The 55,190-nt window shown below is 44.1% G+C and overlaps 1 protein-coding gene across 1 annotated transcript; it reads right to left on the bottom strand.

The window, feature by feature from the left end:
- Window positions 1-3,904: 3,904 nt before the first annotated feature.
- RPN1 (ribophorin I) lies at window positions 3,905-34,616 on the bottom strand. Its single transcript, XM_023250073.2, has 10 exons — window positions 34,300-34,616; window positions 30,894-30,958; window positions 26,123-26,429; window positions 18,007-18,216; window positions 15,914-16,106; window positions 11,482-11,581; window positions 9,453-9,591; window positions 9,100-9,219; window positions 5,738-5,983; window positions 3,905-4,527 (listed from the first exon to the last, which is right to left on the bottom strand). Exons 1-10 carry the CDS (start codon window positions 34,558-34,560, stop codon window positions 4,345-4,347), a joined length of 1,824 nt encoding a protein of 607 aa, XP_023105841.1. The 5' UTR covers window positions 34,561-34,616; the 3' UTR covers window positions 3,905-4,344.
- Window positions 34,617-55,190: the final 20,574 nt, after the last annotated feature.

The following is a 55,190-nucleotide window of genomic DNA, read 5'->3' as shown; positions in this document are numbered from 1 at the left end:
GGCAGCCGCCCAGGGCTGGGGGCCTGCCACCCAACCAGCTATGGCTGCAGGGACAGCTCAACGCTGGGGCAGGGAAGGAGGCCAGGGCCAGGTCACTGGGGTCAGGAGTCTTGGCCAGGGTTGGGGGTCTCAACAGTGGCAGGGAACCCCCAGGAGAGCACTCCTCTCCGCCAGCCATGAGGGCCACGGAGAGGGCAGGCTCAGTCTGAGACCAAATGAGAGTTATTAGGTGTCTGGGGCACCTTACCCTACACCGGGGGGGGGGGGGGGGGGGGGCTAGGCCTGGGCCAGGGCTTCATACTCAGGACCCCACTTTACTGCCCATCCCAGGACTTGTAAGGAGAAAATTGGGGCCCTGTTTGCCACTAGGGAAATCAAGGACCCAAGAGGCACAGGGCTGTCAATGGACTAAGACGCTATGTCCCAGAGCTATGAATACAAGGAGGGGCTAGTGGAGAGTGTGGAATGTCTCATCTGTGGTCCCCAGCCCTGATGCTGGGTGAGCTATGGGCCAGTTGGCCCCTAAACCCTACAGGGCATCTGGGAGGCCAAGTCCTCATTGTCCTTTGGCAGCACCACGGCCCGGCTTGCACGTAGACCCCAGACCCAGGTGTAGTCCAGGCCAGGGCTGTGGTTCCCGACCTGCACCCCTAGATGGCGCCACAGCCGGAGCATTGGCTTTGGGGAATGTCGGAGCTGCCCAGCCCTTAAAGCAGCTGCAGCCCTGCACATGCGCCGCTTTTCAACCCCAGCGGGCCCTCTGCGCCTGTGCATTCCACCTTACTTCCTGGCGCCCCAGTGACGTGTCCACAGCTTCCACAGAGACACAAGGGCGCAAGCGCAGCTCCCTCCCCAGGTCTGGGAGCAGCCCAGCAGCCCAGCAGAGGGCGCCCGGCGACAGGGACCTTTGGTTCCGGCCAAGTTGTCTTTTTCCCGCTCTAAGTTGAGAAAAGATTTCACCAAATGCAAAAGGATGGGGAGGGCTAGGAAGAAACTAGCCCAAAGGCCTGAGATGGTACCCACCCAGGGTAACCAGGTCCCCACTCTAAGACACACAGCTGCCCCTGGGGCTTCCTTAGAGAAGTAGAGGCAGCGCGGGGAGGCAAAGGAGAGGGTCAGCCAGCGCAGGGCTTCTTGCTGGGCAAGTAATCTGACAATTCCAGGGGAACAAAGGGAGGCCCAGCTCGGTCCCACCGAGGGGCGCCAGAGACTGGGCAAGTGTGGGGCCAGACCCACGAGAACACAACTGTGAACATCAGTCAAGTGCCGCCTCTACAGTTTCCAACCCTTGAGGCCACAACACCCCAAAGACGCACCCAGGATACTGCCAGGAACATTGACTGGAGGAATGGAAAGAGATTAAGCGATGGGACGAAACCAATAGTTAATGTTTAACGAGCAGCTGCCCTATGACACTCCATGTTTATTACCTCATGTGATCCATCCTATGAAGCATGAACAAAGCACTGTTCATTTTACAAATGAGGCAATGGATGCCTCAAAGACTCACCTAAGGTCACGGTGAGTGGCCTTAATATGCAGTCGGTCTGGGGTGCCTGGGTGGCTCAGTCAGTTGGGCATCCAACTCTTGCTTTCAGTTCGGTCAAGATCTCATGGTTCATGAAACCGAGCCCCGCGTCAGGCTCTTGGGATTCTCTCCCTCTCTCTCCCTGCCCCTCCCCAGCTCGCACTCTTTCTCAAAATAAACTTAAAAAAAAAAAAATGGTGAATACGTTCTAAAAACACTATGCAGTCTGTCTGCACGCCCCACTCTTGAGCCAACATTCTCTTGCACATCCAAGTCCTCTCCTTCCACTGTCCTTTGGACTCCTTATCTTCCCACTGCCGGAAAAACCTCTCACCCTGCCCACGTCTTCTCACCTCTATATTCAGCCTCTCATTTTCCACCGGACCCTTCCCACTGGCACTGAACACACTTGAGTCTCCCTCCCCGTTCCCTCTCACAGCCTCTGACAACATTCGAAGGAAGCCTCAGCCTCGCCTGGGTCCCATTCCCATTCCCGCCACTCCACCCACACAGCGCTCAAGTCCCTGAAGGCCGATGTCGGTGACCTGCTCCCAGTACAGGCTGACCTTTCCCAGCCTTCCTGTCACATGACCACTCAGCAGTGCTTGCTCCTGCTCCTCGTAAAGTCACCCCTTCCCTTAGTTTCCATAACCTCATACGTTCCTGCTCTCTTATTTCACAGGCCAGTTTACAACCTGTGCACAGATGGGGGGCTCCAAGTGGCCACTGTGCTTTGGAGCCCTATGTTGACTTCTGGGTCTCTTCTTCTTGACACCCTTCCTAGACACCCTCACCCACCACAACCTCTTACCTCGCTATTCCCACAGCCAACTGCATGTTGAACGACCCCCACATTTATCATTTCCACACCAGGCCCCTTGGAACTCCAGGCCTAAATATCCAACCGCCCAGACATTTCCATTTGGAAGTCTCAGGCACGCCCACCTCACCATCTCTGAAACAGACCTCATCATCATCCTCCTCGAAACTGGTCTTTATAGACCTCCCCCTGTTAAATGAATGGCACAACCATCCCTCAACCCACCCTGCCAGTATGTCACACGCTGTGTCACATGCTGATCTGTGTGTCTGGCTGATAATAGAAGAGGCCCTTATCAGGCAAAACCCTCGCCCCATCAGAGCTAGTCCAGTAATTATGCACATCCCAACTGTGATATGATGTGCAGACAGAGTAGAACAAGAGGGGCTGACTGGGTGTGGGAGGTCATGAAAGGCCTCCCTGAAGCTACTACCTGAAAGCTGAGCAGGAACTACCTAAATGAAGACAAGGCATAAACCTCAGGCAGAGGGGCGCCCAAGTGGCTCAGTCGGTTAAGCGTCCGACTTCGGCTTAGGTCACGATCTTGTGGTTCATGGGTTCGAGCCCCGCGATGGGCTCCGTTCTGACAGCTCGGAGCCTGGAGCCCGCTTCAGATTCTGTGTCTCCCTCTCTCTGCCCCTCTGCCGCCTGCACTCTGTCTCTCGCATTGTTTCAAAAATAAAAGTTAAAAAACAAACAAAAAAACCCTCAGGCAGAGAGAAGAGGAGAGAAAGCATGGCATTCATCTCACACTGTCCATTCCCCCACCTAGATCTCTCAGCTACACCCATGTGGGCACATGGCCACCCTTGCCCAAGGTTCTCTCCCACACCCATTTATGGCCTTCAGCAGTTTGTTCTCGGCCAAAATGCAAATCTAAGCATGTCTCATACAGTGGTTGGTCTTCCCTTGGTTTTAGCGTAAAACCAAAAGCCTCGCCAGACCTACAAAGCCTGATCTCATCTGGGCTCTCCCACCTCTGCAGCCTATGCCCTATGCTTTCAGATTCCTTTCAGGTCCTCAAGCCCTAGCCTGTCCCAAGGCCTTTGCACATGCTATGCCCCCTGCCATCTATGTAACTCCTACAGAGCCCAACTCCAAAGTCACTGCCTTAGGGAAATTGCCCAATTCCCCTCTCGACCCAGATTGCACTGGGTACTCTCCTGTAAATACTCAGAGAACCCTGTCCCTTTTCTTCATGGGGTTTTGTCACAGTTTGTGATTATGAATTTGTATTTGATCATCTGTCCTCCATAAGAACCACCTCTACCTCGTCCATCATTGTGTCCTTAGTGCCTAATATAGCATGTGATGCAAAACAGATTTAAAAAAAGAAGTTTAAAAGAGCATTCACTCCACCACTCTGTTCGATGGTTACATAGTCCACTTTACCTCTGTGGCCTTAAGTGTTCTAACATGTAAAATGCAGCCAACACTTGCCATGCAAACTTGGTCTAAGAAGCAAATCCACTATTTTTCAATGAATAAAAAGCACTTGATAAAGGACAATCCTCAGAGTTAAGAAATAAGTTACGAGACTGTCACCAGAACAAACAAAATGTTCACAGTCCCTGCTTTATTTTCATTTAGCCACACACGCTTTTAAAAAAAACAAACATACACTTACAAAATACCCAAACATCAGGAATTAGAGCAAAAAACAAGGGGCTTTGGGCTGAAACAATACCCTAGGCTTCAGAACAAAACAAAATCAATCACTACTGAAAATTTCTTTGTTCAAAACACAAAAATATTTTGTTTTTAATGGGATTTAAAGTGTTTTTGTTTCGTTTTGTTTTTGAAAAAAGGAACCCTTTAAGGACAAAAACTAAGTTTCTTGTATTGCCTGCAGCAGGGCCTGGCTTCACTTCCTTGAAGGCCTTTTGTAAAATACAGATGCCAGCATTCAGTGGTCTTGATGATCACCTCCCCCTCTTCGCCCCCAACCTGTCATCTGAAAGTGCAGCGCCCCAGGCCCACCCTGATGACGATGGGGCTACAGAGCATCTAGGATGTGGTCGATCTTGGTGACCAGCTCCTGCCGCTTTCCAGAGATGAGCTTCTCATTCTCAATGTATGTGTCTTTCTTGAGCTTGCCGGCCACCAGCCGCTCAGCTTCCACCGCAGACTTCAGCACGAGCTCCTTGACCTGTGCATCCAGCTTCTGCATCTCGCTTACCTGGCCGAGGCAAGAGCAAGGCAGAGCTTGAGAAGGGTCCTCCCACCCTCCCTCAGCAGGGCCACCACCCCCCATGCCTACAGACCCTGGAGGCCCAGGGCAGACGGGCTGGCTATGGAAGGAGACAGGCCTGGCTTCAAATGCCAGCTCCACTCTCTACTCCTTCAAGATCCGACCCTGAGCGTCAGCTGTAGAGGAGAGTTGTGAGGATCAAGTGGGAACAGATGGGTCACCCCCTGGCACGGTGCCAGGGACACAGCAGGTACTCGAGGTATACTCCTCCTCTTCCCTCTGGCTGGCCAAATCAGGTCCAGGGATTCGGTTAGACAAGACCAATGGCAGCGATATGGCAGAGAGACTGAATGTCTCCCCCGCTGTCACCAGCTGGGTGTGGGACTGAGGATCTCACAGTCACAATCATTCAACACGACAGTTATTTAGTGAGCCACAGTCCCAGGCACACTTCGAGGCTCTGGAAAAGAGCAGCAAAGACAGACTGGGCATCTCGCCTTTGCGAAGCTGCCAGGTACTCCTTGAGCACATAAAGAAAAGCTTCAGAAAGAGGGAGGAGCCATGAAGAACACAGCAAGGAGACTGCGTGCTGGGGAGCGGCATGTGGAGAGGGGGATTGTGGGACACTAGGAGGGGCACCTCTGGCAGGGAGGGAGACTCGTCTTCATTTACAGCCAACAAGAACTCACTCACAAAGCTTGTCCCAGGCACGGTTCTCAGCACTTGACGTGCACTAACTCATTTCACACTCACAACACTGAGAGGTAAGTACTAAGACATGAAGAACGGAGGCACAGAAATTAGGTAACTTGCCCAGGTTTACAAAGCCTGAATCAGAGCCCAAATTCAAATGCGTGATTCTAAGTCTAGGTTCTTCTCAGCACACGCGAGCAGCCTGGAGCCTTGCCCAGGCTGGTCTCCAGCAGAGGAAGCAGCCGCTCTCCATGCCGGCCATGTGGACAGACAGTGACGTGGAGGCTAGAAGAGCTTTCTGATCCCAGCCCACGACCGACACCCCCAAACTTCTTGTTCCACTGTGAGGGTTGGTACCACAGGACCAGCCAGCGGTGAGCGGGAGCTGCCTGGTGTGTGCTCTACACAGAGCAGCCCCACGGTGCTCTAGCAGGTGGGGGACAATCCCTGCAAGTGTGACCAGGCGGGCAGAGAGCCGAGTGACTCCGGCATGGCAGACACTTACTTTGTCGCACAGGTCAGAGCCCTCTGTCTTCAGCCTGGACTGCAGCAATGCAATCTCACTGGTCAGGGCCTTGTGCTCTGTCTCCAGGCTCTTCTTGCCACTGTTGAGGGTGGACACATCCCGGGACTGCTTGTACCTATTGATGGTCTCATCAAAGTGACGGTAGAGACCTATTCTCTTGTTGACCAGGGTCAAGACTTGCTCTGTGATGCAAGCCACCTTCATCCTGGCCTCTGCGGCTGGATCCTGTGGGGGAGACATTGTGCATGACAACATCCAGGCCTGAGTCTGCCCCAACCTTCACCTTCCAAAAAGCACCCACCACCAGCTGTGCAAACAAGAAAAGCCATCTGAATCAAACCTTTGCTGACATTAAATCCACTCCAGTTCCGCAAAGGGCAGGACTGGGGACATGAGAATGAAGGAGACATTCACTTCAAAGTCCGGCAGGGCATACAGAGGGATGTGAAAAAAGATACTAATGCCAGAATACACCATGAAAGGGACAGGTGTGGTCCCAGGTGAAGAAAGAGAAGTCTCAATGCAAGTCAGGGAAGGCTTTCAGGACATTTATTATGTCTCTCTCCTTAAAACCTCCAAGAGTTTCCCAAGGCCCAAAGAATAAAGCCCAAGCTCTTTATCCTGCTATTCATGACCCTTTAGATGCGGCCCTACGTACCTTCCAGCATTCTCTCTCACCATGAGTCTACTTCAAAAGTCCTAACTTGGTAGCTCAAAGGCTGAATCTGGTCTACAAATCGTTCATCTGGCCCACGATTATTTTTTTCTCAATGAATTATCAAAGCTTTAAGACAGGGAAATGTATACATAAGAAACTGATTGAATAAACTGACCCATTCATTCAACGAAGTACTCTGCAGCTGTACAAAAAATAAAAAAATTTTTTTAAAAAAGGAGCAAGCTCTCTATGAACTGGTATGGGTAATTCTCAGAATGTGTTTAGTGAAAAAAAGAGGTACAGAAAATATGTACTAGTGCTATGCTTTGTGCAAGAAAGAAGAAATGAGAATTAAAACATCTGCTTATTTTTGCCAGATAAATCAGGGAGGATACCCAGAGACTGATGAAATCGGTTATCCACAAGGCAGGGTTTTACAAATTCATAACCAAAATTAAATACTTAACAGTGACAGAGAGGGAAACTACAGCAAAATTCAAACAAATAAATGAACTTAGTTATATTTCAAATGAGTTAATACAGGAAAACTAAGCCAATTACCTTGGGAACACAGTACTTTGATAAGACGTTCTCAGTCTAAAGACAAAAAGAACTACTAACGAATCCTGGGACTCTACTTGCTAGATCTGGTGTTTGTGGCAGCATGACTGCAGCAATTCTGAAACTATTTTGTGTGTTTACACAATTCAACAAATGAATAAATATATTAATGTTGGGATCCAGGAGAGAAGGAAACATGGTGGAATGAGGGAGTACGGCAAGAACCCTGTGGCTTCAGAATGGAGTGAACATCGGTGTTAACTGCTATTTTAAATACGTTTCTCCCCTGGCTCTGTCTGCTGAAAGGCCCAGACCCAGTGATACTCCAAAAGCAATGATCACACCTAGCTCACAGATCATAGTCCCCACGTACCATTCCACACTAAAAGGAACCAGGGCTGCCTGGAGAAAGTGCAGGATATGCCTGGAACATGCTGTTGTGCCTGACAATAAGGAAGTGCTCAAAAAAATGATGAGACAAGAAAAAAAGTCCAATCAGGAACAACTAGAGCATCAAAGGAAGTAGTGCCAGTGGACAGCAGCCCATAGAATAAGGTAAGGCGCAAGTCGACACAAGCAACTAGCCAACCAGGAAGAAAAGCCTTCCCTACAGCACAGTGCCCACAAAAGGAACCACAGTTTTTCAACCACCACATAACAGACTCAGACAAGAATCAATGGTAAATGCTCTCTCTAATGGGTGAATGTATATGAGGGTATTTACATAGCCTCAAACAAATCATATATTAATTGCAAAGAGAAAAACAGTAACTTTAACATGAAGAAATCAGGCAGACATCAACTTAGCCCAATAAGGAGAGTTAACATCCCCAGCACTGGGACCAGCTGACATCAGGTACCCCTGATGTGATGCGTCGCAGACACAGCAGCACTTAAGTGCATTCCTACCAAAAATGCAGGGCCTGAATTTAATCAGGGAGAAACATACGATACACCTAAAGGACGTCCTACCAAACTGGTCTCTACACGCCAAATACGTCATGGTCATTAAAGACAAAGAGAGGCGGTGAAGCTGTTCCAGGTTAAAGGAGTCTAAGGAAATGTGACAACTAAATGCAACGTATGATCCTCAGCTGGATTCTGGAGGAAGAAAAACAATTGCTAAAAATGTCACCGTCACTGGGACCATCAGCCAAATCTGAACAGAGCTTGCATGCTGGTTAACAGTGTTATGGCAATGTAACATTTCCTCAATTTGATCATCATACTGTGGTTCTATTAAGAGAATACCCTTGTCCCTAAGCTACACGCACACTTAAGTACTCAAGGAGGGGAAGGATAAAAACGTCTGCAACTTACTCTCGAATGGCCCAGGAAAAATAATTATATATAAAGAGACAGGCCAATGTTAATTGCTAGGTCTAGGTAAAGAGTATACAAGTTATTTTTACTACACTTGCAAAATTTCCCTAACAGTGGAATTATTTTAAAGCAAAATTTAAAAAAAACAAAAGCAGGGGCACCTGGCTGGCTTAGTCAGTGGAACATGTGACTCTTAATCTCAGGGTTGTGAGTTGAAACCCCATGTTGGGTGGAGCCTACTGAAAATAAAATTTAATATATATATAAAAAAAAATCAGCTTTTAAACTTAAAAAAACAAGGCTATTTTGTAATAAAACCTAGACTCAGCCCTTCCGTCTGACAAGATTTGCTAGTAGCTGCCTCACTGGGCAGCCTCACCAGTCTATGGACCAGCCAGATCAACATCTTTGCTGCCCCTCATGGGTTCCACTCAAGCCCTTCCTGTTGTCGCACAAACCGTTCCTTCCAGCTGAATGCCCTTCTCCGCCTTCTCTGCCTGTCACCGCCTCAGGGTAGTCCCACCACCGAAACACACACCTCCAGCTGTCCTGTTTCCACAGTACTCACCCGTGAGTAGCACCTGCCTCATTTAACACAGCGCGCTCTGTGATCGCAGTAAGAACAAGGTGTCTCTTTTCATGGTAAGGGTTAGCAGAGGCCACAGGCAGGGACAAGGCTTCTGGGGGACAGGGTTCTGCCTTGAACTTGTTCAAAGGACTGGTGCTCAGAAAAGCTAATGAAACGCATGACCAAGGGTGCAAGATGACTAGCAAATGTAGGGGGAAAGCCAAAGGGTACCTTTGTGATGGAGAAGTCCAGCCTGACATAGATGATGACGGTGAAGAACAAGATGTAGAACGCAGCCACCACCAGCAGCGGCTCCTGCAGCATTAGCACCTTGTTGAACGTGTAGTGGACCTAGAAGAGAGAACGAGGAAGACGGGCTCTGACAGTCTGCATGGACGCTGGGGACAACACAGGGGCCTCGGCAGGCCAACGATCATCCAGGCTGCCCCACCTACCCACAGAGGGGACTGTGCTCAAACCCCTACAGCCCAAGGAAGGAAAGATAAAGACAGCAAGTCCCTGGCCCCCAGGACCCCACACTCTGAGAAGGAAGGCCCAGAAGGCAGAACTGTGGAGCCACTTACCACGATGTCCTGAATGTGCTGTTCCACCAGATTTTTCTTATAGGCAACAATCACAGGGCGGCCAAATGTGTCCAGGTAGGTGTAGTGCAGCTCATCTGGGGCACGGCTGATTTCATAGGGACTGTCAACTTGGATGTTCCTGGACGCAGGCAGGAATGAAATACAGCCTTAGACAAACTGCACTGATCTACGTACGAGGTTTATTTAGGGTTGGAGAATTTTAAGGCTCAAGAGGCCTTTCAGGGTCATGAAGTTCACACTCCACTCTGCTCCCCTCCCGGCACCAGAGACCACCAGACCTCCCGAGACAGCTAACCCGCTGCCAGAAAACCCTGAGTATCAGACCACTTTCCTGCCGAGGCAACAACCATCCCCCTGCACCTTGTACTCGCTAGTCCTCGCCAGTGCTGGCCAACGCCTCGGAGTCACATAGCCCACACAGCCCTCCTGCTCATTCCACCCAACAAGAGCCTCGCCGGGACTTGAAGAGGCCCCTGAGAAGTTACTTCGAAGTACCTTCTCTTCACATGACTGAGAACTTCTCATAAGGTATAGTGGGACAGGCCCTGTTTTTGTCTGCCTGGATCCATTCTCCCTCCTCCAGGCTCTCACACTCTAGTTTTGCTAAAACTCCCCATCCCCCATGGAATGTCTTCCACAGCAGGAACAATCAAGGTGACTCTCTCTGGTGATCAGAGTGGACACATGACCTGAGAGGCCAAGCAGATGCTCCCCTTTGAAATGAACCCAGAGCAAAGTGACACAAATATGCACATAGGTGTTTGTCACTCATGCCAAGGGCAGGTCCCCTGTGAACATCCATCATCCATGGATGGATCCATTCACCCGGTTTCCACCAACTGGATTCCCAGAGACTCTCTGGATTTGCAACTTACACTGCCATTTTATAAGAGATGCCTTACCCTTCAAATGCAGTCCTTTCTGCTTCAACTGGCCAATGACTGCCTACCGTTTTAAGCACAGAACCCTAATACACCACCAGGACCGCCCTTTCTGAACCTGGTCTGATGGGCCCGGGATAAAACAGAGCCATTACTCCATTGCTTTTTTTTTTTTTTTTTAATTTTTTTTTTTTAATTTTTTTTTTCAACGTTTATTTATTTTGGGGACAGAGAGAAACAGAGCATGAACGAGCGAGGGGCAGAGAGAGAGGGAGACACAGAATCGGAAACAGGCTCCAGGCTCTGAGCCATCAGCCCAGAGCCCGACGCGGCGCTCGAACTCACGGACCGCGAGATCATGACCTGGCTGAAGTCGGACGCTTAACCGACTGCGCCACCCAGGCGCCCCTTTTTTAATTTTTTTAATGTTTATTATTTATTTTTGAGAGAGATAGAAAGAGTGCAAGCAGGGGAGGGGCAGAGAGACAGGGAGACACAGAATCCGAAGCAGGCTCCAGGCTCTGGGCTGACAGCACAGAGCACAACGTGGGGCGTGAACCCACGAAATGTGAGATTATGACCCGAGCCGAAGTCACATGCTTAACCGACTGAGCCACCCAGACGCCCCCACTGCTCTTCTTTTTTATAGTAACACAGCACAAGCGCTACCTGGCTGTCCTGACTCTGCATTTTGTCCTCTTACAGATCATCCCATCCCCTCTGGAGGCTGCACCTGTCACACACAGGGACTCTGTTTGGGGAATAGGTTTCGTAAACAGGGGCACCTGGGTGGCTCAGTCGGTTAATCGTCCAACTCTGACTTCAGCTCAGGTCATGATCTCACAGTTCATGAGTTTGAACCCCGCATCGGGCTCAATGCTATCAATGCAGAGCCCACTTCAGATTTTCTGCCCCCCCCCCCGCCTCCCCCCCGCCTCTTCCTCACTTGCACTCTCTCAAAGATAAATACATCTTTTAAAAAAAGAAAGAAAGTCCCTACAGGCCTCTCAGTCAAAGGTATGTACTGAGCACCTATTCTACACCCCTAGGACACAGTTTCCCCTTGAAGTACCACAAGGCCACCACCAGAGAAATGGGAAGCCGAGGAAAGGAACAGTCACACTCACTTGGCCCCCTCAGGCAAGATGATCTTCACTGTCAGAGAATCTATCACTTGTTCATCAAACACATGGTCCACAAACCTCATCTTCAGTGCATACTGGTCACCTGAAGAAAGAGCAAATACACGCAGTGATGTGAAAAACAGAGAAAATGGCACAGGAGCTAGAGGGATGCAGAGGGTATGGACACTCTCATCTTCCAGAGAGGAATGAACAGATGCCATCTGAAGTTAACGGACGAGGAGACTCTGGGAGACAGAGGTGTGGTGGCAGCATGGTTTTGGGTCTTCACCAATTTCTATAGAAAGAGCAACAAGATGGCAAAACCAAAACCCCATGGAACATACTTACAACAAAACTGGATAAACTAGGGATCTCCACAAACCCCAAAACACAGAGGAGTCACAAAACACCAACAGTCATACAACCTGCACACTATTAGTAAGGAGGAAGAAGGAACCAACAGGGCAAGTGACAGACCTGAGAAGAGAAGAGCCCCAAACAAGACATATTCACTAGAGAGCGAAGCAGGCCAACTGGAGAAGAGCGGCCAGAGCTCTGAGTCCTCCTCCCCCGGTCCCACACAGCAGAGAGCAAAATGGGCCCACAGACCTGCCAGTCTAGAGCCATCTAGCCTCTGAGAACTTGGAAAAGCCATCAGAGCTCCCCTCCAAGGACAGCACCATACATGGAGGAAAACAAAATCAAGCCTAACAGGAACAACAGAGCTACAGGACACTGAGCCAGGGCAGGCTCCGAAAGCAAGCCACCATTTTTCATACTACATTAAATCAAATGCGCAGTTACGATACTTCGTCTTAATTGCTCACATTAAAAATGAGCAACACGGGCGCCTGGGTGGCGCAGTCGGTTAAGCGTCCGACTTCAACCAGGTCACGATCTCGCGGTTCATGAGTTCGAGCCCCGTGTCAGGCTCTGGGCTGATGGCTCAGAGCCTGGAGCCTGTTTCCGGTTCTGTGTCTCCCTCTCTCTCTGCCCCTCCCCCGTTCATGCTCTGTCTCTCTCTGTCCCAAAAATAAATAAACGTTGGAAAAAAAAAAAAAATGAGCAACAGGGGGCGCCGGGCTGGCTCAGTCAGAAGAGCATGCCACTCCTGATCTCGGGGTCGTGAGTTCAAGCCCCACACTGGGTACAGAGATTACTTAACTGAATAAATAAAAGAAAAACTTTAGGGGAAAAAACGAGCAACAAAAAAGGATAAGGGTGTCTCTCAGTCTTAGAGTAAGTTATGTTTTTAAAAATTACTAAAAAAGACAACATCCCTACAGAAAATGAAAACATGCCAGAAATTCATGCCACAAAACTAATCAAAACTGTTCCTGCTTTTTAAAAACAGGCTAATGTTAAAGGTATTCTAAAAATGACACAAGTCATGAAAGAGTAATATAAACAAGAATTCTAGAAATTCAGAAATGACAACTCAGAAAAAAATTTAGGAAATAACTTTTAGAAATTAAACTGTCTTAGAAATGAAGGCTAAGCTAGAAAGAACAAGAGTGAATAAACACAACAGGTAATGTCTTCTAATAAATCAAAAGTAAAGGGAAGCAGTTTTCAATGAAGGAAAGATTCAAGAGAAATTGCCAAATATTAAAAACAGGCAAAGACTCAACATAAAAATAATCGGGAGCGCCAAAGGAAAAAACTTACAAAAAGGTTTAAAACTGTAAATTGAAAAACCATAATGCAGACCCAAGAAGAGCAACCCAGAGCAACCACTGCCAATATGTGTTCTAATAGAAGTATTAGGATTTTTTTTTTTTAATGTTTACTTTTGAGAGACAAAGCGTGAGCAGGGTGGGGCAGAGAGAGAGGGCGACATTGAATCTGAAGCAGGCTCCAGGCTCCGAGCTATCAGCACAGAGCCCAACACGAGGCTTGAACCCACAAACCATGAAATCATGACCTGAGCCAAAGTCAAGATGCTTAACTGACGGAGCCACCCAGGCGCCCTAAAGTATTAGATTCTAAAGAAAGAACCCCTTTCAATATTTAAGACTTAGAAGGGAAGTGACTCACAGAGGGGAAAAATTAAATCATCAGACTTTGACAGCAACACTTTATACCAATAAGAGTGTAACACATGTAAGATACTCCAGGAAAGATGTGTAAGCCAAGGATTTTACATTCATCAAAGTGACTCATATGCACAAAAGGCACAACCTGTTAACATGTAAGAACTCATTCCCACAAGCCCTTCCTAAGGAATCTACTAGAGAATGAGCTTCAGATCATCAAAATGAATAGAGACCTATCAGTCGATGTAAAAACTGACATGGTGAGCATTAACTACACTTACTGCAGAGCTAAGACTAGAGTTAAAAGCGGGGAGGTATGCTGTGTAACAGCTATTTGTTCTGATGATATATACATAGTATACATGCAGCACACCAAAAATTGGGGTAGAGGGGCACCAAAGTGGCTCAGTTAGTTGAGCTTCCAACTTTGGCTCAGGTCATGACCTTATGGTTTGGGAGTTCGAGCCCCATATCGGACTGGCTGCAGTTAGTTAGCACAGAGCCCACTTTGGATCCTCTGTCCCCTTCTCTCTCTGCCCCTCTCCCATCTGCTTTCTCCCTCTCTTTCTCTCTCAAAAATAATAAACATTTAAAAACTTAAAAAAAATGGGGCAGAATGGGGAGAGGATATTCCAAAAATAAATAAATAAATAAATAAATAAACTCTTTTCAGTAACCATATTGGAAGTGGCACTGTGATCGTTTTTATTCTGAGACTGTCATGTAGCAGGTGTGGGATAAAACAATTGTGGAATGCTCTAATTCTGTCACCTTCTCTGTCCTTCAAAACAAGAATTCTCAGTATGGAACTAAGTACACATATAACAGGAACAAAATCCCTATAGCTCATACTATTAAGTAACTATAAAACTTCATAATTTTGTTTATACAAAGACATAATATATACTTAACTCCATTAACTGAAAAGGCCTAGAAAAAAATTTTTTAAGTTTATTTATTTTTGAGAGACAGAGCAAGCAAGCATGCACGTAAGTGGGGGAGGAGCAGAGAGATGGGGGAAAGAGAGAATCCCAAGCAGGCTGCACACTGTCAGCATGGAGCCCAACGTAGGGCTTGAACTCACGAACTGTTAGATCATGACCTGAGCCGAAATCAAGAGTCAGATGCTTAACTGACTGATACACCCAGGCGCCCCGAAAAGGCCTAGAAATTGACCAAACAAAGTGCAATGAACATTCCTAGTTCTCAGGTTGTGGTCTTAAAACACCCTTTTCCACAAGAAGAAACCAGAGCTTTAAAGAGAAAGAGCTGATTCCAGGTCTGGGACAGAAAATAAACAAGTTGAGGAGTGCCTGACTGGCTCAGTCAGAAGAGCATGCAACTCTTAATCTCAAAGTTGTGAGTTTGAGCCCCACTCTGGGTGTAGAGATTACTTAAATAAATAAAACTTAAAAAAAAAAAAACAAGAAATGAAAATATACAAGTTGAACCAAGAATGTCTTTTCATAAGACAGCAAGGAAGGTTAACAGCTATCAATTTGCAAGAAATACAGAAGATACAGGAATACACTGAATAATATAGGAATAATACAGGAACAGCATTTTGAGTAAGCAGTCAACAAAATCCAGACTGGAGACTACACTACAAGTGGCTCAAGTTCTTCAACAGATAAACTGTATTCAACACACACACACACACACACACACACACACACACACACACACACAGAGGAGGGACTGTGGATTATTAGAGACTGATAAGACATCGAATTTTTTGAAAGGGCAAGACTAAAGTAGATTATCTAGAGAAGTACACTTGGGTGATAAACTATGAAGAAAGTCAAGAAAGTGGTTACCAAGAGTCAGGATGGTAACTACGGTTGTGGGGAAGGAAGAGGTACATGGAGAGCCTTTTGGCTGGCTGGCAAAGTTCAACTTCTTGACCTGAGTGGTGTTTACAAGGTGTTCTAGTCATTTACTGAGCTATACATCTGTTTTGTATGGTTTTCTACATTCAATTTTGTGTTTAAAAGGTTTTAAAAAGAAAGCCTTAAAGAAAATATGGCCAAATCATTATAATTAGTTCTGGGTGCTCGCATAAAAGTGCTTATTATTCTGAGTTTTCCTTAATTTTTTAAATACCTCAAATTAAAAAAAACTTACGCAGCTCTGTCTTATGATGGAACCGGGGGTTAGAAGAGGATTTTGACTAGGCTGTGTGAACTATTATATGCAGGCATTACTTTTACAACAATAATTTATCTCCACCCATGAAAAGTTGTTCCTGCTATCCCAGCCTTCCAAAAAATGATAATTCTCTCTTCCCATCAAAAACGACTGGTAATTCTCAAAACAAACGAACACCAGTAGGAACAAAAATGCATGAAATGGAAGATAATGATAGTCTCTCCCCTAAGCACTAAGTACTAAAGACTGACCCAAATTATAGAGGTACTCATAGCTTGGGAGGTTGTAGCCAACAATGTAATGAGTCTTCCACCCGCCAAACAGAGGGAAGCGAGGCCGAATTTCCATCTCTACAGAGTCGTCCAAAATAAGGAGGTGGCTGGTGGAAACGTTGCCAATCTCATCCCGGTAGTAAACATCCTGGGCAGCAGCAGGGAGGATGGTCTGCAAGAGAAGGGACATGCCTGAAAGCCTCCAGAAACTTACTCACAGGAGATGATCCTAATGACAGAAAAGATTTTCTACACCAAGAGCCTCCTTGTAGCAATATTTAATTAAAACAGTCCCCAAACTGGAAACAACCTAAAAAGAAGTCTAACTACCATCCCCACACCCAAGGCTTCAAAATTTCTAGATATTGTAACTATTTCTCAATCATGGTAAATAGCCAAATTCTCCTGAACAATAAATAATGAAGAGAATTGTAAATACCTTTACGAATACTAAACGATTAATACAAAGATAAAAATAATCTTTACTCTGCAGGGAGAGAAACATAAAAATGGAAGAAATTACATCAAATCGCTAGGGGGCAGGGTTATGGAGGGTTTCTCCACCTCTTTACTGTGACTTCCAAATCTGTAAGTATCGTTTCGTAATCAGGAAGAAATAATGCTAACACTTCCATTCACATAATGAGCCCTTCTATAAAACAGAAGAACAGCTGACCCTTGAACAACATGAGTTGTTCATAAACTGCATAAGTCCACTTATATGTGGATTTTTTTTTCAGTAAATACAGTACTTAAATGCCATGTTCTCTTCCTTATGATTTTCTTAATATTTTTTTCTCTAGCTTACTTTATCATAAGAATGTAGTATATAATTAATACAACATACCAAACAATGTCATAATGGACTGTTTATGTTATCAGGAAGGCTTCCAGAAAACAGGAGGCTATAAGTCGTTAAATTTTCAGAGAGTCAAAAGTTATACACAGACTTTCAACTGTGTGGGGGGCTAGCGCCCCTAACGTCTGTGTTTCTCAAGGGGGTTTTCTTTTTTTTTTTTTTTTTAACGTTTATTTATTTTTTGAGACAGAGAGAGACAGAGCATGAACGGGAGAGGGTCAGAGAGAGGGAGACACAGAATCTGAAACAGGCTCCAGGCTCTGAGCTGTCAGCACAGAGCCCGACGCGGGGCTCAAACTCACGGATGTGAGATCATGACCTGAGCCGAAATCGGACACTCAACCGACTGAGCCACCCAGGCGCCCCTCAAGGGGGTTTTCAACTGTGCATGTTTTCAGCTTTCCACTGTACACGCTCTTATTTACAAGACAAAAAATATATACAACTTCATATGCAATATAATCACGTATCTTTTTAAAAGAGCATTATAAAAGAAAAAAGAAATATTAAAATATGAGCAATAGTAACGTCTGGGTGGTGGTTTGGTCTTCCTTTTTCTATTATTCAAGTTTTCTTTTAAAAACATGGCCTACTTTAGGGCACCTGGCTGGCTCAGTCATTGGAGTATGCGACTCTTGACTGCAGGGTTATGAGTGTAAGACCCATGGTGGGTGTAGATATTATTTAAAAATAAAATCAAGGGGCGCCTGGGTGGCGCAGTCGGTTAAGCGTCCGACTTCAGCCAGGTCACGATCTCGCGGTCCGTGAGTTCGAGCCCCGCGTCAGGCTCTGGGCTGATGGCTCGGAGCCTGGAGCCTGTTTCCGATTCTGTGTCTCCCTCTCTCTCTGCCCCTCCCCCGTTCATGCTCTGTCTCTCTCTGTCCCAAAAATAAATAAAAGTTGAAAAAAAAATTTTTTTTTAAATAAAAATAAAAATAAAAAAAAATAATAAAATCAAAAAAAACCCCAAAAACAACAAAAAATAAATAAACAAAATCATTAAAAAAACAAACAAACACGTGGCCTACATATACAAATGGGGGCACTTTTTTTTAAAGATTCTTTCTACTGGTTCTAACACTGTGAGCTCAACTACCTGAACACCAAACAATCCCAAACAACGGTCAATATTCAGATACTTTAAAAAAGCAAAAGAAAGGGCAGATATGATAAAATGATACTTTCTCCCACTGTCTGGTTGAAGACCCCATACCTTAAATGAGCGGATGGAGGCTATTCCACTATCTGGCTGTCTCTGGTAATCATAGCGTGAAAAGGGCCCCTTCAGCACAGCCCCTGTATGCTTCAAGTCCACATTTTCTTCCACAGCAATGTTACCCCAGTGAGAGACCTCGATGACTCGGGTCATGCTGGTGATGGTCAGGAAAGGGCTGTTGTTCTCATAATGTACTTTAAAAGTATCCTATAAAGGAAGGAAACAAGTGACGAATCAATACTAGTTTCAAATAAACTGGAGACAATCCATGTATCAGCAACAGAATGGTTTAATTATGGTATATCTACTGTGGGCCACATTCTAAAATGATGCTTACTAGGACTTTTTACTGGCATAGGGAAATAAACATTCAGGATATATTATTAAATAGAAAAATAGGATACACAAAATTGCTTTAGGTTCCAACATAAGTATCATTTGTGGTCTTTTTTATTTTGTTTTGTTTTTAATATGAAATTTATTGTCAAATTGGTTTCCATACAACACCCAGTGCTCATCCCAACAGGTGCCCTCAATACCCATCACCCACCCTCCCCATCATTTGTATTTTAAAAACAAAAACTTCTATGCTCCACTCATCTTATAGCCACCATATGAGTAAAAGGACAAAAAAAAAAAAAAAAAAAAAAAAAAAAACTGGAATGAAATACATGAGAATCCCAAGTAACAGTTATAGATTATTTCTTTCTCCTTGTACGTTCTATTCGCAAAATTTCTACAATGAGCTTTTTAAATTGCCTTTTAAATAATTTTTCCGGTTTTAACATAAAATGAAACCTTAAACTATAATAAAGAAAAAGTGTGACTAGGTAATATTCATGATCTAATAAAGACATGATCTCTACCCAATGAGCTAGCAAATAACCTTAAAACTGAGGATGATTCATAACATTACTGGATTTTTCTAGCACATAAGAAGACTTATACAGAAAAGTTCATGGAAGACTTTTTCAGCTAACACGTATGGAGCTAACATGTTATCTGGTAGTCACTGTTATGAGCTCTAAACAAATGTATGATCATTAATGCTCAAAACAACAGTGAGGTACTACCCATCTCATTTTACAAATTAAAAAAACCGAGGCCCAGCAGTTTTAACATATTCAAGGTCATAAATGAATCTAAGTGGCAATACTAAGTCTTCGGGTCTTCAACTCTGTAGTTCTGGCTCCACACTCCTCCACAGTAAATACTGCCTCTCAATGACATCTCAGAGAATTAAAGGAAATACTTTTGGCAGTTCCTCCTCCACTTTGCCAATTTCACCACTGAAATTAGTATTCATTCCTCCCAATCACTAAGTAATATAAATGCCCCTCTATGAATACACACCTGGAACCTTAAAAAATGGTATCTAAAAGGACAGAAGGATCAGAAAAATACCCTTCTTCCCCAAAAGACCATGAAAAGGACACTGTATTCATTCTCATATATCCTACTACTTTATTCACTCATTCTAGGACTGGATTTTTAAAAGTTCAATTTCATCCATATCGTATTATTTAATGCCAATAGTGACAAGGGTGCAAGGAAACCAGCAGTTTCTGACTGCTGATGCCATGATAAATTGGCTTAACCTTTTGAAAAACCACTTGGCAATATACATCAAAAGATTTTTAGGGGCACCTGGGTGGCTCAGTCAGTTAAGCATCTGACTTCAGCTCAGATCATGATCCGGCGGTTTGTGAGTTTGTGCCCCACATCAGGCTCTCTGCTGTCAGCATAGAGCCAGCTTCAGATCCTCTGTGTCAGCCTCCCCCCCCCTCCCCAACTCGTGCGTGCGGATGCCCTTTTTCAAAAATAAACATTCAAAAAAAACATTTTTAAATGTTCATATGCCTTAACTTGAAAACTTTTACTTCAGAAAATCTATCCTATGGCTGACAAACACATGAAAAGATGCTCATCACCCAACATGAGGGAAATGCAAATAACTACAATCAGGTATCACCTCACAACTCTTGAGAAAGGCTAAACTCAACAACACAAGAAACAGGTGTTGGCGAGGATGCGAGAAAAGGGAACCCTTGTGCGTGCACTGTTGGTGGGAACGCAAACTGGTGCATCCGCTCTGGAAAACAGTGTGGAGGTTCCTCAAAAAGTTAAAAACAGAACTACCTTATGATCCAGCACTACTGAAACTACGGGGTACTCCAAAAATACAAAATACAAAATACAAAAATACAAAAATACAAAAACACCAATTCAAAGGGATACATGCACCTCTATGTTTATAGCAGCATTATTTACAATAGCCAAGATATGGAATCAGCCCAAGTGTCTGTCAACCAATGAATGGATGAGATGTGGTATACACATACACAACATGATATAGTGCTTAGCAAAATTTTAAGTCAGCGAGAGCAAGACAAACACAAAACAATCTCTCTCTCTCCTTTTGAGAAGAAGGGCACTGCCAGCACAAAGACCCATGCGGGGCTTGAACACACAAACCATGAGATCATGACCCAAGCCGAAGTTGGATGCTTAACCGACTGAGCCACCCAGGAGCCCCAAGAAATAGGTTCTTAACTATAAAGAACTGGTGGCTGGGGCGCCTGGGTGGCTCAGTCGGTTAAGCGTCCGACTTCAGCTCAGGTCACGATCTTGCGGTCCACGAGTTCCAGCCCCGCATCAGGCTCTGGGCTGATGGCTCAGAGCCTGGAGCCTGCTTCCGATTCTGTGTCTCCCTCTCTCTCTTCCCCTCCCCCACTCATGCTCTGTCTCTCTCTGTCTCAAAAATAAATAAACGTTAAAAAATTAAAAAAAAAAAAAAAAAAGAACTGGTGGCTATCAGAGTGGAGGAGGGTGGGGGGATGGGTTAAATAGGTGAAGGTGATTAAGGATTACACTGGATGCAATGAGCACTAGGTGTTGCATGGTTGAATCACTGCATTGTACTCCTGAAACTAATACTACACCATATGTTATCTAACTGGAATTAAAGTAAAAACTTTAAAAGAGGGGCGCCTAGGTGGCTCAGTCAGTTTAGTGTCCCACTTCGGCTCAAATCACAATCTCATGGTTTGTCAGTTCGAGCCCCGCATCGGGCTCTCTAGCAGCGTGGAGACTGCTTTGGATTCTCTCCCTTCCCTCTCTGCCTGTCCCCTGCTCTCTCTCAAAAATAAATGAACATTTAAAAGAAAATCTACCCTGACAATATATAAAAAGTTATATGCAAAGATATTAACGTTATAGTATTAAACTTTTTTTTTTTAATTCAAGTTAGTTAACATACAGTGTAGTAGTGGTTTCAGGAGTAGAACCTAGTGATTCATCACTTACATATAACACTCAGTGCTCGTCCCAACAAGTGCCTTCCTTAATGCCCATCACCCATTTAGCCTTTCCCTATCCACCTCCCCTCCAGAAACCCTTAATTTGTTCTCTGTTTTTAAGACCTCTTACGGTTTGCCTCCCTCTCTATTTTTATCTTATTTTTCCTTCTCTTCCCCTATGTTCATCTGTTGTGCTGCTTAAATTCCACATATGAGTGAAATCATATGAGACTGATCTTTTTCTGACTGACGTATTTCATTTAGCATAATACACTCTAGTTCCATCCACGCTGTTGCAAATGGCAAGACTGCATTCTTTTTGATTGCCAAGTAATATTCCATTGAGTATATATACCACATCTTCTTTATTTGGGCTCTTTCATAATTTGGCTATTGAGTTCTATTTTTTTTTAATAATTTATTTTTTTAATTTAAATCCAAGTTAGTTAGCATATGGTGCAACAATGATTTCAGGAGTAGATTCCTTAATGCCCCTTATCCATTTATCCCATCCCCCCCTCCCACAACCCCTCCAGTAACCCTGTTTGTTCTCCGTATTTATGAGTCTCTTCTGTTTTGTCCCCCTCCCTGTTTTTATATTATTTTTTCTTCCCTTCCCTTATGTTCATCTGTTTTGTTTCTTAAAGTCCTCAAATGAGTGAAGTCATATGACATTTGTCTTTCTCTAATTTCACTTAGCATAATACCCCCTAGTTCCATCCATGTAGTTGCAAATGGCAAGATTTCATTCTTTTTGATTGCCGAGTAATACTCCATTGTGTCTATATACCACATCTTTATCCATCCGTCGATGGACATCTGGGCTCTTTCCATACTTTGGCTATTTTTGACAGTGCTGCTACAAACATTGGGGTGCATGTGCCCCTTCGAGACAACACACCCGTATCCCATGGATAAATGCCTAGTAGTGCAACTGCTGGGTCGTAGGGTAGCTCTATTTCTAGTTTTTTGAGGAACCTCCATACTGTTTTCCAGAGTGGCTCCACCAGTTTGCATTCCCACCAGCAGTGCAAAAGGGATCCTCTTTCTCCGCATCCTCGCCAACATCTGTTGTTGCCTGAGTTGTTAATGTTAGCCATTCTGACAGGAGTGAGGTGGTCTCTCGTTGTGGTTTTGATTTGTATTTCCCTGATGATGAGTGATGTTGAGCATTTTTTCATGTGTCGGTTGATCATCTGGATGTCTTCTTTGGAGAAGTGTCTATTCCTGTCTTTTGCCCATTTCTTCACTGGATTGTTTGACTTTTGGGTGTTGAGTTGGATTAAGTTCTTTACAGATTTTGGATTCTAACCCTTTATCAGATATGTCATTTGCAAGTATCTTCTCCCATTCCGTTGGTTGCCTTTTAGTTTTGCTGATTGTTTCCTTCACTGTGCAGAAGCTTTTTATTTTGATGAGGTCCCAACAGTTCATTTTCGCTTTGGTTTCCCTTGCCTCCAGAGACATGTTGAGTAAGAACTTGCTGCGGCCAAGGTCAAATAGGTTTTTACCTGCTTTCTCCTTGAGGATTTTGATGGCTTCCTGTCTGACATTTAGGTCTTTCATCCATTTTGAGTTTAGTTTTGTGTATGGTTTAAGTAAATGGTCCAGATTCATTTTTCTGCATGTCACTGTCCAGTTTTCCCAGCACCACTTGAAGAGACTGTCTTTATTTCATTGGATATTCTTTCCTGCTTTGTCAAAGATTAGTTGGCCATACGTTTGGGGTCCATTTCTGGGTTCTCTATTCTGTTCCACTGATCCGAATGTCTGTTTTTGTGCCATAGTATTAAACTTTTTAAAACCTAACTGTCCACCATATAGGAAACTTGGCAAATATACTATAAGATACACTAAATCATAGGATCTTAAGTGGCTATTAAAAACGGTTTACAAAGGTAATGTAAAATGTCTACAGAATATCCAAGGAGGCAAAAGTATCACGCAATACTTTATACACAATATGATTCCCACATTAAAAAGTCCCTATGCTTAGAAAGGACTCAGTTACGACAATGTCAAAAGTGGATGTCAATTGGCATCACATTTTCCTCTATATTTGCCAAGTAAGTATCTCATGAACATTTTATTATTTTAAAATGAAGTAAGAGGGGTGCTTGGGTGGCTCAGTCGGTAAAGTGTCCGACTTCGGCGCAGGTCATGATCTCTAAGTTTGTGAGTTCGAGCCCCACATCAGGCTCTGTGCTGACAGTTCAAGAGCCTGGAACCTGCTTCAGATTCTGTGTCTCCCCCCCCCCCACCCGCCTCTCTCTCTCTGCCCCTACCCCACCTGTGCACACACATACATGCGTTCTCTCTCAGAAGTATTAAATGAATAAACTTTTCAAAAAATATAAAAATTGTTAAGTAAATAAAGAAAATAAAATGAAGTCAAAAATCCAAAATATTCAAAATTTAAAAGCCTATGTAGGAGAATAAACAAACCTCTGTCCTTAACATGAAATGAATGGTCACTCAGTTTTAAGAAAAAGAAATAAATATGCAGTTAGAGGAAACACAACCCAGAGAGTGGCCAGTCCCCCAGGTCCAGAAGTACGAGCCCCCAGGACTCTCTATCCACATGGTAACTACACCAGGAATCACAGAGCGTCACTCTCACTCCCCCCCAAAACCCATGGGGTCACAGTAAACACAGGGTGCTAATTTTAGAAAAATGGGGGAACATAAATACATTTACTACAGTCTACATATATTCATAGAAAGAAAAATTAGAAGGGTGTCTGGGTAGCCCAGTCGGTTAGGTATCCGACTTGATTTCTGCTCAGGTCATGATCTCACCATTGTGAGATTAAACCCCACATCAGGCTCTGCACTGAGCATGGAGCCTACCTGGTATTCTCGCTCTCCCTCTCTCTCTCCCTCCCCTGCTCACACTCTCTCTCTCAAAAATTTATAAACTTAAAAAAAAAAAATTTAGAAAAATAAACCAAAAACTAGTATACATGGTCACCAAGAACAGACAGAAGGTAAAAGTGGAAGCTAAAGTTCTCCCAATATACCATCATTTTATAAAATTAAATTTAAAAAAATTCTTAACAGTTGAAAATGACCCAAAATGAATAGCCCTAACTATGTCAAACTGACATCTGAGAAAGAAATAATTATTTCAAGTGACATTAGAACTATTTTGACTGTACATCCTCATTAACATATGTTCTAAACACAGAGATGAAAAGAAGTCTTAAATATCCATGTTATTTTTTTTTTAATGTTTCTTTTTGAGAGAGCAAGTGAAGGGGAGGGGAGCAGAAGATCCGAAGCAGGCTCTGTGCTGACAGCAGACAGCCCGATGTGGGGCTTGAACCCATGAACCATGAGATCTTTACCTGAGCCAGTCAGGATATTTAACCAACTGAGCCACCCAGACACTCCTCCATGTATTTTATTTTATTCATTTTTTTTTCCCTCCATGTATTTTAGAGATGATAAACAAGTACATGGGTTGGAATGACAGGATTCCTCCTAAGATTTGGTTTAAAATATTACAGCAGAGGAAGAAAAGAGCACTGAACTGCAGTAATATTGTGAAAACCACTGAATCTAAGTGATCTGTGTACGGGAGCTTATACTATTTTCTATACTCCTGGATATGTTTGAACTTTCCTGTAACAACAAAGTCTTTTTTAAGCCTTGACTGCTCCCTCTGTATTTAAGGCCCAACACCTAGGCTCAGTAAGGCAGACTGCTTTATGACCCCAGCAGCCACCCCAGCCAGCACAGCGCCCAGTCTCCCATCTCCAGACCTCTACCCACAACAATGCCTTGTCCTTCTCCCCCAACCCCCACTTCAGCTCTCCAAATGCTACCTCCTTATTTTGTATTATTATTTTTTCATGTGAGTATATTTGCTAAAACTGTGCTATACACAACTGCCCACCGTCCCTGGAAGCTACTTTGTTACTCTAGTCTTGGAGGAGTCATTTAGCTTCACCGAGTCTGTTTCCTCCTCTATAGCTAGAGGATAAAAACAAATATTTTAACTATGTTTTTTAACTATGATTCAATGAAATGAATGATCATACTGAATACACTAACTACAGAGCCCAGGAAAAAAGACAGTCAGCAAGTTGTTCTCCCTTCCCAAATCCCCTTCTCCTCCACTGCCTGCATGCATTTAGGAAGTTAATGCCTCTGGGCTCACATTTAATTTCATGTGATGGGAGTTCTGTTAGTATAAGACTCTGGGCCTTTTTGTCCAGAGGACCCATACACCCTAAGTAATTGTATATTTGAGAGGAACGGACAAGGCATGCTCTGTCTAGCTCCTCTTCTCTGTCTGGCATACTTGCCCACAGGCAGTTTGAGATCTCACTTCATCTGTTGGCAAGACTTCCAAGGGGAGAGGCCTGCCTTGGCCCATCTTATTTGTACAGACACTACTGTCTACATTTGGGGTTCGGTATTAGGAAACCTCCTGCAGTACCTGCAGATAAACTCTGTCTCCTTCAACCTCAGCAATCTCTAGTAATCACTGTCACTGGCTAATATTAGCCTTTGTCAGGTCCTAAATTCTTATGCAGTAATTCGGCTCAGCTCATGTGTCACTGCCCGAAAAACTCCAAGTTGCAAAATTTATAAGGTTCATTTGCCATGTTCTTCCTTATTAGAGCCTTTTTAAAAAATCCTCCTAAACCTCCGAACCTCTATCTGTACTCCCAAAATGAGAAAGGTGACCCCTATGGAGTCATTTCACAGCAGGTGAAACTAGTAGTTTCACAGCCGGTCAACTAGTAGTCATCCAGAAGAGACTCTCTGAAGGAAAGAGAGACAGAATGGACTCCACACAAGCCTACCTGACTATAAGCAGGGATGTCTCTGAAAGGTCCATAATCCAGGACGTCCTCAGAGCGCGTGGGATTCCCCAACTTGGTGTAGCTCTCCACATTTCGGGAGGCAAGCTTCACACGCATCGTCTGTGTCTTAGTCGGATAGGGAGAGTAGAAATAATGGTTCCCCTCGAACACTACAAACTGTTTCTCTGACTGGGTGATCTGGGTCGGATACGGCTGAAGCACATGGGTATAGACTGTCTCCACGATGACTGAAACCTTGGCCCCAGGATCGAGAGCAACCGGGAGCTTGACTGTGAAGAATCTCCCACTGGAGGAAGAACAAGGCAAGAGAATTAAGAGATGAAGGGTTTTGAAAACAGGGCTAGCAACTCAAGGTCACAGCAACATTTTGTACAAAAGACGAAAGCAGTTATCTTCAAGAGATCACCTTTAACCTACTAATTTAAGCCTTTTAAGACAAATGTATGGGTATTATTTCAAAGTTGTTTATGATAATAATGGAGTACAAAACATAAAAGTCCAACAACAGGATAATAGCTAAAAGCATTACAGCAGAGGAATTCTGGCAGCCACTATAAAAGATGTTTGGATCTGTAGAGATATTAAGCATTTCCACATCCGATGCAAATAACAGAAATCAGTTTACAAACAGCACGGTATGATTCCTTCCTAAAGTATAAACATATAAATATATATGAAGAGAAACATTACAATGAATGTTTCCTAAATGTTAATGGTAATCGTCTCGTGGAGGTTAAGCTTCATTTTGTTATTTTTTTCTAATCTGTTTTATGAGCTTGTTATCACTCTAATAACTAAAATAAAAATTAAGCTACTAGCATTTTAAACAAAAAGAGATGCCCCGGAAACTACTAAAATCCAGAAGATATTAACTCAAAAATGAACCTGAGTTTTCTAAGCCAGGAGATAATTTTTGGTAGACTCAGAAACCATCAGTGGAAAATTAAAGGCATTTAACATGCTTCCATGCAATTTGTCCTCCAAGGTCAGAACGTGGATCACTTTTGCTGACACGCCTTGAAGAACTGACATGTCTTCATCAGTTACACCATCACACATCCTATCCCTACTCTGAAGTACCCACTCAAAATATAATAAGCCCTACACCTTTTCCCAGGGTAGTCTTAACCAATTCTTGGCTTCAAGTTGCTTTTCGTCCCACACTCTGCCCTAAGCACTAAACTCCTATTTTCAAATGTTCACTAGACAGCTCTACTGACCACTGAACACACCTGTATCATTCATGATCCTGATTCCTTACTCTGTTATTATTACCACCATCTAACCATTTCTAAACCAAACCCTCTGGCATGTTCTGATGCCTCACTCTACTCCATCCTCAATATCTGGTTAATTCTGCCTTAGAATGTCGCTCAAATTCATCCCTTCCTGGCTTTCCACTGCTGCCCACCTCAGTTCAAGCAACTCTCCCTTGCCTAGATCATTGCATCTCTCCCTAATTAACCCCCAAACTCTTTCTCCCTCCAGCCCATCGACACAATGTGACACAACCCCACCTTTTCACATGACATGTCCCAGCGAAACTGAATCTCACTTTAACAACCTTTCAGTGCTCCAGGGTCATCATTAGAAACAACAATTCTTACTGCAACTCAGAAGCACCAGCTAATGAAGGTTTCTGGTTGGTAAAAGGCTGGGCAGACAGCACAGAGCTGACTATACTGGTGTATAAGGAGTAGATTTTTTCACAGATCAGAACAAAGATATTTCAGTGGTCGCATTAGGGCAGCAGGATAAATGACTTGTTTAATGTTGCCATTAAGCTTTATATAGACAGATCAATAAATTTAAAATGATCCCATTGATATACCATTACATAAAATTTTGTATGAATGAGCAAATGCGTAAGAAAAAAATTGTTATTGGGGCACCTGGGTGGCTCAGCCAGTTAAGTGTCCGACTTCAGCTCAGGTCATTATCTCACGGTCCATGACTTCAAGCCCCATGTTGGGCTCTGTGCTGACAGCTCAGAGTCTGGAGCCTGCTTCAGATTCTATTATCTCCCTCTCTCTGCCCCTCCCCTGCTCCTACTCTGTCTCTGTCTCAAAAATAAACATTAAAAAAAGAAAGAAAGAAAGAAAACAATAATTAAGTCATATTCTCATTTTTTAAAAAATTCAAAACTAATGAGAAAAGTTTTTAAAACTCTGCCAAGCAAAAAAAAAAAAAAAAAAAAAAAAAAAAAAAAAAAAAAAACACCACACACATACAAACAAAAAAAGCAGAAACAAACAAACAAAACCTCTGCCAAGCAGGGAGACCGAACTTAACACTTTCTAAATTGCACGGGGACCAAGAGCTGTAAGGCTCAATGGTTTGCTAGTTAAGAATCAAATTATTTTTCTTCTTTTTATGATAAACTGCAGCATAAGCTAAAGCTATTTGCCTGAGCAAACAGGATTTCTTAGCACTACTGGCATTTGTGAGTGGAGAATTCTCTGCTGGGAGGAGGGACTCATCCTGGGTATTATAGATGTTTAGCAGCATCCCTGGCTCTACCCACTAGATGCCAGTAGCACCCCTCAGCTGTAACTAAAAATGTCTCCAAAGATTGCCAAATGTCCTGGGCAGGGTGGGAGCAGGACATGACCATTCCCTCCCCCAGTTAAGAATCACTAATCTAGGGGCACCTGGGTGGTTCAGTCAGTTAAACGTCTGACTTCGGCTCAAGTCATGATCTCACAGCTCATGAGTTCAAGCCCCACGTCAGGCTCTGTGCTAACAGCTCAGAGCCTGGAGCCTGCCTCTGATCTGTGTCTCCCTCTCTCCCTGTCCTTCCCCCGCTCGCTCACTCGCTCTCTCTCACTCTCAAAAACAAAATAATAAACATTAAAAAAAAAAAAAGAATCACTAACCTAAAAAATTTCTTTTGGGGCTCCTGGGTGGCTCAATTAGTTAAGCATCTGACTTCGGCTCAGGTCATGATCTCATGGTTCGTGAGTTCAAGCCCCATGTTGGGCTCTGTGCTAACAGCTCAGAGCCTGGAGCCTGCTTCGGATTTGGTGTCTCCCTCTCTCTCTCTCTCTCTGCCCCTCCCCGGCTTGCACTCTATCACTCCCTCTCAAAAATAAACAAACATTGGGGCGCCTGGGTGGCGCAGTCGGTTAAGCGTCCGACTTCGGCCAGGTCACGATCTCGCGGTCCGGGAGTTCGAGCCCCGCGTCAGGCTCTGGGCTGATGGCTCAGAGCCTGGAGCCTGTTTCCGATTCTGTGTCTCCCTCTCTCTCTGCCCCTCCCCAGTTCATGCTCTGTCTCTCTCTGTCCCCAAAATAAATAAAAAAAAAAAGTTGAAAAAAAAAATTAAAAAAAATAAATAAATAAAATAAACAAACATTAAAAAAATTAAAATATGGGAAGGCAAGCTGGTGCAGCCACTCTGGATAACAGTATATGGGGGTTTCCTCAAAAAATTAAAGATAGAACTACCCTACAACCCAGTAATTGCACTACTAGGTATTTATCCAAGGGATACAGGGATGCTATTTCGAAGGGGCATATGCACCTCCATGTTTATAGTAGCACTATTGACAACAGCCAAAGTATGGAAAGAGCCCAAATGTCCATTGACAGATGAATGGATAAAGAAGATGTGGTATACATATATGACGGAGTACTACCCGGCAATCAAAAAGAATGAAATCTTGCCATTTGCAACTATGTGGATAGAACTGGAGGGTATTATGCTAAGCAAAATTAGTCAGAGAAAGACAAAAATCATATGACTTCATTCATATGAGGACTTTAAGAGACAAAACAGATGAACATGAAGGGAAACAAAAATAATATGAAAACAGGGAGGGGAACAAAACATAAGAGACGCTTAAATACGGAGAACAGAGGGTTACTAGAGGGGTTGTAGGAAGGGGGATGGGCTAAATGGGTAAGGGGCACTAAGGAATCTACTCCTGAAATCATTGTTGCACTATATGCTAACTAATTTGGATGTATATTTTAAAAAAATAAAATTTAAATAAGTAAAATAAAAATAAAAAATGTTTTCTTCCTACATCATTCATTCAATATTTCAGTGCCCAGTTGACACCATGCAATATACTGATAACTGCTGAAGCTGTGTGATAAGATATACGAGGGTTCTGTATTCAATTCTTCCTGCTTTATATGTATTTTGGAAAATATCCTTAACAAAGTGTTTTACAGTGACTAAGAAGTGCCAGGCCCCTTGCTGGGTGCTGAGGTTAAAGCAGAGAACAAGGTAAGCCCAACCCCAGCCTTCACAGAGCTCAGTCTACCTCATGCAAAGAAACATCTAGCTTTCAGTGCCCTGAAGGCTCAAGAAGAGGTAAAGGGGGAAGAGCTGTCTGCCCTTTGGAAACAGAACGGTAGCAACAACAAATGGGTGGCTATTTATTGAGGCCAACGGCCTGGAGTTCTCACATACCAGCTCTCTCCACCCATTGGCTGGGGATCCCTATCCCCACAGGGATTAGCAGACCCGATCTGGTATGGAAAGTAGCTACCTTCTTGTAAAACAAACTGCCACTTTTAGGGGCAATTTTAGCAGGAGTAGTCAGAAAAGACATAAATGGGCCCAGAACATGCCATAGCATCTTGCTCACTACCACACACTATATTAATTGAAACAGCCTCTAAAACACCGAACACTGTATTCATTTCCAAAGCAACTATCCTACCTTATGATTCCCACCGCGATCTGATAACCTGTAACAAGAAGAAGATATGTAGATATTCTGACTGTTTGGTAGCTTACCTTTTACCCTTAATTTTGGTTTCTCGTACTTCTAGATTGTTCTCTTCCTCATCTTCTCCCTTCACCTGTAACAGGACAGAAGAGGTTATTCTTTTTTTTTTTTTTTATGTCTTCTGCCTCTAAGTTTGAGTCAACAATTAACTAACTGCCTCAGAATGTCCACAGTGAACTATTCAAACTACTAGAACTTTTTAAAGACTGAATTCTGGTTTCTGTAATGTTTTTTTTTTTCGTCTGAAACATAAGAACATTGCCAAAGACTTACTTTTGCACTGAATAAGCTGTATAATGAGCTCTATAAGTACCTAACATTCTCTCCTGAATGATCAAATACACACATATAAATAAAAATTAGGCTTGTGGCGGGTACTCTCTCTCAAATAAACTTTAAAAAAAATTTATACTCACACTTTACATTTCCAAATATAAAGGCGACGTTTTCTTCTTCATTTACATTCAAATACACATTTGCACAGAAAATAAATAGGATCATTTACTGTTGTGGTAGAAAAGTCTCCCATGGGGCCAAAACTGGTTATACTTGCATAAAAGAAGTTAACAGTGGCCTAAGCCCTTGGGGAGAAGGAGCCAACAGCCACTGCTTATCACACTCCCTTATTCTTATCCTTCACTGCACCAGATGTATAACCAGGAAGAAAATATTAACTCCAGCAGGCTGCAGGGTCTATCTCAGAGTAGACACCCTGAATCGTGAGACTGTAGAACAGATTATAAGGAAAACACTTATGCACACTGATCTCTCTGCCAACCCAGCCTCTACTAAAAAAAAAAAAAAATAAGGCTACTTTTTGGGCTGAAGAACTTTTTCCCAGTAGGGTACACAGAACTATAACAAAGAAGAAGCCATTTTTAAAAAAATTTTTAATGTTTATTTTTTAGAGAAAAAGTGACAGAGTACAAGTCGGGGAGGGCAGAGAAAGAGGGAGACACAGAATCCGAAGCAGGCTCCAGGCTCTGAACTGTCAGCACAGCGCCCGTGGGACTTGAACTCACAAACCGTGAGATCATGACCTGAGCCAAAGTCAGATGCTTAACCAACTGAGTCACCCAGGAGCCCCTATTTTTAATATTTTTAAATCCCTAGGGCATCAGGCTGGCTCAGTCAGTTAAGCCTCTGACCCTTGATTTTGGTTCAGGTCATGATCTCATGGTTCATGTGGTCATGGTTAGCGAGACTAGAGCCCAAGTCAGGCTCTGCACAGCTTGGGATTCTCTCTCCCTCTCTTTCTGCCCCTACTGCGCACGTGCTCGCTCTCTCAAAATAAGTAAACATTTTATAAATAAATAAATAAATAAAAAGGGGTGCCTGGCTGCCTCAGTGGGTAGAGCATGCAACTCCTGATGGCAGCGTTGTAAGTCCCAGCCCCACTTCGGGTATAGGGATTAAAAACAAATCCTTTAAAAAAAAATCAGATAAAAATAAATAAAATGCCTAAAAGTAATTATACAGCCATCCTCAATAAAGCCGTACAGGCTAATAAAAACAAATTTCATCACTTTGGAATTTTATCACAATGGTAACATTCTAGTACACTCGTGCTTATCACTATTCAATTATATGTTGATTTGTCTTAATAAAAGATATTAATTAATAAAAGATCAGAGAGACAAAAGATCTCAAATATAGGGTCATACGACAGGACAAATACTAAGATGGGTCCTGGTAGTAAGATGAGGAACCACTAGCTCCTCATCAGTAATCACCATTGTCCCTTCAAACCAGTTCCTAATATTCTACATGGAGGGCTGAAGATAACCTACTGAAAAAACTTCTGGCAATCTCACCAAAGCCTCCAAGTCAACCGTTGAAGAGTACACACCCTCTTTGCTAAGTGTAACATCCAGTTACACTTCCCATTGGGACAGGAGTATAAGGGAACACATACATCCATTTAACTTGTGCCTCTCATGAAACTAAGAAATTAACAAATGATTTTGAATAAATTTGGTAATGTGACTGCCGCTCTTACATCCCAACACAACCCTACCAGAGACATCTGGACCAAATGAGGCAACGTGGTAAAGCGAAGAGCGCACAACGTTTGAAACTAACCTAAGCCCAGGTTCACTCATTGCTCTAAAACCTGACACAGGGAGGTTTAAATAACTCCTAGACTGCACTCCTCACCTGCAGTAGGCCTACACACACCTCAAAGGGTCGTTGTGAGGGTTAAAGAGAATGTACCTAAACGACCTAACCAACACAAAGCAGACTGCCAGTAAGACGTGTGGTACGGTAATCTAGCTTGCTCAAAAGCATTCTCCAGCATGATGGCAGACGGCTGCTGCTACCGTCTTGTGGCAACTTCAATAAATCAGGACTAGTTTTAATAAAAGAATGGGATTTAACATTCAAAACATTCAAAGGTGGCAGCACCAACTTAAACGAAGTTTTGATCCATCTTTACACACACCTTTGAGTAAAACCGTGCGTTCCATCATGGACAAGGCACAAAAGGGAACAGGAGTGGTTTCAGAAGTATGATCTCTATAAACCCAGCTTTAATAGCTCCAGATTCGGTCAGAGAGGAAGGTGTACTTACAATATGACACTGTAATGACTATTCTCCTCGCAGCAAATAATTGGGCAATCACTTAACGGATGTTGTTTAATGAAAATAGTAATAAAAAGCCAAACCTATGAATACGTAAGCCAACGTTTCCTTTCCTCGAGTTGTAAAAGTGTTCACTGAAACGCCATGAACAAGAACAATAGCAAACTTCCAAGCCCTATACTGGTAAGTGCAAGAATGAGAACCGGTAGGGGGAAGGGAGTGAATTGGGACTTTACCTTTCTGTACAGTTCAAAAGAGGTTTCATTACCTATGTGACTTTTTAAAATAACTTTAAGGAGAGGGACAACATTTAAAAAGCATTCTTTGCAACCTTAAGTACATTACAACAACGGTTTCAAATTACAAACGGGAAAACACGCAATGTTACATTTCTGATTGTACGGGATGATGGCTAGAACGAAGCACCTACAATGGGCCAGACACCGAATTAAGGGAATGATACCCATCTGGGCTCACGTCTTGGTCCTCCAGTTGGGCTCCCGCGTCAAGTCGTGGGACACGACAAGTTTGCTGCACTCCCGCGCCCCGCCAGGCCCTTCCAGAGGCGGCCCCTCCCCTGGCTTCCCCGGACTGGGGGGCTCGCACGGCCCGAGGCCAGCCGCGGGGTCCGCCCGGCGGCCCAGGAGGGGCCCGCGGTGAGGACTGGGGGACCGCGGTCGGGGCGGTTGCCCACGTGGGCGGCGGCCGCTCCCCAGCAGCCTTACGCTGACGTGTCCGAGGCGGCGGAACGAGCGCGCGCAGACACCCACGGCTCCGCGTTTCCTCCGAGGCCGAGAGGGGCGCGGCACCCGAGGGCCGCTCGCACTCACCTGTACCCCGAGGTGCGCCAGCCGGGCCTCGAGCTCGGGCTCCAGGGCCAGGAGGAAGGAGGCGGCGCGGGACGAGGAGCCGCCGCCCGGGTGCACCAGGACCACCTCGGCCGTCACCTTGGCCAGATGGCTGCTGAGGTCCACCGTGCGCTTCACGTCCTCGTTGACCAGCAGCGGTGCCTCCGGGGAGGCGCTGCCTAGCGCCGGGGCCCAGGCCCCGAGCAGCAGAAGCAGTAGCAGGCGGGCGGCGGGCGCCTCCATGACCGGGACGAGCTGAGCCGCAGGCCGCGCGGAGCGCCGCCGCCGCCCCGCCTCCGGCCACCGTGCAGCAGCTCATTGGGCCCGGGCTGGCGCCACAAGATGGCGGCGCCCACGGAGGAAGGACCCCGTCTCCAGGGCAACGGGAGGCCTGCTGGGCGCCCGACTGCACACGCCTTCACCTTTGCCAATCCCCTCTCCTGGGATAACAATGGCTTTCTGCTCCAGAGAGCGACAGCAACCAAGACAGAAGCCACAGTGTCTTCTACAAACGGAGAAACTAAACCCTAGGCGAAAGCTTAAGCAGAAACTGGCTAACTGCACGGTCCCAAAGTATCTCCCATAAAATATTTAGTAATTAGAAAAAGGGAAACAATAATAAGTTTATGGTGGAGAATCTTAGAAACCACCACCTTAACCAAGTGATCAAGATTAAGATCACCAATTATAAGACTTAGTGACAGCATGTACTCACTCCTTTGATACACCCAGAAGGACACCTCTCTTCTGTGGTATTGTCAAAGAATTGCTGAAAATGTACGTTATAACCTCAACGCAACCATAAGAAACCTCAAACCAAAAATTCTTTGACTTTACCCTAGTGAGGCCTATTTCAGACTTCTGTCCTCCGGAACTATAGAAATAATAAATTTGTATTGTTTTAAGCCACTAAATTTGTGGTAATCTATTAGCAGCAGTAAGAAACTATTACAAAAGGCAATCTCTCTGAGGGCAGAAAGTTATCTAGATTGTTAATCCCAGGATCCCAGGGTGTCAATAAATATTGAATGAATACATACACTTTTCATTATAAATATTATTACCCCACGGGGCACCTGGGTGGCTCAGTTGGTTAAGTGTTCTACTCTTGATTTCTGCTCAGGTCATGATAAGTTTGAACCCCATGTTGGGCTCTGTGCTGATGGTGCAGAGCCTGCCTGGGATTCTCTCTCTCTCTCCCACTCTCTCTGCCCCTCCCCTGCTCGCTCTCTCACTCTCTCAAAATAAATAAATAAACTTAAACATTTTTTAGTAAGTACTATCCCTGTTTTGTAGATTATTAAACTCAAGTATCAAAGCCAATAAATGCCAACTTGTTTGGAAACCAGGACTGTTTCTGAACTGGAGCTCTTTCCACTACCCCCACACCCTTGAATAAAATCCCAGATCTTCATTGACAAAAAGAAACATTAGGGATCCCAATCTAATTCTTATTTCACAGATTGAAATACAGTTCCAGAGAGGGTAGCTTATCCAAAGTCACACAGCTATCGAAGAGCAGACCTCAGACTAGGAAGCCAATCTCCTAACTCTCCATCAAAAATGCCAGAATGGATAGCATTAACCGTGTTAACACAGTCATTATTAAAATACAATACAGGGAAGTAGCTTTGGCCGAGTCTATTGCAAATCTAGGGCCATCCACCAGGTCCCAAATGAAAAAAACCAATTTGATTTTTTCCACCAAGTGACAGGGCAAAGATCCCTGAATTATCCTGGAGTTTCAGACGTTCCATTGTCCCTGGGTATCTTCTATCTTGGCCACAGTCTACTTCTCCCTCACTCACTCTCATTTCTCTTGCCAACACCAGTTAAGTGAGCTTAGAGCACTTGGGGCACCTCCTGCCCCACTCTAGTCTTCAGAGGCTGTAGCCCAGCTAATGGCTCACTCATGTGGTTATTGGCAGGAGGTGTCAGAGACAGCGACCAAGACAGAAGCCAGAGTGTCTTCTGCAATGTGTTGATGCCAAATGAGCCAACCTTTTAGAATCTCTAAAATTAAGACAGAGGGTTTTCTTAGATCCCAAGTTAGGGCAGCTGCCCAGGAAACACACTCTTCGCAGGGAAGACGATGTTCCAGAGAATGAACAGCTTTCACAGGGTTATATATTTTTTTTACACCTTGTAAAACATCAGAAGATTACAGATTCGCATACAGACAAAAATCACAAGTTTTAACATCAAGAAATGCAGGGAGTAGGAGCACTGAAAGCTATCTTGAGGACAAGACGGTTTTCCCTCAAGCTACTCATTTACAAAGTAGGTGCACAATGCCATGTATGTATGGCGGGCCATCAACTGGGCCTTGGTTTAAACAAAGTTTATGTCAGGCTGACACAGAAAGAAATCTAAAATGGCTTCCCTTTCAGTTTTCTCTCTTATCAAATGTAACCTCAGAAATGACATACCATCATTTCTGCCATATTCTATTGGTGATAGACCAAACCATAGTGCAGCGTAGGAAGGGATTATGCAAGGCCATGGTACCAGGAGGCAGACAGAGATAGTTGGGGACCATTTTGGAGGGAGGCAACCACAAAGGGTACCAGGTCAGTCTTCATCTTCTGTTCTTCTAGTCCTACTCCTAGAAGGCAACTGCTGCTCCCATTTCTTTGGTTTCCTTGCAAAGATAGTCACAAAGATAGTCACATGACCAGTACAGGTTGTGATCTCACGGTCCGTGGGTTCAAGCTCCGTATTGGGCTCTGGGCTGACAGCGCAGAGCTGGGGCCTGCTTCAGACTCTGTGTCTCCCTCTCTTTCTGTCCCTCACCCACTTGCACTCTGTCTCTCTCTCAAAAATAAATTTAAAAAATTAAAATCATCTGAGAACAATTCATGAATTTTACACACACACACACAGACACACACACACACAGACACACACACACACACACACACACACACACACACAATTAATCCCTCTTACCTCTGTGTCCCCTACTAGGTAGTCTATATACCTGTCTTTCTTTACAGGCAAGGGGAACACCAAACTGTAATTCATCCTTTCCCATGATGTGCATGTGGTATTGCAGATGTTCACTAAAAAGGTACAGAGAAGTGTTTCCATTCAGTCAAGTGAGTTTAAGAAATAACACTCTGCACATTAGCAAGATCAGGAAACCTTCCTTACTATTCCCTTATTTTGGAAAGACAGAACTACCCAGATATTACAGAAAACAAGGTCAAACACTGAGCCTATCAATTACCCATAGAAGAATGTTCAGGACAGTTATTTTATTTAGATCCCAAATTCCTATTGTCATGTGTATTAGTCAAAACTCTTTTGGTGGCACGAGATAGAAACCCCACTCAAAATGGGCATAGTAGTATGCAGTGCAAACTGCTCTTAGAAAATTCCCAAACAACAATGGATTAAACAAGAAGAATGTTTATCTCTCATGTGATAATCCTATGGAGCCCAGGAACCCAGCTTCCTTCAATAAGATTACTCACCCATCCTTAACACATGGCTTCCATGTCATGAACCAAGATGGCTGCCTCTGCTTCCTCATAATGTCTATATTCTGCCTAATGGGAAGAGAGAAGGGGGAAGAAGAGAGCATGCTCCTTCCCTACAGAGCAAGAGTCTAAAAACTATGGCCTGTAGGCCAACCACCTGTTTCTGTAAATGAAGTTTTATTGGAACATAGTCACACCCATTCATTTACATATGATTTATGACCACTTTCACACTACAAAACAGACTTGTGCAGTTGCAACAGAGACTGTGTGGCCCACAAAGCCTAAACCACTTACTCTCAGAGATCTTTACAAAAAATGATGCCCATTCCCATTCTATTATTACGCAAGAGGATCACACAAGGGAAAGCTGGGTGAAGGATGAGAGGGGCACACTAACAGCTGTGCAGGCAGTCTGAGATCAGACCAGAACACTCTCTACTACTCTTTCCAACTCTTCTACAAATCCAGAACTCAAATTAAAAAAAAAAAAAAAAGATTTTTCAAAAGATGCCATTAAGTGAAACACTCTATGGGTTCATAGAGTGGGAGATGGTCACTGGAACACATCTAACAGACAGAGGATTCATATCGAAAATATATACAAAAATACAAATTAATAAGAAAAGACAAGACAGTAGAAAAATAAGCAGAAGAATTGCTTATTTGACCAGGCACTTCCAAAAGAAGAATTACTCAAATGGACAATAAGGATGAAAGGCAGGGGCGCTTGGGTGGCTCAGTCAGTTAAGTGTCTGACTTTGGCTCAGGTCATGATCTCTCGATTCATGAGTTTGAGCTCTGCATCAGGCTCTGCACTGGCAGCACTGGGGATTCTCTCTCTCTCTCATTCTCGCTCTCTGCCCCTCCCGCCATTTGCATGGCATGTGCATGTGCCCTCTCTCTCAAAATAAATTTAAAAATAAACTAAAAAGGGGCGCCTGGGTGGCTCAGTCGGTTAAGCGTCCGACTTCAGCCAGGTCATGATCTCGCGGTCCGTGAGTTCAAGCCCCGCGTCAGGCTCTGGGCTGATGGCTCAGACCCTGGAGCCTGTTTCCGATTCTGTGTCTCCCTCTCTCTCTGCCCCTCCCCCGTTCATGCTCTGTCTCTCTCTGTCCCAAAAATAAATAAACGTTGAAAAAAAATTAAAAAAAATAAACTAAAAAAACAAAGGATGAAAGGCATACAGTATCAATAATTAGGGAAATGTATATTAAAACCACAAGAAGATGCCACTATATACTCACCAACTGGCAAAACTTTTAGTCTCAGAATACCAGCTGCTGGTGGGTATGTGGATCAAGGGGAACTCTCATACCCTGCTCTCATTTGGTATAACCACTTACGAAAACAGTTTGGCATCACCTACCAAAGATGTGCACACCCAAGGTCTAGCAATTCTACTTCCAGATATATATGCTAGAGAAATGTGAGCACATGTGCCCAGAGAGACAGACAAAAATGTTCATAGAGCTTTGTTTGCAGTGACTAAAAATTAAAAACATCTTACATGGTCATCTGTCAAGAGGTGAAAAGAAAGACTTTTGTAAATACTACATGGATAAGACAACATTAGCAGGAATGGCAAAGTGAGGACCTCCAAAACACCTCGTAAATACAATGAGAACTGGGGGGGAAATGGTCAAAATCAATATTTTGAAACAGAGGAATGAGATGTCCCATCTTCTCAGAATCCAGAAGGACGTGTAGGGCTGCACACATGCCCAAAAAATACTTCAGAAGACTCTAAGCTCTCACGTCTGGCTAGGTGAGGCTGTGCGGAAACAGTAAGTGAAGGATAAGGTGGGGTTGTAAACTGCCTTCATGAGCATTGAAGGTGTGGCCGACATACATAACCTCTCGGCAAAGCCTGGGAGATTTAATGGTTCCAGGCCCTTAATGAAATCTCTGTTTAAGCATTAGCTGACCACTAAGCTAACTGATCAGAGACTTCACTGGCCACACATGACAAAAAACACAGATCTCCTTCATGAAAGTCACTAAACAAACTGTTGCAACAACAACAACTAGAGATTATGACCTGAGCCAAAGTCGGACGCTCAACCGACTGAGCCACCCAGGCAACCCTAAAAACATTTTTTTTTATTTAAATATGTTCAAAGAACTAAAGCAAAGTATGAGAACAATTGTCCAAGCAGGATAAATTCAAAGCAATCCATACCTAGACACATCATAACCAAGCGAACAAAAGGCAAACACAAAAAGAGAATCCTGAAAGTAGCAAGGCAGAGATGATTCACCACGCACAAGGAATCTTTCATAAGCTTAACAGATTTCCCATCAGAAATCATGGAGGCCAGAAAGCATTGGGATACCCTCAAAAGGCTAAAAAGAAAAAATGCTGTAAACCAGGAATTTTTAGGAACAAAATATCCTTCAAAAAATGAAGAACATGGGGGCGCCTGGGTGGCTCAGTCAGTTGAGTGTCCGACTTCAGCTCAGGTCATGATCTTGCAGCTTGTAAGTTAGCTCAGCTCGGGGCCTCGAGCAGGCTTCAGATTCTGTGTCTCCCTCTCTCTCAGCCCCTCCCCCACTCATCTCTCTGTCTCTCTCTCTCTCTCTCTCTCAAAAATAAACATTAAAAAAAGGTTTTTAAATGAAGAACATGGGTGAAGGGCTGACTTCCAGCATGACATGAGGAGGTCATCTGACCTTTGAAGTAAAACTGGTGAAAGCTATAAAAACACAAACACTTACAGCCTCTGGAACACTTCTCAACTCATTTTATAAGGCCAGTGTTACCCTAACAACAAAACCAAAGACATCACAAGAGTCTATAAACCAATATATTTTATAAATATGTATGCAAGTGTTCTCAACATTAGCAAACAAAATCAAGTAATGTATGAAAAGAATTATACATCATGATGAAATGGACTTCTCCCCAAGAATTTTCATTCTTTGGTTTAATATCCAAAAAATCAATGAATGAAATACTGTAATAGAATAAAAATGAAAGAGAAACTAAGAGTTTTCTAGATGAACAAAAACTAAGAAAATCTGTCACTAACAGGAGTGCCTGGGTGGCTCAGTTGGTTAAGCATCTGGCTCTTTATCTAGGCTCAGGTCATTGTCTCTTGGTCATGAGATTAAGCCCTATGTCAGGCTCTGAGCTAATGGCACTGAGTCTGCTTGGGGTTCTCTGTCTCCCTCTCTGTCTGCGCCTCCCCCCCAAAAAATAAACAATTTTTTTTTTTTACATTTATTTATTTTTGAGAAACAGAGTGAGACAAAGCGTCAGCGGGGGAGGGGCAGAGAGAGAAGGAGACATAGAATCCGAAGCTGGCTCCAGGCTCTGAGCAAGTGGTCAGCACAGAGCCTGATGTGGGGCTCGAACCCGCAAACTGTGAGATCATGACCTGAGCCGAAGTCGGATGCTCAACCGACTGAGCCACCCAGGTGCTCCAATAATTTTTTTTTTTAAGAAAATTTGTTACTAGCAGACATGCACTATAAGAAACGTTAAAGGGAATTTCTCAGGCTAAAATGAAATGACACTAGTAATTCAATTCCAAATGAAAAAATAAAGAACCTTTTTATTTGTAGCTCTGCTCTTTCCTTCCTCTGATGTACTTTTTTTTATTATTTGAGAGAGTGAGAGTGAGAGTGAGAGTGAGAGAGAGAGAGAGAGAGAGAGAGAGAGAGAGAGAGGCAGAGAGAATCCCAAGCAGGCTCCACACCCTGCACGGAGCCCGACATGGGGCTTGATCCCACGACCCTGGGATCTTGACCTGAGCCAAAATCAAGAGTCACACACTTAACCACGTGAGCCAGCCAGGTACCCCTTTTTCCTCTGACTTAAAAGACAACTGCATAAAGCAATAATTGTGCATGTTATGTGGACAAAAGTACAAAGGTCTGACGTTCCTGATTGTTTTGGTTTGTTGTCCTGCATGAATGTTACTCATAAGTTTAAGAGGGACATTGTGGAATTTCAATCCCTTAGTCGTAGAAAAATAGGAAAAGGCTTCCCTATTTCTTCTGCAACAAGACAATAACATATGTGCATTTGCACACCTGCACAAACAAACCTTGTGTATTTCCCACGGACAGAAACAGCACCTTCTCTAGGTACTGGATTCTCACCCAGGATATCATGATGATGATGATGACAGTGACAACGATGATGATATGATGATAAAGAAGAAAAATGTGACTCATACTTGCTCTTAATTATTAAATACATCCCTGTTGAGGCGCTAACTAATAAACCAATGTAGGAGCTGGTAACAGATGTGAAGTTATTTTTGCACTTCAAAGAGTCCTGAAGACCTGGAATGCATCCAATTTCCAGAAACAGAAAGCTACCCTATTGGAAGTGGACGTGGTCTAAGTGACGATTTAAGGCAGATAGAGCAGGTAATGATATCTAAAAATCCCTAAAATCACTGTTTATTTGTAACATCTTACTTGGGAAGTAGGTGCTGTGGATCTTGGAAGTGTGAATACCAAAGAGTTCCAGCTCTCCTCCTTCTTATGAAGAGCCTGACAAGTAGGAACCCTCCAAGAGAGTCAGGCTGCCAGACTCCTGAGACAAAGCCAGGACTGTCTCCCAGGTCCTGCCCAACCTCAGTCAACTTCCTGAATGACAGATCTGATAGCCGGGTGGTACAAGAACACCGTCACCATGGCAAACCATCACCAGCCACAGGCAAGGAACAAGGCTATGTGGGTTGGCTTCTTCACATGGGGCTTAGGGACCGTGCTTCCCTGGAATGTCTCCATAACCACCCCTGGGTGCTTCATAAACCATCTGGGCATATAACCTTCAACATGTTGCTGGCCTCGCTTAGCTTAGCAGGTATGTTCATTCGTCATCTAGTTCCCAGTTGGCCCCTCTGGACAGAAGCTTCCTCAACTCTCATCAGCAATGTCCTGACCCTATTTGCCACAATGCTCCTACCGCCCTTCACTACTTCAATTTCTCCCTGCTCAGGAGATCTTTCAGTCTGTGCTAGTCCCGGGCAGCCAAGCAGCCATCCTGCTGTTTAAATACTCATTGCCATACTGGTGGAGGGGCACCTGGAAACCATGCCATTCTCCACTACCGCCATGATCAAGGTCGTGCACTTTGACTCTTTCAGTGCCACTTTGCAGGACAGCCCATTCTCCTTGGTTGGTAACTACATGTTTCTTATCATAAGCCGCCAGTGCCTGATGATCATCTCCCTGCCCATGACCAGTGCCAACTCCACGGCACGGCAGCATCAGACAGTGCCTTCGGCTACATCTTCCTGGTCATACTGCTGCCCACCCTGTTTTTCTGGCCCTGTCCAGGCTAGAGTTCTGCCACGACCACAAGCATGTGGACCAATGCAGCAAGGCAGACCACACACAGGATGAGATACTCAGCCCTCAGCCCACGGCCTTCCTCCAACGACCCTCAGCTGGTTCTCACAAACATCACAGGCCTGGCCCATACATCTGCTTTGTCTCCCCTGGCACAGAAGACATGTCCCCACTGGGTCCACCACGGTTAGGCCCAGTGTTGAGGGCACCAGAACTTGAGGAAATTACTTTATTCCTGTGTCCTATTTCTTGACTATCATCAACGTCTCTGACTGGTTGGGCCACAAATCCATGGCCGTGCTGGAGCTCAGTGCTGGCCTGAATGGCGTTCCTGCCGTGGATTTTGCTGTGTGCACTGTGACTAGAATGAAGCACACCTACTGGGGATCTTCCAGCACAGGGGGTAAAGGAGCAAAACGGGGAGTTTCTGGGAATGCAGGCAGCATTCTCTTTCTCAGCTGAGGTAGTGGTTACATAGGCATTCACGTTACAATAATTTACTACATTGCACGTTAATGATTTATGTACTTTTTTATATGTGGCTCACAGTCAGAAAACTTTTTTGCATTAAAAAAAAGGGTCTACATCCCTGAAGGCACACCATACCCATACAAGCCTCAGCTCTAACTATGCTTGGATTATTTACTACTTGCAATAGATGGACACTTGTCTGTTTAAGCGGCAGTAGAAGAATGTTCTATTATTTGCAGCCAAATGCCATCATAATTATATGTGATAAATATAATCTTGGAGCTCATTCCATAACAGCACCGCTTTGTTCTTTTCAAGAGCTGCACGTAGATAGGTCATATAGATAGGTCACACTGTCACATAGATAAGTCATATTTTTAAAATCTAACCAATCCCCTAGTGACGAACGATTAGGTTGTTTCCAAGCTTTTGCTCTTCAAACAATGCTGGATTGTTATCTCTTTGTACACATGTCTGTGCACATAGGGCATACGCCTGTAAAATAATTTCCTAGGCCTTTATGTGGCTGATCGAAAGATTCGTGGAAAGAATTAATTCTATATTAACAGACATTGCCAGTTTGGCTTCTATTGAGGCTGTAAAGATGCACATTCCCTCCACCAGTAGGCAGCGTTGCCAACACAGGGGTCGCCTTGAAAATCACATCAAATGGTAGGGTTGGACACCAAAACTCTCTCTCAAAACAATCTGGTTAGGTGGCTAGGACAGGGATTCTTATTACCCCAGTTTTATAGGTAGGTAAACATTGCCAGAAGAGAATAAAGGACCTATTTTTCCAACATCAACCTCCATTTCTGGGGCTGGATTAACACCTAAGAGTAACTACTAAACGTGTCATAGCAACTATCATTGTGACTTCTCATTCTGCAAGCTGGAAGCCATTTCTTCACCTCTGGTGCAGACAAGACAAAAAATGTTCTATTCTCTCTCATCCATTCCCTCTGGTTCAGTCCTCCCACCCTCTTCTCTTCCCTCTTCCATAAGCCTGTCCTTTGAGTCCTCTGTCAAAACAAAGCTACAAGAACTATGGTGATTAGCCCGTTTCTTTACTGCCTTTTTAGCACATAACTCCAGCAAGGTCCTCTTGCCAAAGAGTAGGTATAACAGTTAAGATCAGTCTCCCACCACAATCTGGCCATTGCTACTGGCTATTTCGCAAACTTGGTAATGCTGACAAACACCTACCTCTTAGAGCTGTAGCGTAAATTAAGATACCAGTGTGCCTGTAGCGTAAATTAAGATACCAGTGTGCCTGGCAACGGGGTTGCTGACGTTATGTCATAACTACTGTCAATGAGAAAGAAACTAGTATTAATTAGAAACCAGGCACTAAATCCGGACACTCAATCTTTGCAACAACCCCACAGATTTCTTATGCCATTTAAAGAAATGGGTGAGGGAAATGCCTAATCCCGTCTTTATAGGAGCTTGGCAGAGTGGCCAAGGGTAAAGTGTGTTTCCTCCTCTGGAAATGGTACCAACACGCGCCTCACAGGGTCGTGATGGATTAACACAACACGCAAGAACTCTAAATAGAGGGGATGTCCTCCCCGGACTTCCCCCGCCACGCTACGTCACGCTACGTCACGCTACGTCACGCTACGTCACGCTACGCCACGCCACGTCACGTCTCGCCAATCACGTCACGTCTCGCTAATGACGTCACGCCTCGATCGCTCAGCGCGCAAGCTCAGATTCCAGCCCAGTCTCGCCCCGGCTCGGCGTTTACAGCGAGTCCTAGTGACGTCAAGGCCCCGCCCGACAAACCCGGAAGCAGAATCCCTAACAGGTCAAAGCAGGAGTCGCTGCTAGGGCACCGGCGCTAGAGGGCGCGAGAGTCGCCTAATGTTGGCTCGTGTCTCCCCTGTCACGTCGGAGGGCCGGTCCGGAAATGGAGGGGGTTGCCGTACAAGATGGCTACTTCCTTTGTGGTTGTACGGAACGCTGAGAGTTATGACCCATCTGTGAGAAACGCGGTGACCTTAGCGCAGTGATTGCGGCACAGGCTTCTCGTGAAAGATGGCTGCGGCGGAGTTTTCAAGGAGTCTGTTTTGACGGGTAGGTGGCCCAAAGTCCAAGATGGCGGCTCCCACTGCGGGCGCGGAAACAGCCGGAAAAATGGGAGCGTGCGTGCGTGGGGCGGGGTGGGCGCCGGCTCCGCCCCCGCCGCAGGTGGAGCCCGGCGTGCACGCGGAGTCTTTGTGTGCCTTGTCTTTGTGTGCGGTGGGAAGGTGGGCGTCGCTTCCGGGGCTTCCGCGCCCAGCCTCCACCAGGGACTGATTTCCACCTTAATGATACCCTGTTGTAGCATGTTAAGGTATTTTCCCTCCCCACAACTAAGGGAGGTGGGCGGGACGGGGATTCCTAATAACCTGCAACTGACTCATGTGGACAAAGAGACTTGCTTTTTCTTCTCTTGAGCCAAGAAAACCAGGTGAAATTAAATTTTCTCGGAGGAATAACTTACCATCGCTAAAAAGAGCAAAGGAGCAGTTTACATACTAACATGGAAGGAACTCCAAGAATCATTAAGTGAAAAAAGGCGAAGCACAGAAAAATCTATATGGTCAGACCATTGCGTCTCGTTTTTTTAAGACCCATTTGGGTAGTCCTGGGGCACCTGGCAGGCTCCAACAGCGGAGCCTGACTATCTTGATCTCTGGGTTGTGAGGTGGTGTCCCACGTTGGGTGTAAACATTATTTAAAATAAAAAATTAAAAGACTCACATGGATAAAGATACAGAGGAGTTTGTGAGGGGGAGCAGAATATGCCACCCCAAAATGTGTCTGCCTCTTTGGCATGTGAACTAGTTTGGGCTGAAGTCAGTCCAGGCCCAGCAGACTCAAGAGAAACATTTCTCACTTAACTGCCTGAAAGCACTTAAATAGAGGGACCTGGCCCAGAAAGGGAGCTTTTACGAGGGTTAGCTTTTATCTGGAGGACTTACCTGCATGGCAGGGCAAACATCTTTTGAATAGCCCTCCTTCCCTTTGAAGTTTCAAGCCCCTATCCCATTCTTTGGCTCGGAATGGCATATAAACCTCAATTGCCTGGGTACCTTTGGGATGCACCTTTTCGTGGGGTTTCTGTGTGTACAAAATTAACTTTTTTCCCTGTTAATGTGTTTTACGTCAATTAAATTATTACACAAAGAACGTAGAAGGGTAGAAGGAAAATTTTTCTGCTCTGACACTTGCATGGGCATAAAATATCTCCACAGAGAAACTGGTAACAATAATTGCCTGGTCTAACAAAAGGAGCAGAAATGAAAAGGTGAGGATCAGGAGTAGAAGGAAAAATAACTTTTGTAAGTATTTAAATATATGTTTTAATCACACAAAGATCCTTTTAAGGCCATCATATCGTTAAAGGACCACTTTTCAGCTTTAACCATGAATTTTTTTTTTAAGTTTATTTTGAGAGAGAGCGCGCGCGCGCGCGCGCACACACACACACACACACACACACACACACACACGGGAGCATGAGTGAGCGGGGGAGGGGGAGAGACTCAGGCTCTGCACTGACAGACTTGGGGGTGGGGGGCTTGAATTCACTAATGGTGAGATCACGACCTGAGCCCAAGTCAAGAGTCGGAGGTTTGACTGAGCCACCCAGGCGCCCCTTTAACCATGAATTTAATAAAGATCCATGAGATTCAATGTGTAAGTATAAAATTTTCAAAGTCAGTACTACAGTACTTGCTGCGAAGGATCTATTCTATGTGCAAGTGACAACCTGAGCCCTTTTGAAAACTAGATATATTTGTGGGGGTGGTGTTTGTTGCTTTGTTTGGGGTGGGTTGTTTGGAGGTTTTCCGTATTGTCTGTTTGATTTTTTTTTTAAATGTTTATTAATTTTTGAGAGACAGAGGGAGACAGCATGAGTGGGGGAGGGGCAGAGAGAGAGGGAGACAGAATCCTGAAGTAGGCTCCAGGCTCTGAGCTGTCAGCACAGAGCCTGACGCAGGGCTCGAACTCAGGAGCCTTGAGATCACCTGAGCCAAAATAAGATGCCTAACCGGCTAAGCCACCTAGGGGCCCCTTGTCTGTTTGATTTTTGAGGGGAGGAAGAGAAACAGGAAGTTCCGTCTGGCAAATGGAAGACCTATTTGTTGAATGAATGAATGAATGAATGAATTGAATCCCTTTCTACTATAAACACACGTATTCTCAGTGGCATCTTCTGGTGTATCTTCCTGTTTTTAGGGTTAGTATCATGGAAAACACTGGCAGTATTGAACTAGCTACAACCAAGCGTTCCGCCTTAAAATCATCTGATAACTTGTTTCCAGTGCTCAAAAAAATAAAGTAGTAACAGTTTCAGAATTGGCATTGATCTTGGGCATTACATATTTCAGTGTGAAAGAAGTGTCAATCCACTGTCCTGATGATAATTGACCATTACTGAGCAGTGTGCCAGGCACTGGACAAGTGGGCACTCATACATAATATTTTTATTGAATGTATTAAATATGGTAATGTAATCAGTTTCACCAAATTCCTAACCTTTGCTAAATGTTTTTTTTTTTTTTTAATTTTTTTTCAACATTTATTTATTTTTGGGACAGAGAGAGACAGAGCATGAACGGGGGAGGGGCAGAGAGAGAGGGAGACACAGAATCGGAAACAGGCTCCAGGCTCCGAGCCATCAGCCCAGAGCCTGACGCGGGGCTCGAACTCACGGACCGCGAGATCGTGACCTGGCTGAAGTTGGACGCTTCACCGACTGCGCCACCCAGGCGCCCCTCCTTTGCTAAATGTTTAATAAATATTAGCAATTACTATTTTGTGGCAACCCTGAGATGATTACAGTCCATTTTTGCCTCTGAGACCTTATGGGCTTTAAAAATATCCTAGTTGCTCTAGGGATATTATTATTATTATTACTTAACTCTGGGACTTCGGTCTCCTCACAAATAAGACAAGAATCACAAAAACACTTGCATAAAGTCATTGTGAAAATAATAGGAACAACATGTAAGGGACTTTGTGCAGGGCACATACAGTAGCACTCAATAAGTGATCTGTAATTCTATATTTCAACGTCACAGTTAAAGAACTAATATTGCACTCAGAGGCAGGAGAACTTCTCTGGTCAAGGGACAGGAGCAGGTGCCACAGGGAGCTACAAGGAGCAGTTAGAGGGAGGACAGGTCCACTGTCCATAAGCTTCCCGCCTCCATTGGGAAAATTGCAAGGTCTCCACACCAGGCAGATATGGTCCCCAGGCCGTTTGCAAAGATGCCTCCTTGCCAACAGACAGCTGCACTATCCCAGCTCACAGTCACATCTTTGGAGCATTTACAAGGCCTCTAAGAGTCATTAGCCACTGTTTCTGAGGCTCATTCCTCATACGTTGGTATTTTATATGAACTGACTACTGCATATGTTTTAATTTTTTTTTTTTTGAGTTTTTAATTGTGGAAAACTATACATAAAATTTACCATCTTAACTGTTTTGTAAGGGTACAGTTCAGAGCAAGAATGAGTACAACAGCAGTGAAGGATGGTGGTCTCACAGTTGGCTGGATCCTTTTCACAAGGTTGACAACATCACACTCCAGTACCCTATTAATGCTTAGGGTACTAGCTACTCAGGGTTTGAAAGATATCAGTCATCGAGTCCAACTTCCCAGTGCTCTGGACATCTTAGCCACCACATGAGTACCCCGTTTTTGCCTGCATTGCTCAAGGAGCAGGATGGTCTCTAACCCAGAGGGCCTGTTCCATTTTCAGAGAGCTCTGGCTATGGCAGGGTATTCATTCATTTGGAGCCAAATCTGATCCCTTGCTCTATTCCTCAGATGCACACAATGTGTTTGTGCCCAGTTTACAACCAGCACTGAGGGATTTTAAAGTATCCACCCTGGGGGCACCTGGGTGGTTCAGTCCATTAAGCATCTGACTTGGGCTCAGGGCATAATCTCATGGTTTATGAGTTCGAGCCCTGCATCAGCCTCTGTGCTGACAGCTCAGAGCCTGGAGCCTGCTTTAGATTCTGTGTCTCCCTCTCTCTCTGCCCCTCTTCCCCTCCTGCTGTGCTCTGTCTCTCTCTCTCTGTCTCTCAAAAAAAAATAAACATTGGGGCGCCTGGGTGGCTCAGTCGGTTGGGCGTCCGACCTCGGCTCAGGTCATGACCTCGCGGTCCGTGAGTTTGAGCCCCGCATCGGGCTCTGGGCTGACAGCTCAGAGCCTGGAGCCTGTTTCGGATTCTGTGTCTCCCCCTCTCTCTGACCCTCCCCTGCTCATGCTCTGTCTCTCTCTGTCTCAAAAATAAATAAATGTTAAAAAAAAAAAATAAAAATTAAAAAACCAAAAAAAAAAACATTAAATAAATTTTTTAATAAAAAAATAATTACAAATACTAGGAGGGCATACTCACACTACTTTTTTTTTCTTAATTTACATCCAAGTTAATTAACATATAGTGTAATAATGATTTCAGGAATAGAATTTAGCAACTCATTGTTTACATATAACACCCAGTGCTCATCCCAACAAGTGTCCTTAATGCCCTTTGCCCATCCCCCCACCGCAAACCCCTCAGTTTGTTCTCTGTATTTAAAAGTCTCTCATGGTTTGTTCCTCTTCCCATTTTTTTTTTTTTTTTTTTTTTTTTTACTTTCACTTCCCTTCCTTTATGTTCATCTGTTTTGTATCTTAAATTCCATGTATGAGTGAGGTCATATATTTGTCTTTTCTCTGACTGATTTCACTTAGCATAATACCCTCTAGTTCCATCCACGTAGTTGCAAAGGGCAAGATTTCTTTCTTTTTGGTTGCCGAGTAATACTCCATTGTATATATATACCACATCTTCTTTATCCATTCATCCGTCGATGGACTTTTGGGCTCTTTCCATACTTTGGCTGTTGTTGATAGTGCTGCTATAAACATTGGGGTCCATGTGCCCCTTCAAAACAGCATACCTGTATCTCTTGGGTAAATACCTAGTAATGCAATTGCTGGGTGATACAGATCGATTCCTTGATTTCTCTATTTTTTCTTTTTTGAGGAAACTCCATACTGTTTTCCAGAGTGGCTGCACCAGTTTGCATTCCCACCAGCAGTGCAAGAGAGATCCTCTTTCTCTGCATCCTCACCAACATCTGTTGTTGCCTGAGTTGTTAATGTTAGCCATTCTGACAGGGGTGAGATGGTCTCTCATTGTGGTTTTGATTTGTATTCCCCTGATGATGAGTGATGTTGAGCATTTTTTCATGTTTTGGTTGGCCATCTGGATGTCTTCTTTGGAGAAATGTCTATTCCTGTCTTTTGTCCATTTCTTCATTGGATTGTTTGGGTTTTGGGTGTTGAGTTTGATAAGTTCTTTATAGATTTTGGATACTAACCCTTTATCTGATATGTCGTTTGTAAATATCTTCCCTATTCTGTAGGTTGCCTTTTAGTTTTGCTGATTGTTTCCTTCGCTGTGCAGAAGCTTTTTATTTTGATGAGGTCCCAATAGTTCATTTTCGCTTTGGTTTCCCTTGCCTCCGGAGACATGTTGAGTAAGAAGTTGCTGCGGCCAAGGTCAAAGAGGTGTTTGCCTGCTTTCTCCTCAAAGATTTTGATGGCTTCCTGTCTTACATTTAGGTCTTTCATCCATTTCGAGTTTATTTTTGTGTATGGTGTAAGAAAGTGGTCCAGGTTCATTCTTCTGCATGTCGCTGTACAGTTTTCCCAACACTATTTGCTGAAGAGACTGTCTTTTTTCCATTGGATATTCTTTTCTGCTTTGTCAAAGATTAGTTGGCCATGCATTTGTGGGTCCATTTCTGGGTTCTCTATTCTGTTACATTGATCTGTGTGTCTGTTTTTATGCCAGTACCATACTGTCTTGATGATTACAGCTGTAACCTAGCTTGAATTCCAGAATTGGGATGCCTCCAGCTTTGGTTTTCTTTTTCAGGATTGCTTTGGCTATTCGGGGTCTTTTATGGTTCTAATACGTATTTTAAGATTGTTTGTTCTAGCTCTGTGAATGCTGGTGTTATTTTGAGAGGGATTGCATTGAATATGTAGATTGCTTTGGGTACCATCGATAATAATATTTGTTCTTCCAATTCGTGAGCATGGAATGCTTTTCAATTTCTTGTGTCTTCTTCAATTTCTTTCCTAAGCTTTCTATAGTTTTTAGTGTATAGATTTTTCACTTCTTGAGTTAGGTTTATTGTTAGGTATTTTATGGGTTTTGGTGTAAATGGGATTGATTCCTTGATTTCTCTTTCTGTTGCTTCATTATTGGTGTATAGAAATGCAACTGATTTCTGTATATTGATTTTATATATCCTGGGACTTTGGTGAATTCATGGATCAGTTCTAACAGGGTTTTTTTTTTTTTGGTGGGGTCTTTGGGGTTTTCCACGTAGAGTATCATGTCATGTGTGAAGAGTGAAACTTTGACTTCTGCCTTGCCGATTTGGATGACTTTTATTTCTTTGTGTTGTCTGATTGCTGAGGCTAAGACTTCCGACACTATGTGGAATAACAGTTGTGAGAGTGGACATCTTTGTTGTGTTCCTGACCTTTGGAGGGAAAGTTCTCAGTTTTTCCCCATTGAGGATGATATTAGCATTGGGTCTTTTGTATATGACTTTTATGATCTTGAGGTATGATCTTTCTATCCCTGCTTTTTTGAGGGTTTTAATAAGAAAGTATGCTGTATTTTGTCAGATGCTTTCTCTGCATCTACTGAGAGGATCATGTGATTCTTATCCTTTCTTTTGTTACTGTGATGTATCACATTGATTGATTCGTGGATATTAAACCAGCCCTGCATCCCAGGAATAAATTCCACTTGATTGTGGTAAATAATTCTTTTACTGTATTGGTGGATCTGGTTGGATAGTATCTTCTTGAGAATTTTGCATCTATGTTCATCATGGAAATTGGTCTGTAATTCTCCATTTTCGTGGGGTCTTTGTCTGGTTTTGGAATCAAGGTAATGCTGGCCTTGTAAAATGAGTTTAGAAGTTTTCCTTCCATTTCTATTTTTTTGGAACAACTTCAGAAGAATAGGTGTTAACTCTTCTCTAAATGTCCAGTAGAATAGGGACTTCCGGGTGGCTCAGTCAGTTAAGCATCTGACTTTGGCTTAGGTCATGATCTGAAGATTTGTGGGTTTGAGCCCTTCATCAGGCTCTGTGCTGGTGGCTTGGAGATTGGAGCCTGTTTCAGATTTTGTGTATCCGTCTCTCTCTGCCCTCCCACACTTGTGCTCTGTCTCTCTCCCTCAAAAATAAATAAACATTAAAAAATATGTTTTTTAGGGGCGCCTGGGTGGCTCGGTCGGTTAAGCGTCCAACTTGCGGCTCAGGTCATGATCTCACAGTCCGTGAGTTCGAGCCCCGCGTCGGGCTCTGTGGTGACAGCTCAGAGCCTGGAGCCTGCTTTGGATTCTGTGTCTCCCTCTCTCTCTGCCCCTGCCCGGCTTGCACTCTGGTTCTCTCTTTCTCAAAAATAAACATTGAAAAAAAAACAAAGAATAGAGGAAAAATGGAAAGAAAACAAAGAAAAAAAGGACTAAAAATTTTAAAAGTTAAAAGAATGTATAGAATAAAATAGATTAAAATGAAATAAAGTGAAATAGAATTAAAAATACAAACAAATTAAAAATATAGTAATAAAATTTTTTAATTGAAAAGAAGAAGATTGGGTGCCTGGTTGGCTTAGTCAGTTGGGTGTCCAACCCCCTCCCCTGCTTGCGCTTTCTCTCTCTCCCTCTCTCTGTCTCTCTCTCAAAAAGAAGCATTTAAAAAAAGAGAGAGAGAAATAAAATTTTCTGTTTCTGTATCCAAGAAAAAGAAAAGAAAGAATGGGGCGGGGCACCTGGGTGGCTCAGTAGGTTAAGCATCCAACTTCAGCTTGCGTCATGGTCTTGCAGTTCATGAGTTCGAGCCCTACATCGGGCTCTGTGCTGACAACTGTGTGTCTTCCTCTCTCTCTCTGCCCCTCCTCCATTCGTGCTCTGTCTCTGTCTGTCTCTCTCAAAAAAAAAAAAAAAAAAACTAAAAAAATTTTTTTTAAAAAGAGGGGAGAAAACCTAAAAACAGAAGCAAAACAAAAACAAAAACAAACCACCAAAAACAAATAGATGAACCAGCAAACAGAGTGAAACAGGAATGAAGTTACATCCAGTTTCCCAGAGAACTCAAACTGTGAAGCACTCTGTAGCCCATACACTAAGTAGGTGGAGAGACTTGTGCTGGTCCTCTAGAGGATATGCTTGGAGGGAGCAGTTGGGCCAGGCTTGGTATAGTGGCTCCCATTTTCCACTAGGTGACATTACTCAACTTCCTGGGGTGGATCAGCGTGGTGCGCATGTGCTTGCGCATGTAGGCTCATGTGTGGGAGAGGTGAAAATGGCTTCACCCCGCTTCCTAGTCTCTGGCCCAGAAACCTTGTGCTCTCACTGACCAGCAATCAAGCACCCCTCCTTTGTCTCAGGTTTCCGTCTACTACCCGCCTCTACCCTGTCTGTTTCCAAGCCATGAGCCTGCCAGGCGGCACTCGCTCTAGCGTTTTATCTCAGACGGGGCTCTGTTTCAAAACCCCTCAGTTCAGAGACCTCCACGGCTCGTACCCTTGCTGATTCTGTGGGGGAGGGTCTCACTGAGCAATAACCGGTTCCCTCTTGCCCCCAGAAAACTTATGGGCAATCGCGCAGCAGCAGAGGTTCGGAGATTATGGCAAATACAACATACAGCCAGTGCCAGATTTCACCGTAATCTGGTGTCTTTGTTCCAATATCAGCAAACATGACTGCTCTCTGAGGTCTGTTGGGACCTTTGCCTGTGGGTAGACCATATGGCCTCTACCAAATGCTCTCCAAATAGGGGAAATACTTCTCCCCATGTGGCACACGGGCCCCTCAGACCTCGCAGGCCACTCCTGGAGATTCACCCTTCTTCCTCACCAGAGCACCACCAGGTACTGAGCTCGGGAATTTCCGACTCTGTGCTCTTCTGTTTTTAGAATCCTGATGGTATTGAAACCCTCTCCTTTCTCCCCATCAGTGGTTTTAGGGAACAGATTTCTTGTCCAGTCTCTTGTGAGTGTTTTCACTCTTTCTCTTTCTCTCCAGCTATTTTCAGGGGAGTGCTTTCCCTGTACTCTCCAGGTGCACCCCACTCTCCCCCCTGCCCTTCTCTGTACCCTCTCTGAAAATACATCTCCCTACCCCCCACAGCTTTTCTCTCCCTCAGTTCATGTCTTCACACTGCATACCTACCAAGTTCTGTGGCTCAGGTTATGCAGATTATTGTGTTAATCCTCAGATCAATTTCCTAGTTGTGCAAAATGGTTTGGAGCTGATCTAGCTGCATTCCTTCCAGTGATGAGACAAGATGAGAAATTCCACACTGTGTTTTCTTTTTTTCAATGTTTATTTATTTTTGAGAGAGAGAGAGAGAGAGAGAGTGAGTAGGGGAGGGGCAGGGAGAGAGGGGGACAGAGGATCCAAAGCAGGCTCTGTGCTGACAGCAGAGAGTCCGATGCAGGGCTCAAACTCACAAACTCTGAGATGATGATCTGAGCCAAAGTTGGATGCTTAACTGACTGAGCCACCAGGTGCCCCCATAAATA

Source organism: Felis catus, chromosome A2, assembly GCF_018350175.1.
Source record: "Felis catus isolate Fca126 chromosome A2, F.catus_Fca126_mat1.0, whole genome shotgun sequence".
Classification (NCBI taxonomy): domain Eukaryota; kingdom Metazoa; phylum Chordata; class Mammalia; order Carnivora; family Felidae; genus Felis; species Felis catus.
This window is presented reverse-complemented; position numbering and strand designations above follow the sequence as displayed.

Coding starts and splice junctions, on each gene's coding strand:
- RPN1 (XM_023250073.2), bottom strand. CDS start 34,560: ATGGAGGCGCCCGCCGCCCGCCTGCTACTGCTTCTGCTGCTCGGGGCC. Junction 16,107..18,006: donor CCTCCATCCGCTCATTTAAG/GTATGGGGTCTT, acceptor CTTCTCTTGCAG/ACCATCCTCCCTGCTGCTGC. Junction 9,220..9,452: donor AGCACATTCAGGACATCGTG/GTAAGTGGCTCC, acceptor TCTCTCTTCTAG/GTCCACTACACGTTCAACAA.